This window comes from Planococcus citri, chromosome 4 (assembly GCF_950023065.1).
Source record: "Planococcus citri chromosome 4, ihPlaCitr1.1, whole genome shotgun sequence".
In the NCBI taxonomy this organism is placed as follows: domain Eukaryota; kingdom Metazoa; phylum Arthropoda; class Insecta; order Hemiptera; family Pseudococcidae; genus Planococcus; species Planococcus citri.
In genome coordinates, this window is record NC_088680.1 from 24676439 (window position 1) to 24748527 (window position 72089).

Sequence of the window (72089 nt, forward strand, 5' to 3'; positions counted from 1 at the left end):
TTGTTTAAATTTTGCTGAAAAATTTTCATTTTACGAAGCAAAGGCTCCTTATAAACGCCTACGCCGCTCCAGATTCGGCAGGTTTTCCTTATTTACGTATAATATAGACGTATTTGGAATATCATTAACGTTATTTTGGTGGTCAGAAAGGGGTATAGATACAGGAAAAAGTGATGCTGATAAAAAACAGCTATTCTGTGTAGTAGTTGCAATGCAGAGAGTGTCATTTCCGAGGAACGAGTATCACACGTGCTGGTCCCTGGATGTAGCTGACGCCCACATACGTTTTTGGCACCCGTTTAAAAACTTCCCTGTGTAAGGATAAAAGCTATTCTATACTATACAGTTGTCCCTCGAGAGTATATCATCTTTCTGTTCTCTTATTCTTTTTGTCCCTGTGTTTATGCGTAGTTCGCTTTTTAATATATACTTAACATAGATTAACGTCGTGCCCTCTATACACACATATTTACTCAGGTAAATGATATTAAAAACTTTTCAGACGGATGAAAAAGATGGATTTTCAACCAATCAAAGGATTAAACTATCTTTTACAAAAGTTTAATCTCATCTTGTTCGAGAAAAATAAATCAAGGTGGATGTGCTTTGAAAGCAACTTTTACGTTTGAAACTTTTTAATATTAGTTGAAAAAAACAAAAAATATGATTTAAAGTACCTACTACCTACCTAACTACCTACCTACCTAACTACTCGCTTTTTTAAATATATTTTTTAATAATGAGCAGAATATCTGACCTATGATAAAATGGCAAAGAATTAAATACATTCGATAATTATTTACGAAAAATCTTAGCATGGGTCCCCAAAAATCATTCGTAGCAATTTTCTATTCTCCTTCCACCTTTTGATGCTTACCAAAATACTTGATTAATGGAGTTTTTTGAAATCCAAAAATTTAGTATCACTGAAATTGATCGTTTTGTATGTAGGTATATTGTTCTCTTTTATCGGTGATAATTTCCTCAACAATAATTTTTCGATTTTTGGTGAATTTTTGAACATCCTAATTTGGGTTAAAAATGAGAAAGAATCAAAATTTCATCAAACTGACCTAGAAAGCTGAAATGTGGGATATACTCTATTTTTGACTCGCCAAATTGATTGGAAACGGTTTCGAACCGTTTTGAGCAGTTCTGGAGCCTCCATCACTCATCAGATTTTGGAACCTTAAAATTTCCATGAAATTTCACCAAATGAAATTGAAAAGTTGAAATTCGCCCTGAACTTGAATTTCAACATACTGAGTCAACTGGAGGTGGTTTCAAATCGTTCTAGAACTTCCAGCGATTTTTTGAAAATTTCAGGTTTCCGAAAAACGCCATAAAATTGTAAATTAAATTTTGCACTGATGCTTGAGGTGGGTGCTTGTAATATAAGTAGGTGATCTACTTTCACCAATCACCATTTTTCCAGAATCGAAAAGTTTATGTTTGAAACCATATTTATTTTCTGCTTTTTACACACTAATTTTGACATGCTGGATAAAAATATGGTTCAGACTTCCATTTTTAGAAAAATGGTGTTCAATCGATCAGGTGGGTCGTGAGCACAGGTGCTAAAGTTAATATAGACCGATTTTATGGCATTTTTTGGAAAACTAGAATTTACAAAAAAAAATTGCTAGAGGCTCTTAAATGACTTGACATTTTTTCAGTCGACTTAGCATGTTGAAATTGAGGTGTAGGATGATTTTTGGATTTACATGTATCATTTTGATTAAAATTTGGGATATTTTAAACTTCAGAAATCTGCTAAAGGATCTAAAACTGTTCAAAACGGTATGAGACGATTTTCAATATTTGGTGGCTCGAAATTAGGGAATATTTCAAATTTCAGCTTCCTAGGTCAATTTGGTAAAATTTAGAATTTTTGTATCATTTTTGGGCACGTATTTTGATTTTCAAAAATCCACCAAAAATCGAATAATACGCTTCAGCAGCTGAAATATTGGCTGGTGGTGTGTTTTGTAAGCTCTTTCGATCTAGCTTTGCTCGGTTCCTAAAGTTTTCTGCGAGTTGAAACAGGCACGTAGGTACCTCTTTTGTTAGGTAAATTAATTCTAAATGTTGGAAAAAATATGTACCTAAATGTTTTAAAAAAACTTATGAAGATTTTCTGAAATTGATATGAAATGCTCCCCAAACTACGTACGCGCTTTAAAAATATTCCCTATCAGTAAACTCATTTTTAAATTTTGTCAAAATTTGTAAATTTTTTTGGAAGAGGGGAGGGGAGGTGTGATTAACTGCAAGGTACATATTACGTATGTACATTTTTTAAGCATTGGGGAGAGCGCAGTGGTTGTCCAAGAAGTCACCAGACATTCAAAAAAAAAAAAATATAGGGTCATGGGGACATTCTGCAGGTGATTTTTTCATCATAAATTCACCTTAAATAAAGTCAAAAACTCTCTTGGTGGCTTCTGGTGAAACTGTGGCCAAGAAGTCACCAGAATTCACAAAAAAAAAAAATTCTAGGGTGATGAGGATATTCTGGTGATTTTTCGTCATAGATTCACCTAAAAAAAGTCAAAAACTCTCTTGGTGACTTCTGGGGAATCTGTAGTCAAGAAGTCACCAGAATTCACCAAGGAGACACCAGACATTCAGAAAAAAAATAGGGTCATGAGGACATTCTGGTGATTTTTTCGTCATAAATTCACCTTTAAAAAAATCAAAAAGTCACCAGACATTCACAAAAAAAATTTCTAGGGTCATGAGGACATTCTGGTGGTTTTTCCACCAACAATTCGCCATAAAAAAGACAATAAACTCATTTGGTGATCTCTGGCGAATCTTTCACCAAGAAGTTACCAGAATTCATCGTGGAATCACCAGACATTCAAAAAAAATTTCTAGGGTAATGAGGACATTCTGGTGATTTTTCCGTCATAAATTCATCTTATAAAAAGTCAAAAACTCACTTGGTGACTCCTGGTGAGTCGCCAAGAAGTCACCAGAATTCACCGAGGAGTCACCAGTCATTAAAAAACATTTCTTGGGTAATGAGGACATTTTCATGATTTTTTCATCATAAATTCACCTAATAAAAAGTCAAAAACTCACTAGGCAGGTGACTTCTGGTGAATCTGTCACCAAGAAGCCACCAGAATTCACGAAGGATTCACGAGACATTCAAAAAAAATTACAGGGGTCGTGAGGGCATTCTGTGAAAAAATGATGTTATTCGAATCCAGGATCGTCACATGCAAAATATTTCTATTTTGTTTTTTTTTCAAAATCGGGAAGTTAAAAAAGTAATAACGGATCTAATAAAAAAAAAAAAAAAGAAATGAATATTCGATTTCAATGTCCTTAACATTTCAATAAATGGCATGCCTTACGTTATTTTAATTTTTTGGTGTTTTGATCATGTTCAAAAGCGCTGATGAGGAGCTCATCAGTGGGTCGATTCGTTATCAAATCTTCAACAATCAATTTATCATTTCATTTTGATTTTTTTTTTACATTTTGAACAAAATTGGGGGGGGGGTCTGTTTTACTTGCAAAGATGCTGATATTTCACACAGAAATATGCCATTTATGATGAGGCTGGACGTGAATATGTATTCATTTTTCTTATCCCACGAAATTAAATTACAAAACCTATGAAAAAAAAATCGTCAATTTTCACATCGTTTGCCGTCATATTTTTTCAAGTTCTAATTCGACATCTTCATGGTAAAGCACGTAAAGTGTTGCTGCGTATTCTGACCTTACAGAATGGCAGAGAGAAAACCCTGGGAAAACACACCTAAATACTTCCCCATAGCATTGATGAAACGTTTACTTTTTGTCAATACAGTCGAATAGTTGAACTTTTAAATGTCGATAAATTTCATTTTCGCATTTACGTCATCAGTACACACTTTCAATAGAACGGAAAAAGAAGACATTAAAATTACTCGAATCGAACTTGTAAAATGAAGAGAAAATTGAACTTGTCAGTGCTGAACTTTTATATCAACGCGATCACAAAGTTAATTTCAGGTATCTTTGTTAAGCAGCCTACAGACATTTTGATGACTTTGAATAGGTGTAGGTAAAGAAAAACATCGATAAAAAATTCAGCACTCTATTATTATACCTAATTCAAATTATCTATATAGGTACCTATAAAAAGGGTGTATTTGAAAATATTTATTAATACTTATAAAAAAAAAACCAAACAAGCAGTACTTGGATGAAAAGACGAACAACTTGTTGATTTTTACGTCACTAACTCACTATGTACACAGAGAAAATATAACATGGAAATCCCATGCAGCCATCGGGCAGGAGCAGGACGAAAATTCGGTATTAAATTTATTTACAAGTTTGCCTTCGGTTTTTTTTCTCTCCCTCGTTAGCCCAAACAAGGGCTTAATTTGTTTACAGGGAGATTTCGATGGATACAAACAAAGGCGTATTGAGAAGGGTAATGGAAAATGAAACTGACCGTTTGGGTTTGGGTTAAAGAGGCGAACCTTTTGTCGAATAATTAAGATTAAACCGCGTTTATTAAACCATTTAAAATAAATAGCCGACGAATTTGTAGTGCGAAATAGTATGAAAACAATATCGTGGGAGGATTTTTCGCCAGCCTAATTGACGTAATAGCACCGCGGAGGGACCGAGACGAGAAATTGGAGCACGAATTTTCCTTATTAGAACAACAAAATGGAATCGTGTACTGGTGTACAAGTTATGTGTTTTAGGGGGCATCGATGCGACAATGTGCCTTATTCGAAATGAGCATTATTTCGAAAACAAGTGGCTCGGAAATATTAGGTAAAGTTTTTTCTCCGAATACCGTCGGATTCGAAAGATATTGATTTTTCGCCGTATAAATGAGATTACGCGGAAGGGGTTGTCCCGGATAAAAGTCGCATGCGCGAGATTTTCATTCAGAAACTCGGTTTGCGTAGGATGAATGAAAATAATGTTGGAAAGTAAAGGCGGTCGAGAGACGAGGATTTTCCAACTATTATGTCACTACGTTAAATTACTAGAAGGGGTTCAAGTTGCATTTGCATTGCGATTGTTGATCGACGCTCGTGTAATATTATACGTTCAAAAGTTTGTGGTTTTTTTTTTGACATTTTTTAATTCGTTTGAGAATTTGCTGAGAATTTTTATACTGTTAAGTAAGTACATTTGAATGTTTATTTTGGTAGTTATAGTATTTTTTAAATGTAGAATAGTTCAATTTCTTTTTTCAATTTTCAAGTGTTTGTGAATGAAACGACTTGTTTGATAAATTTGCTCGGTTTGGTGAGAAATTGACTCATTTTTTTCCATCTTGAATGAGGTTTCCTTTCGAGAAAAAATAGGAAAGATTTTTTTGTAATTTTAAAAGTAGATTTTTGAAACATTTTGAATTAGAAAAATTCTGTTGTATTTTTTCCAAAATTGTGAGCTTATATTTTTTATCTAAATTGAGCACTTTATTACTTACATTTTTAAATCCGTATTTTTTCTGTTGTATTTTAACGCCAAAAAAAATTCAAAAATATCCGTCTCAAATTTTGAAAAAAATTCAATCAAAATTTTCTTTAAACTTTTATCTCATCTTCCATTTGGAATAAATCGTTGAAAATTAAATTTTACCCTTAAAAATATTTTCAATAATAAAAAAGTATAATTAAACAAACGAGCGAAAATCACGACGGAAAATTCCTCGAAATATTACGTCATTTTACGGATTTTTATTATAATGAGGTTCTACGAAAAACGAGCCCGATAATAGAATTTTTAATAGACTTTGTGAATCATCAAAGTATAGGTAAGTACCTGATAAAAATGGTTATAGTCGACTATTTCGTCGAAAATTCTGCCTGGGTTTTTTCGCGTGTCTGTTTTCGTATTTCTCACCCCCAAGTTACTCATTGGGTTCTGCGAATTCTCGTGTAGCAATATTACCTGCGTAAAAATTTGCCTTTGTGAAGCTTTAAAATGTTGTTGTACGGTTCATTTATTCACTTATAGGGTGTAATTACTGGGCCAATTCAAAGAAAAATATGGTATGTGATAATTACTGAGGTACGACGAGAGCTCGTTATGTAGGCTCGATTTTTATTACATTTTGTATTGGTTACTCGTGTGTGGTTTTTTTGAATGACAATTCACGGGGATGATTTTCAGTTTCGAAGGCAGATTCGGTGTTGTGGATATTTTTTGGGGTTTTTCTTTTTCAACGTGAATTATTTATTTTGAAATTTGAAAATTTTGACAATCTAAAATTACGTATGTTTGGTTTTGTGGTTCAGCTTTCTCGTACCCCAATTTTATTATTTTTTCCTTCTTTTATTTCTCTTTTTAGTGAGTAAGTATCTCGTAAAGTTCATTTTCATAAATGAAATATTTACGAAAAAAATGAACGAAAAAGGCAGAGGGAAAACTCATTGAAAATTATGATAATGTTGGAGAAAAAAAACCGTATTTCCTTCCCACTTCTCATTTGTCACTTTCATTCTGAAATAGAAATCAATTTCAATCTACATTTAAATATTTGAATATCGAAATATTATTTATTGACAAAGTATCCCTTTTATAAAGCATTTTGCATTTTAAATTACTTACTCGTATTATTTTGAAATCGCGAAATATTCCTTCTGTTATACTTCGAGCAGCTAATTCTCAAAATTGACATGTCCGCATTCAGTATACTTAGAGTTATACTTTCTAAACTCATTTTTATTTTTAAATTTTATTGTAGAAGTGAAATTTTACACCCTTAGTTGAAATTTGTCACTCAGCGTGTGCAACTGTGAAACGCGAAATTTACGAGCCGAGTTTATTAGGTTTTTTCTTTTTATTTTGCGATAAAAATAGCACTTTTTATAACATTTGAAAAATTTACATTTGTTTTAACGTTTTTGATGATGATTTAATGTACTTGGTCTGCAGCTTTTTTTTTCTTTTGTTCGAGGATTTTTCCCGGAGCGAGAGGAAAAGAGGTATATTTCGTGTAATGATGGTGATATTTTACTTCGTTCGAGTTTTAGTACAAAATTGTGGAAAAACGAGAAAAGAATGGGGATGTATATTTTTGAAATGTTTAAATGTGTTTCGTTTTTCTTTTTTCATTTTTTTTGTTCAGTTTTTTTTTCATCTTTACATATTTTTAAATATTTTTTTGCGGTTATTTCGCTCGAAACTTCAAGTTATCCATTTTTCTAAACGTAAAGTGATACTAATTTATATTTTTTAAATTTTTAATCTATATTTTATGGGTGTGGGGAGAAGATAAATTATGAAGCTTTGAAAAACAATTGGTGGCCTTGGGGTTCTGAGGCATTTTGTATTTTCATGGATGAAATTTTCTCCAACCGATCAAAAGTTTAATTTTGGTCTCGACAGATTTTTTTTAGGCAAATAATATGAAAAGAAGCGTTTTTGATTTTTGATGATTTTTTTACTCATTTCCCCTCACCTCTCTCCTTTGGTATGAGTTTTGTGGCCCCCTTCTCTTTCATTTCCAATTTTTTGTGACGAACTTCATGATTTGAAAATTTTTTTGATTTGATAATCAGCTTTCTCGGATCAAATTAATGCGCTTTCTCTTGTTTTCAAGATAGATAATAATTATGTTTCTGGTCTAAAAAGTCAAATTTGGGATGAACGAGAAACATTCGAAATGTTTTGAATTTCACGGTCTTTATTTTAATACTTTTTCATCTCAAGAAAAACATATGGTTAAATTTTTTTCCAGAATTTGAAGCAGAGGTGGCTCATAAATAACCCCATAGGTAATTTTTATGAGTTTTTGAATTTTTTCCCCAAAATATTTGAACTATTTTTTTTCTTAATGATCTTCTCGTTTCAGTTTCAGGCTTCTCAATTTCATTAGTCCCATGAGAAAATTTTTTTTTTGTAAAAAATACACTGTAAACTTAGATTCATGTAAGCATTTTTTGCCAAAAAATACTCGAATTTTAGTCGAGGAGCTACTTGAAGATTATAATATGTGCTTTAGATCAAAACTTTGAAGCACTGAGGAGAGGGGAGGAGGTTGAAATGAATCTTCTCATCAGTCATCAAAATATTGAAAGAGACTGAAGTTGTAATTTTTTCTTAAAAGGCAAAGTTGCCAACAAAATGGCGGCCATTTTTATAGACAGGTAAACCAGCCTAAACTCATTCAAAAATATTTTTCGATTTTTGGTGGATTTTTAAAAATAAAATTTGGGCCAAAAATGAGAAAAACCCAAAATGTTACCAGATTGACCTAGAAAGCTGAAATTTGGGATATGTGGTATTTTTGACTAGCCAAATCGATAGGAAACGGTTTCGTACCGTTTGAAGCAGTTCTGGAGCCTCCAGCAGGTTTTAGAAACTTGACGACATTTTCACTAAATTTGACCAAATCAGTAAGTTGGAAAGTCGAAATTCACTTCGCATTCTAATTTCAACATGTCAAGTTGATTGCAGTGATTTTAAGCCGTTTTTGAACATCCAGTGACTTTTTGAAAATTCTTTAGTTTTTCATAAAACACCATAAAATCGGTTAGGCAGAACAAAGTTTGCCAATAGGCGAGACGTATTAATAGCAAAATTGAAGGGAAGTAGAATTTGGAGAAAATAATAAAAATGGCGCCCTCTTTTATGCATTTTTTTTTTGGCTAAAAAATGTAAATAGAGCGTTCTAGATTTTTATTTCGCAATGAAGAAAGTTCGTAATTTTTACAGTTCATTTTTTTTCTATTCACTTGTTTGGAAAATCGAAAAACTGCCTACGAAGAGAAGCAAAATTTGATAACTGAACAATGTTCATGTTCGTGCTATATAACGAAGAAAAATCGAAAAATCATACAAGAATACATCGCCGAGTCGAATTTTTAGTCGTAAAATTTCATTTGTGAAATTTTGTTAAATTTTTGAAGATTCCAAGTCGCGTGCTTTCCCTAGAAAATATCAAAATTTGAAAAAATTGAGGTGAAAAGCTGAAATTTGATTAATACCTTATTTTTGATCTCTCGAATCGATTGGTGATAGTATTGTGCCCTTCTGAAGCCTGAAGAAAACTTATAGACTTCCCAGTTTTGGAAAAAATGTCATAAAAGGACTAAAATTCAACACAAAAAAATCAAAAATTTTCTGATGGCTCTAAAAAGACTCGAAATCATTGTCGATTGATTCGAAAAAGCAAAAGTAAAATGTGTGTACTAATAAATCAAATTTTAATTTTTATGTCATTTTTTAAATCAAAGTTTAATTTTTCCATAAAAGTTGATCAACAAAAATTCAGAAATACAATTCAGCACTTAAGAGTTTGCCTGTTGGTCTATTTTCGTGTCTTTTTTCTACTTTTTAAAAATTGAATCCAAATTTTTTTTCTGTTGGTTAAGATGCCTCTTTTGTAAGAAGAAGTAAGGTCGGGGGGGGGATTCGGTCAGAGCAGACAATACGTTTAAACAAAGCCTCCACCTTAGTAATTTTTTTATGCTCTTTTTTACAAACTTCTGAAACAGTTGTATTTTTTTTCAATTCATTTAAAATTCCATTGAAGATCAAATTGGAGATTAGGGTCAGTAAAATTTTCAAAAATTGTCTCGATAGAGAGTGAACGTGAAAAAATGATGTAAATTTCAAGTGCTCCCCCTTTCAATTTGCAAAGTTCAATAGGAAGACCTAAATTTTAGGTTGAGTCTCGATCGATCACCTCGACTTTCAATGCTCCAATAAAAATTATTAATCGATATTTTTTTCAATTTTTACCCCCTCCCCTTCCTTTTGCCAAATATGTATTTAAAAAAAAATAACGTTTAAAAGGACAAAATCTTATGGAAAAATTGTATCCATCTGTTTCTTTAGTCCTTGAAAACTCACAATTTTTTTTCTCTTATTGAAAAAAAAACTAACCCGCCCTACTAATTTTGATATCCTATTACAATAAAACCGATTACGGATCAATTTCAAAATTTCTTTATAAATTTTCCCTTTCGATTTCAACCTTGAAGACTGTAAAATTCGTGCTACAAAGCAGTCGACGTGTCGTTGAAACACGTTGTTCTCTAAAGTACGCCTATAATTTGTCCAACGTTCTATAGTTTCATTCTGTTTGGTGTGTGAAAACCCCAAGTATCGAAAAACGTGCTTTTAAAAGCTCGCTACAGCTTGCTTTCTATATTCGATTCCATTGAAATCCAAGTTTTTCTTTGGCTTTATATGTATAGTATTCAGTCATTTTATACGGATTCATGCCAATGTATAGTATAGTATAGTATGGTATATACTCGAACGAAACAAAAAGTTAAACAAAGCTTTTGGCTTAGATGTGATGATAAAGCGAGAGACGAACTCCTACGCTGATATTTACTCGACGACGACGACGACGGAATATGTAGAGAGAAAAAGAGGAAGTACACGCTATCGAAGTTGACAAAGTGTGAAGAGAGCAGAACCGACGAGCTCGACGAGTAAGCATAACATAAGGATAGAGGCATACCCATCGTGCGAAATTTAAATGGGATTGAATTTCGTTGTTAGAGGGCGAATTCGGCTTCTAAATGGGCTATATTTCATCGCCTTATAGTCAAACTTGTGTAGTATAAAATCTTACCATTCACACAATGTATAACCATACAAAGGCTTTCGTAGAGAGAGAGAAAAAAAATTGAAAAATGAACCCGCGACGGAAAATTAACAGTCTCGAGTTATGGTATGCTAAAGAGGGGTAGAGAGGTGAGGAAATTTTGTGGCGAGAAAAAACATTGTACTATAAGTTGGAGGATTGTCATTTAAAATACCACACAGACCAACTCTAGTATATGTTGCAGATATGTAAACAATGACGGAAAACAAATTGAAAAAAAGGATACTATTTTTATACTTATATATTTCTCGAGCAAATAACAAACAAAAACAACTTTGAAAAAGGAAATTGTGTATAGTTTGTCGAAAGTTTTTATATGTATACGACGTGTACATATATAAACTTTAGTGGATAAGTTTTCAGTTAAGAATCTCCCCGAGGGTTCAATTATCACGTCATTTTGTTTCATTTTTTCATTTTTTATTTTTTGCAGCTGGAATTTGGAGATGTCTACAATATCACCATACTTAATAACTTTATTCACATTATCAGAAATTTCCGGATATACGCTTCTTGGGCCTAAACTCTATAGCCAGTCACTGCCTTCGAACAACCGTGGTTGGTCTAACCTGGTACCATATCCATTTCGCACCTATCAGCCTTCAGTACCTTTCCAATATTATGGCAGATACGTAGGAGATCCTTATTTCTCACCCAACATGCAGAACCCAGATTACTACTTTTCTCAAGATAATTATCCATATTCTTCATCATTCGACGACCCTGATTACTACTCGAATATTTTATACTACATTCCATCCAATAGGCGAATCCCATATTACGATCAGCCAGTCATCGATCCCATAGACGAGATCCAAGATTACGACGAAGAAGCGCCACCCGAGGAGGATAACATCGTCTCTAAAACACAACGCGATTGGTGGCTGGAGAAAAACGTTTTACCCAATGAGGATACGGATTTCACCGATTTCAATACGATAATCGAAGAGATTCCGCAATCACTGGCGTCGATATCGAGTAAAGACGCCAAAGTGCCGAAAAAAGCTAAATCTAAAACAAAAGAGGCTAAAAAGAAGCCCAAAAATCGGTTCAATGGGATCGACGGTTTTGGGCGAAAAAAAGATAAAGAACAGGTATACGGGACTTATAAGACTAATCCGAGAAGAGACGAGGAACGTACGTGGGTGTACGGAGTTCCAGTCAGATCGGATTTCAACGAAGATGAAGACGTCAGAGAGCTTAGATCGTTGTTGAAAGAATCTCCTCCTCAACGTGGTGGTGGTGGTGGTGCCGAACCGATGACGATGCGAAATAACCTTAACGATTACGATAATTCTGATTTAGCCAATTGGATCGTAGGTAACAAGAAGAGAAACGGAATTCAAAGTACACCTCATCGTGGTGCGATGATGAAGGAAAACACGTCGAGTAAAATTACGTCCACGCTGAACCCTCTCATGTTTCAACTTTATAACGAAGCTGGTATCGAGAACATACCCGTTGATTATATTCCTAGTGAAAGGTGGCCACAGCCTGAGCTCACTCAACCAGAAGAACCATCAGTTTTCGATAAAATCAAAAGGCTGCTCGCTTTGGAAGATAAAGTTAATCAGGTAAGCCTATAATGTGGTTTTTAGTACCTACGCTTGTAATTGTAATTTTTACACACGATTCGGGTGTATACGACGAAGTTGGCCGCAGTGTAGACCTTTTTGAAGAGGAGGCAAGAAGGGGGGTTGATGTGATACAAATTGCCAAATTTAACAAAGAAATACCTACGTATATCGTTGAGAGCGAGAAAACGATTTCAAATCTAGGAGTTGCTGCGTACACGTGAATAACCTAGTATTTTTTCTTAGAGAGAGCCTAATGTTTTTGAGAGTTTTTCAAGTTACCTATATGGGGAATTTAAAGGCGAAAATTGAAAAATACGAATAATTTGCCTTTTTTTCAAAACAGCGAACTGTTTTCGTGAAATGTGAAAGGTGTAGTATCTATAGGTACATTTTGTCGATAAGTTTTGTTTATGTAAATTGAGTGTTTACAAACATTTTCGAGCTGAAAAAAATATTTACACGAATATAGGAAAATTCCATAATGGCAAATTACGTACAAATTGCAGTGAAAGATATGTATTTTATTACTGTTTGAATGTCTTCAAAATTTAACTGCAGGTACTTATAATGGAGCAAAAATATGATTACAATTAGGTTTTTCAAAAAGTTATCATTTTTTCCAACTGCTCATACCTGGCATAGTATTTTAGTTGTGTGTGTCAGGAGTTAAGATTTCGTAAACATTGAGTCATCTCGTGGCCGAACTGAAAATTTCCTCAATTCCTGCAGTTCTTTTTTTGGGATTTATTATAATTTTCAAAATTTTCGTTATAAAAATACGAGTAGTATTTTGGTGGTGGGTGAGTTCTGCGCCAGGAGCTAAGATTTTGTGAAAATTGAGACATTCGTGTCTTAACTGAGAACTGTCTGAATTTTTGGAAGTTTTTTGTGCTGATTTCTTATAATTTTTCAAAACTTTAGTCATAAAAACAGCATCTGGAGGTAGGTGAGTTCTGCGCCAGGAGCACAGATTTTGTGAAAATTGAGCTGCCAACTATTAATATACTGAATAGTATGTCTGTTTGGAAGAGATGGGAGGAGGAGGGTTGAGGCAAGAAAAGCCACGATTCTATTCAAAAAATTTATGATTAGTGAACAGTTTGATTTGATTTAAATTCTGGAAAACATATACCTACCTTTACCTACTTATTGTAATTCTGATTCGTGATTCTTGATTCTTGGTTCATAAAATGATTCAACTCTGGCATATCATCGAAGTACATACATACCTAAGGTATTGTAATCGTTTATTCAGACCTCATCTCTTAAATCCTCCAACTCAAATAGGTTTCAGATTTCAAAATTTTATAAAATTTTGAAAAAAATCAAAAATTTATTTTTGCTAAAATTGTTTTTATGTTGGAATATTTTTAGCAGAAAATTTCCGAAAGGAAAATTAATTTTTTAGATGTCTTCAAAAAAAGAAGAGAGATCCTAATAAGGGGGAAAATCTTTTAATTGAGATTCTGGAATCTTTCTTCGTAACTAATTAGGTATGTTTTAAAATGTTGAAATTTTGATATTCCCAAAAGATTGATTTTCTACTGAAGGGGTCTATTTATCTGATTTTTCTGACGTCACGCCACGATTTTTTTATACCTACCCATTTTCAATTTTACGAAAAAAAACAACAAAATGCGATCAAATTTATTAAATAATGAGAATTTTTGGGAGTGAAATTTGTTTGCTTGAACGTAGTGCTGATTTAAAAAATTTTATAGGGTTTGTTCTTTTCTAAAGGGTGTTTGAAAATTTCTAATGCCTTCGATATTAAAGTTTTTGACTGTTCTGATTTTTTAGCCAACATTGCCATTAAGTCCTACTGTTTTTTTTAAATCAAATTTTGTAATTTTTTTGTTCAGATTTTGGATTTTTTGCAATTGAAAGGAAAAATTCTAAAAAATTTCACTCTTGGAAAAAACTGGCATCATTTTTTTTTGGTGCTTTATTTTCTTAGTTCTCTTTGAAAATTGAAAAGTTTTGGCCTAAGAAAATTTTTACTCGAAAAAATTGTGATCCTCTCTCCCTCTCCCTCCCCTCTTAATACATTGATTGAGAAAAATTTGTTTAGGTTTTGAAAGTTTCTGCTTTGGATTGTTTGACACTTTGTCATGAAACTTTGGATGTTCACTGTTCAGTTTGGAAGGTGCTATGAGAACTACCACATTTCACCAGTTGCTATACATAATATTTTGTTGAAGTATGCCACTTCGAAGATCATAAAATTGTTCCTTCAATTCGGAATATCGGCAAATTTTCATACATTGGTTTAGTTTCGGCTGTTTTATTGCCACTCAAATTTTTTAGAACCTAAAGCAGAATACTCTGCATCAGTAATTTTTTTCGTGAAATTTTCGTAAAAATCATTGGATTAAAAATTGAACAAGCCATCAGCTATTCGCTGATTGCAAGAGAGTTTTTTCATTTACCTTTTGCTTATTGGGCGATCTAATGCTCTATGCTTTTGAATATTTCTTTAACAAATCTTGATGGTATGATCAATATAATCTCACCTCAGACATTTACCATTAACTTGAGAATTGATTTTTCTGAATTTACCGTTTCAATTCTTATACAAATATAAATGTAGATTTTTAGACAGATGCCCAATTTTCATAAAATTTCCAATATTATCAACAATAAAATTTTGAATTGAATTCGGACGTAAAATTTTCATTCTTATCTAAAGATAGAAGAACGTGTTTTTTTAAAACATCTCAACGGTGATAAAATTGCCTTCATATACTCACCAAGCAACTAGAAGAGGTCTAAATAAGGGTACCTGTAAAGAAACTGGAAATTTAAAAATACATACAAACAAACAAATTAGTGTCAACGTATCATCTGTCAATATTTTGGAAATTCAACGCTAGATAGAAATTTTTCTTCAACTTTTTCCAATACCTACATGCTACCTACATGCAACCTTTTTATTCCGCCTTTGTTTTTTTGAAATTCTAAAGGTAGAAATTGGTGAGTTCTCTTCAATTTTGGCTGATCACCTTCTCCTGGTTGAAATAAGAAAAAAAAATTGATTCAAAATAAAATGTTCTTCTCTCTAAACATGAATTTTTGCAAGCTTTTGCCCTCCCTTCGCTCGGGCCTGTTTGCTTTTCTTTCTCCGCTTTCCAAATAGAAATTTTTAATCACCTAATATTTAAATTTTAAATTATTTTGGAGTCAAAAAAAATGTGGACTCATCATGAGAAAACATTTTCATGTCCCAAAATATGAACTTTTGAACGCTTTGCCCTCGCTTTGTTTGGGCTTCTGTGTTTTTTTTTCAAATTGAAATTTAAAAAAAATACATTGTTCAAATTTTAAGAAATGTTAAAGCTAAAAATCCCTTTTTTCACCCGAAAAAACATCCTTTTTTTACTTCTCGAAACAAGCTTTTGCGTTCACTTTTCACTCGAATCTGTTTGCTTTTCATTTTCAAATTTGAAATTTTTAAAAACTCATCACTTAAATTCTAAATTTTCGATCAAAAGAAATAAAAAAATTTTTAAAAACATTGTTTTCTATGTACCTCTCAAAGCCCGAATTTTTGAAAAGTTTTGGCCTTGCTTCGCTTAGCGTGGACCAGTCCCTATCTAGTATCTGTAGACTAAAAAAAATTCCCTGCTTGAAACTTCAGGAAAAAAAAAGAATGTTAATTTTAGTTTATTTTCCATGTATTTCCTGAAATCAGTCCTGAAAAACGACAGTACAAAAATAATAGAGCCAATATTTTTGAGGTTAAAAATTTTTTCAATTTCGAGCAAGGAGGACAGGGTTTGATTGATTTGGATAGGTTTTAAAAATTATCTACCAATACGAAATGTTTCTCAAAATGATCTGAAATTCACCTTTTTACATGTGCAAAAACAAAAATATTTTTCAGTCAAAGAAAAGCACAAAATTTTAAATGCGCTTTTTCTGAAACCTTCGAAACTTAGGACCTGCTAACCTTCCTATGTTCATGCAGGTTGAGATGCTGCATTGCTTCGTGGAAGGCTGTAGGTATAAATCATGATCGAAACACCGTTTGTCTCAATTCCATGTACCCATTGATTTTTAAAATCAATGCATGTACCTACCTGGGATTAGATGTAAAATTCAGTCCACCTTGAAATGAAACTGAGTTAGGATCTTTTTTCATTAAAAAGACGCATAAGAAATTTAAATGAAAAAAGGAAGAAGAAGAAAAAAAAGCATCAGGTAAACTCGAAAAACTAAATGGATTCCATTTTAAAGTGACAAGGTTTATGAAAAGTACTACGCGTTGTTTTCTAAAAAGATCGTCTCTGTACAAAACAACTCTTGAAAAGTATACAATGGCTCTCAGATTGTTATATAAACGTAATTTTGTTTTGTTTACCCGCTACCCTTATTGTTTGCGCCTTTTACATCTCTGTGACAAAATATTCGAGGTATGTACTATCTAATGTTGGAAAATTTTCAACATTCATTAGCCGAAAAACCGACCCGACCGCCGAAGGCATCGAAAATGTCGTTTTTGAAACCGAATAGAAATCATTTCATCTATCTCGTTAAAAAGCGAACATTTGAAGAAAAAAAATTTGAATTTTTCAAATTCTTTCACGATCAACTGCAACGCAAAAAAAATTGTTTTCGGAACAGCGGAAACAACACTGGCATTGTACATTTGCGGATTTTTTCCCCTCGTGCATCTAGGTTTTTTTTTCTGTTTCTTTCATTAATTCGTTTATTTTCTTCTCTTTTTTTGCGCAATTTCGGTATAATTTATTTAACATTGAAACAAGGTTTTAAGCATGTCTCGTATTACAAAAGCGCAAAGAAAATGTTTTGCGGAGTATTCGCCCACACGTAACATAAAACGTGCTACTAAATTTTCCTTCGCTTATTATTCCCTTTTATATTAGAAAGTTAAATTATTTATCTTCTTTTTTTTTCTCTATGTACCTTTCCCGCAAACTTTTTTTTTACTTTTTTTTTTACAAAATCAGCTTACAACTTGTTAGAGCATCGCTTTTTATGAATGTAATTAATTACGCTCACCCTACGATATACCGCGCGAGCTCGTAAAATTGAAAATTCACTCGTTTGTTCGAATTAAAATTGAAAAAAAAATTCACCTTTATCAGATCCGAACATCGAACGTTGATGCTTTCGTAAATTATCGGTATTTTTACTGAAATACCTACCTACGTATAAAGATAATGTGTATCTAGTTGAACGTATTCCACGTTTTTTTTTCTTCAAGAGTTGATTCAATAAAATTTTTTCTTTCTTTCCTGGTACCGAGTTAAAATTGTATTTCCTTTTCAAACTCGTGAAAGCCATTCGAAGCGAAGAAAAAACTTCGTCGAGTCTCCGTTGAGCGCAAATTTACTTGTAAATGTTTCCTTTTCACGGGCAACAGATAAGGAGAAAATTTGAACGAAAAAAAAACTTTTCTCGATGTGCTGTCAAGTTTTTCATGTGACGTAATCGTACACCTTATCTGAGAGTGAGCTGCCCCTGCGTATGTTTTTTAGGTACATTGTGTGCGTACATTATGACAAAGATCATTGGAAACTTTTCCAAAATGGTAATTTTACTTGTTTTTGCTATAAAATTCGGCGACTTGGAAAATTACAGCGTCGTAAAATTTTTTCATTTTATTTTTCGATGCATTAAAACGGTTTATGGGATCAAGGTAGGGTACACGGTGCGATTTTTTTCGCAGGTTATTTTTGTCTTTATATATGTACGTACGTTGAACGAGTGTTTTGACTAGATTTTTATAGGGTAAGATGGAGAGAGGAGGAGGAGGGGGGCCAATAATTTGAAATCTGTTCGTGTAGGTATCGAGGGCTTTGTTTGCTTGGAATGAATTTTTAAGGAGGTGGAGAGTCGATAAACGTGGAGGGAAGTTGGAAGCTGTCTTAGTAATGTCTTGAAATGTTTTTTTTTTCAACAAATAGAGCAAATTTTTGAGAATTGAAATTTCCACAAAATTTTACCCAATGAAGTCGTTTTGCTGAAACTTGTTTTATACTTCAATTTCAATACTGAGTCGATTGTAAATGGTTTCAAGTCGTGTAGGATCTCAAACATATTTTGAAAATTTCATATTTTCACAAGGCCTGAAGAAATATTGAGAATTCCAAGGCACAAAGTAGGTAAATAGGTGGGGGGGGGGTCGGCGATTTAAAAAGAAAATCCTGTGGAAAGATCTCTTAAAGAGATGGCTAATGACGCAAATCACAGCCCTCTAGTTTTTTTTTTAAGGCTGTTAGGGGGTGTCAAAATTTTCAGTGAACCTAAAAAATTTATTTCAGTAATGGATAACTCGATAACCGTGATACTTACCGAAATGGAACTTTTTTTCCAATAGTTACGGATTTTGAAAGGCGTTTTTGTGATATCATAAAAATCAGTGTTGCCACTTTTTTTGTACGAAAAATTAGCTCGAAAAGTTCAAAACATAGTTTTCGTAATCGTTTTGACTCTCAAAAATTCTGAAAAAAATAATATATTATGAACAACTTTTCATGCTGAACAACATATTAAAAAATTGGGATGGTCTTATTTTGTATACTTAGTCAATTTAAAAAAATTGAAAATTTATGAAAAAAAAATCGATTTTTTGATTTGAAACATGAAAAAAAGTTTTGATTGATGAAGTTGACCCATTTGACCCCTATTATTACGTATTCGTTGAAAAAGTTGAGAAAACCCTTTCACGCGATGAAATGACCTCATTACAAAAAAATCAAAATTTGAAAAGATTCAAAAAATTAACGAGTTTTAATTTTTTTTATGAGTGTAATTTTTATCAACTTTTTCATGAAATACGTCAGAAAGAGGTCAAAATAAGACAACTGAATTTTAAACTTTTTTTGAAATTGGGATGGCATTATTTCGTAAAGCCAATTTTAAAAAATTGAATCATCATCATTTAACCTTGACCCAGTGGTCCCAGTGAGCTGTTCAGCCCGTCTAGAAAACTGTAGAAAAATTGCTTGCCGATGTATCAAGTTTTTTCTTCAGTCTTCCTCTGCTCCTCCTGCCAGTTGGAGTGTATTCTTTGACTTTTTGAGGGAACCATTCATCAGGCATTCTATCAATGTGTTTTCGCCATTTCTTTCTGTAATCTTTCACTCATCTAATGACTGGCTCTGCTCCTAGCTCCTTCAGGATGTCTTTGTTCCTTTTCCTATCTCATCTCGTACATCCTGCCGTGGCTCACATGAATCTCATTTCCACTGCGGTTACTCTGCTTTTTATGTCCGTTCTCATCGTCCATGTTTCACTTCCATACAGCAGCATTGGTCTTGCCAGCATATTGTAGATTCTTATTTGAGTTTCAGCTCTGACTTTTCTTGGAGGAATGGCTCGGTTTATTGCTCCCACTTACTCTCAGAAATTTATTGATCTTAAGTTTGTGCGTCAACTTCTCCTTCATATGATAGCTCACATCTGAGATATTTAAAGCTTTTAACTTGTTTCACTGGCAGTCCATTTACAACAGTTTTACTGCGTAAGGCTCTTTCCCCTCAAAGACCATCACTTTTGTTTTTGACAATGAGATTCTCATTCCGTATTTATCAGCTACTTTCTACATTGGGCATCCGTGTCTTACTCCTCTTCCTATCTTCTTTGCTTCCGACATGTTTCCAGATCTTACTCTTATTACATTACCCGTGTATATTTCTTCAATTATATTATGCGTACTATTTGTTCATTCACTTCGATTTTCCTCAGGATTTCAAACAACTTCTTCCTTCATACTTGATTGCACATCTTCTCCAGATCAACAAAGCAGCACATGTGGGTTTCTAGGTTATATTCTTGTCTCTTCTCCATCAGCAGCTTTGTTGCATGTACCCCATCTATGCATGATCTTCCCTTTCAAAATCCATTTTAACATTCCAATACTATTCGCTCCACATGGCTCTCGATTCTTTTCACTAGCATCTTTGCAAGTATTTTGTAAGCAGCATTTAGTAGGCTAATTCCACGGTAGTTTCCTGGGTCATTTTGGTCTCCTTTTTTGAAGATGGTATTACAATTGCAGTACAGAAGTCTTCGGAGATGGTAGCACCTGCTAGTATTTTATTGTAGAAAGCTAGCAGTCTCTTCTTAATGGTTATTGTGGTGTTCTTGAATAAGTCTGTTGGTAACTTATTGCTGCCTGGGGCTTTTCCATTTCTGGAGCTTTTCATTGCAAAAAAAAATACAATTTTTTGATTTAAAACATGCAAAAAAAATTTGACTGGTGAATTTGACCCATTTGACCCCTATTTTTACATATCCGTTGAAAGAGTTGAAAACCCCTTTTCACGCTATGAAATAAAAAATCAAAATTCGAAAAAATTCAGCGCTGTAAGCGGGAGCTACCATTTTGAAATTCTGAAAAAATTTCCATAGATGTACCTTTAGATGCTTTTTCAAAGTAATTTAATTTTCAAGATGGGATCTTTTAAAGGAGAGCGAGCACTCCTTTCCCCCCCAAATTTGGGCAAAACTTTCAAAAAAAATCTGGGGCATGTGATATATCGAATTATATGTTTTTGGTGACGCTAAACACGAATATGACGTCAGATTTTTGATTGGGCTCCATCCATGGCCCACAACACCTCCTCACCGGGGGGGGGGGTTAAAAGTTCAAAAAGGTATTTTGTTCATGCGACATAGAGGAGAGGAGAGGAAGGATTAATATGGTCTCCGAAATTTTGAAAATCAATACTTTTTAGTTATTATTGCACATTTTGTACCTGATTTGACTTCTTCGACTCTAAAAGCAGAAAATCATGAAAACTCGATGCTCAAAAAATAATTTTCATCTCATAGGGGTCCATTTGGGGACGTAAAAAAAAATTCTTCCGAAAGTTAATCTATTCGAGACTAAATTTGTGGTCATTCCAGTGGTGCTTTTCTTTCGCAAATTTATTTTCTCAAACGTTACATTGTTGAATTAAATATAAATCCAGCATGCCTATAAATTTTTCTAATCGTCAATTTATGTCCATCTTCACTTTTTAAAATAGCCATAAAATTATACTAAAAAAGGAAAAAAATCCCATCAGCAAAAAGTATCAAAGAAGCACGAGTCTTTTAGGCGTGTTTAATTCTTTATTCTATCATCTTTCACAGTCACAGAAGCTCGAGCTCAACTTACGAGCTATACAGCGTTTGATTCAACGTTCGAATAAAAAATAACAACGATAGGGATTTTTGGGGGTAAAAAAACGTCACAGACAGACTCGTATAAGTTAGAAAATTATATTCTCGATTTCAAAAGTCGAAGTTTTTTTTCCAGATAAATTCTCGTTTAATTTTTTTTATCCTCGAGTTTTTTTCGCCCACGCTTTATATAATTTCCATGTGTATGGGCATTTAGCAAATGTTCGATGAGGTGATTTATATCTCGCCAAATTTTTAAAGTGAATTTTTTCCAACAATCGAGAATTGATTCGGTGTTGTGTTTTTTGATGTCTTTTTAAGAAATCGTGTATATTAACAACGTTGTAGGAAGTAAATACATAATTCTTTACGACGATCTCGTTAAGGACTTAGGGAGTTTTGTGTGTAGGAGCTGAGTAGGTAAATAGGATATCTTCTGCTGTATTGTAGGAGATTGTCTATGCCCACGTTCTGGCTTACCTGCTTGTGAATTTTAGCATTTTACGACTCCCGAGAATAAGGCAGGTACACGATGGCTGAGAAAATAAGCGACTCTTGCTCGCGATTCAATAAAGGGATTTTGTTCATCGTTGAAACCTGGACCTTGGAAAAAGATACGTTGGCAACAAGTTTAAGGCCGTGTGCTTTACCTATACTCTTCTTCGCCACGAGCGAAACAGAAAGTGCCTCCGGGGTGGGAAAAAAACACGTATAAAATTATTATAAAAATCGATCGAAAGGGTGAAGAAAATGACGCTGGTGGCATTCCATCCTCGTCGGATTTTTTTTCTCTTCTCAAACGCGGGGTGTAAACAATCACGAAGTGTTAGTAAACTTTAACGCGACTTGGCGGAAAAATTACGTTAAAGCAGCGAATAGCTTTTATTGTGGAATCTATTTATAAAACGTGAATGACGTCACGAGGCGAAAAGTTTTTTTCGCAGCTTTGGCGTAGAATTAGGGAGAAAAGAGAAAACGTTTAATAGCCAAGGTTTTCGGTTCCATTCATGAATTCGCACACGACGATCGATTTCGAACGCTGCTGTTGTTGTCGTACGACTACACATCCGGCGTATCCGCCATCCGGCCCCGCCGCGTTGTGTCTAGTAGGCCGATCAGGCTAGGCGGCCGGCTACCCTCTATTCTCCAGAGTGCAATATACATGTCCTTGATTATACTATCTGCGGCAAACTTCGTCATATAGCCCCGAATTTAACGCTCGAATTGTCGAAATTTCGCTACACCAGCCTCTCACCCCTGCCCCATCTCTCTAGCCTAGCCCGTAATCGGCTTAATTTCGCTAGAATAAAATTAGCCCTTTTAAAGGCGCGCTTAAAAGCCGCTGCAAATTTTACCCTTTGGCGGTTAAACTCGCCGTGTGTTTTCTAAATTGAGCCAAGTTTTGAAAACGCGTAGGCGTTTCAGGCTTTTGACATTCCGTTAATTAGCTAAATTTTTTTCTTTTTACAGCAAATAAAATCTAAACGAAGCCAAGACTGTGATAGTGGAATTTGTCAATACAGAACTGAAAAGGAATCCAGAGTGGAACTACCTTCTAGTACTACAACAACTACAACACAAACCACGACTATGAAACAATTTCCAGATGTTACTCGAGGTAAATCTAAATCACCATCGTCATCCAGTAGTACCAAAAAGCCGGAATTAATTAGAAATCATAATAAAAGATCGACAGCTGATAAGAAAAACGTGGTTAGTGACGAAGAATCGCTAGTTCGACAGCTTAATTCGCTCAGGCATATAAGAAATTGATCGAGTTTATACATGTACGATTAATAAATTGTTAGGTTTTGTTATCCCGTTCGACGGAGTTCGCGCTGCATTTCGATATTGTTATTTTTTTCTATTTAATTTTTTTTCGCGTTAATTCTTTGTGTAAGAATAATTTTACGTATTCTCGCCGTAGAATTGTAACATGGATTGTATGGATTCTTTCGCGGATGCGTTGTTTAAAATTTTAAAAAAAATATTCTTCACTGTATTGTCTTATTACTTTTAAGTTGTATGTTTAAGGACTTTTTTTATTTATTAATCTTATCTTTTTAGACTTTTACCATAATAAGTTTAAATAAGTTTTTTTTTTTTTTTTTTTTTTTTTTTAAATCGACTTTTACTTACTCTTATGTATGTATCTATTTACCACGCTAAAGCGGCCATGTATGTTTAAAACGTGTTTAATTTACAATCATTTTTCTCTCTTGTATTTTTTTTTTTTTTTTTGGTTTTTCGTTTCTTGGTTCTTTCTGTTTCATTTTTACATTTATCAGATTTTGTGTTTTTTCCCCTTCAGTTTTTTATTTTGTCAATTATTTATTTCCTCGAAATATATTTTATTTATGTGGAGGTAATAAAACATACAAAAATAAAATTGAATGTTGAGTTTTTTCTGAAATATCGATCAGAGGTCGTATAGGCATAGCCGGAGATTAATGCGAGGCTGGTGAAATTATGAAGTCACTATCAAAGCTACTCATGGAAGTGAGTACAAACGATAAAAAAATGAAAATTGATAACAAAATATGTAGGTATGTACCTACAAGAAATAAAAAACAAGAGAATGGGTAGGTACAAAATCAATAAACGGAGTAAAAAATAAAATGAAATGAATTGATTTGTTTTTAAGCGAAGTGAATGAAATTGAATCGAATCATTCACTACCGATTGGCACTTGAACAAATTGATTGATTTCCAGGTGACTCATTTGCGAACGAATTGAATTTTTCAGTGAATTACTCACGAACGAATTGAATAATTTTCACTGAATCATTCGCGAACAAATTGATTTATACAAGCGACTCGTTCGCGAACGAATTGATTCATATAAGTGACTCGTTCGCGAACCAACCGATTCATTTACCCAATTTTTGGCGAATCATTCACGAACGAAGTGAGTAATTTTTGGTTAATCATTCACGAACGAATTGAATCACTTTTGGTGAATCATTCGCGAACGAATCGATTCATAATAGGTAACTCGTTCGCGATCGAACCGATTCATTTACTTGATTTTTAGCGAATCATTCACGAACAAAGTGAATAATTTTTGGTGAATCATTCGCGAACGAACCGATTCATTTACTTAATTTTTGGCGAATCATTCTCGAACGAAGTGAGTAATTTTTGGTGAATCATTCCCGAACGAATTGAATAATTTTTGGTGAACCTTTAGCGAACGAATTGATTCATATAAGTGACTCGTTCGCGAACGAACCGATTCATTTACCTAATTTTCGGTAAATCATCCGTGAACAAATTGAATCATTTTTGGTGAATCATTCACGAACGAATTGAATCATTTTTGATGAATCATTCGCGAACGAATTGATTCATATAAGTGACTCGTTTGTGAACGAACCGATTCATTTACTTAATTTTTGGCGAATCATTCGTGAACGAATTGAATAATTTTTGGTGAATCAGTCGCGAACGAATTGAATAAGTTTTGGTGAATCATTCGTGAACGAATTGAATCATTTTTGGTGAATCATTCGCGAACGAATCGATTTGTATAAGTGACTTGTTCACGAACGAACCGATTCATTTACTCAATTTTTGGTGAATCATTCGCGAACGAATTGATTCATACAAGTGACTCGTTCGCGAACGAACCGATTCATTTATTTAATTTTTGGTGAATCGTTCAAGAACGAATTGAATGATTTTTGATAAATCATTCGCGAACGAATCGTTTCGTATAAGTGACTCGTTCGCGAACGAATCGTTTCGTATAAGTGACTCGTTCGCGAACGAATGGATTCATTTACTTAATTTTTGGTGAATCATTGATCACGAACGAATTGAATAAATTTTCCAAGTATATATTTTTTATGGGATCGTTTGTCTTCTCCACGTTCGTTAATCCTTTGTGGGCCTGGATACTCCTCAAGTTCAGGGAACGTATCCTTATTGGCTATAAAATTTTGAACCAGACAAATTGTTTCAAAATTCAAAAAAAGAGTCCCAAAATCACAAAATTGTTTTGGCTCTCGATTTCAATGAACTGTGCGTACTTACCTTGTTAGAGATTGCGTGAAATTTGTTTGACAATTCTCTGTTCTTTTGAATAAAAAGAATGATGAAATTGGAAGAGTGGGGTGGTGAGAAGAGGGCGAATCTTGAAATTTTATGTACCTTTCATGGAAAAAAATATCAAAAAAATCGCCAATTAGAATATTTTAAAAATCTGTGTATGTCTTGGGCTTTAAAGGTTTGATTTGTTTGGGAGGTGGAGGGGGTCAACTATGGGTAGATTTGCCGATATTGACGCGGTACGAAATTTCATTTTGGGAGTACGAAAAAGGCACGAAAGAAGCACGAATTCAGCTTTCTGAATTTCACGTTATTAGACACCCTGGTTCGTTCTGGAACCTCTAGCCATTTTATTTCCTATACATATATTTTCAAAATCCGTTTGTATCGGTTCAAATTCTTCAGCAAATAATTTTGAAAACATGTGAAAAATTCATCGTTGGCATTTATTCGAAAACTGGGGTATCGAAAAATCCGCTGGATGCTTTAAAACAGCTCAAAATCATCACCAGTCGATTTGGGAGGTCGAATATGGGGTAGGGGGTACTATAAGGCAAATTATATCCATTTACATTAAATTTGGTGAAATTTTGATTTCTTCTGTGCTAATTAAGCCTTTGAATGGAACAAAATTTGCAAAATGAATATCAGTTTTGTCACTTCTGATGATGTAAAAAAAAATCACTTCAAAAATTTGCAATTTACAGCGTTAGTCATTCTGAATTCTCATCTTCAAGAATTATAACGGACTGTCAATCATTAGAGTCATATTGACTGGAAAATTTTCTCCATTATTGTTCGACGGAGTCGATATTTGTATTCTTTTATTCATAATTTTGCCGCTTTATTCCAAAAATAGACCAAGTAATTCAGTTGAGTATTTTGAAAATTTTATCACCGAACGAATAAAACGGGCGCGATTTGTTCGTTATTAAAATATTAGCAGGCCACCTACGCGTAGGATTTCTCTGGCATTTGGCTAATATCTCTCCATTAATTATTTACACATTCGCGGTACGATATTCCCATGTGATCCTTTCAACCGTGTTTATAAACTTTTCAATGAAGGTATGTTAATTTTACAGTTAAAATGTGATTTAAAATACCTTGTTTATTTTATTTCAATAAGTATTTGACTGGAAACGTTCGCAATCCAACTGACCATCTTTTATTTACCTATTTTCAGGTGGAAAAAAATTGTAAAATCATTCGATGAGTAGCACTATGTGCATAGTGAAATTTGAAAATAGCCCGAGGGATGGTATAAAATTGATATTCGAAATCCACAAAACTCTTTTAACGTTACGTTAGAGAGATGAAATTTTACTTGAAGTTCGTGGGTGTTGAAAATATTGTCAACGTGTGAACGTCGAAGAACAAAAATTTACGATTTTAGTTTTTAAAAAGTTACAAACGTTTCCTTTTTTGTCTCGAATAAGAGTACAAAAAAAACAAACTCAATTTTGTTTTATTAAATTGCAAAATTTTCGCGAAACAGAGCGAATCGCGAAAAATCTCTTCTTTTTTTCTGCATCTCTCTTTTCATGAAAATTTGATTTCGTTTCCTTGGGAAATGTAGGTACCTTTTTGCTGTTGTTGCTGTACAAAAAAGTGAAAAATTCTTCGCGTATTTGAATTCGGGTATTTTAATTTTTTATTTCAGATATTGCCGCCTACGTGTTTGTCGTAAAGCACGAGCGAGTACTTTCGTAGGTTAATAAATTTAATCAACTCTGTTTGATGAAAAAATAACAAAATATTATTTTTTTTTTACTTCTCGCGCGTCTTTTTCTCCAATAATGATAACTGAAATTTCACTCCCGAGTGCTTGACTTAGGTGACTGTAATAATACCGAGTTCGAGAAGATGATCCCGGTTCAAGGATACCCGAGATTAACTGTCTGATGTTTGTTTTATTCGTTCCGAGTGTTTGGATTCGTATTTTTTTCCTCTCGTTCGTGGAATACCGCCTGCCTACATCGGTGTCTCAAGAGTCGAGCGAGGGTGCGAGTAAATTTCGCTGTTTTATCTTCCTACAGCACTCGTGTAATGCAAGTCTTTTATCGAGGATTTTGGCTTTCGTAAGTTTACAAGTGATACGTGTGGATAGGTCTATGTAAATTTTACCTTGATCTGAATAGCTCGTACTGGAAGAATTACCTGCGAGACGATTTGAATATTCTAAACAGCTGGAAAAAAATTCAACAAACTTGGGGATTGGATTGGAATTTTTTGCACAAAAAAATAAGTACCTTTCATTGGTGAATAAATACGATAATATAAATTTTCTATGTTTCTGGGTGTTGAAAAAATAAACATTATGATATCCTTGCTTTTTTTTCAGCTTGAAAGAAAATTGTCAGAAATAGAGAGCTCATTTTTGGGATCTTGAATTATATTTTTTTCGCGAAGATATTTAAAAAAAAAAAATCAAAATAAAAGTTAATTTTTTAGATGTGAATAAGAACAATTTTCTATTGCACCCCACCCCCCCGATCCTCCGGGACAACTTTTTTCTTAAAAGGAAGTCCTAAGGGACATTTCTAGCCCTTGTCCTGAAAAAAATATGGCCCTACTAATAAAATGGCGGCCATTTTGATTGACAGGTGAGCCGAAATCGCAGATTTTACGTTACAACATAGGACTTGCACGAAATTTTTAAACCGTACAAAGGTAGATCGAAAGAGCAGGCAAAAATTTATCACCTGTCAAAATTTCAAGTGCTAAAATACCTTTTTCGATTTTTGGTGAATTTTTGGAAATCAAATTTAGGCCAAAAATGGGAGAAAAAATCAAAATTTTACCAAATAGACTTAGAAAGTTGAAATTTGCGATATACCCTATTTTTGACCTGGCAAATCGATTAGCAACTGTTTCAAACCGTTTTCAGCAATTCTGGAGCCTCCAGCAGATTTTTGAAACTCAAAATTCCCACAAAATTTCATCAAATGGAGTTGGAATGCCGAAATTCATTCTGCAAACTAATTTCAATACGCTACGAAGTCGACTGCTGGTGAATTTCTGAAAAGCCGAAATTTACTGCACACTCCAAGTTTAGCACTCTTTTAAGACGACTTCAGGTGGGTTCAAGTCATTTTGAAGCCTCCAGCAACTTTTTGAAAATTCCTGGAGTCTCCAGCAGATTTTTGAAACTTGAAATTTCAACAAAATTTCATCAAATGGAGTTGGAAAGCTGATGTGGTGCAATTTGCTGAGAACTTTAGAAAACATACCAAAAATGACATAAAAACAAAAACAAAAAACATATAAATCATCAAAAACTATAAGTAGGTACCTAATCAAAGGCCTGTACCAAAAATTGCAAAAATGACAAAAAAACGTAAAAAGCACTGAATTCATTAAACTTGGTAATATTTCATAAAATTCAAGTGAAATTAAATAAAAACTGCATAAAACACAATAAAATAACCTGCCTATTATAATGACAGGAAAGCACTTCAAAAAAAAAATTATCAAAATCAACCAAAATTTATTTCAAAATGTGGGAAAATTTACTTATTTGCTCATAAACATTGAGAAAACATTTTTAGAAATTATGTGCTTGAAAACGCTAAAAAAAACGTCAAAGACATTAAAAATTATCAAGAAGTAATACCTACAATTTTTTTCAAAAAAAAAAAATCTGAAAAATTTTATAATATTGTCATACGTAAATTGTGTCAACATCATTGAAAATCACCAAAAGTTGACGAAATTTCAGTAAATTCGAACAAAATTTGAAAGAATTGCATTGAACATCGAAAAAAATTGTCTTAAAATGGCACAAAAAAAAACAAAAATTACTAAAAATAATTATTAAAACATCTCCGAATTTCAGTAAAATTTTGTAAAAATTGCTTGTACTACTTAAAAATACTAATAAAATCGATCAAATGTTTTGAAAATGGAATAAAATGCCAAAAAAAAGATGAAATTTCAGTTAAATTGAGGTAAACGTAGCAATAATCAAAGTTTGAGAAAAATGTTGCAAAAATCAAAAGCAATATTTAATGAACGAGAACTAGGAACTGAAAAAGTATCCGTGAACCGTAAATGTGATTCAAGACTCATTTTCTTCTGGAAAAAAAAAACAAAAAATAATGATTCGAATAGCGAATTAAATTACAGAATTTTTTGAATCAGAACGTGACTCGAATCAAATCATATTCAACTCTGATTCCTTTTCTGGCGTGTATTAATATCTCAATTTGGAAATTGAGGGTTAAAAATATCTAAATTTTCCAAAAACCGATTTCTGACCTGTGATCACAGATTTCAACACAATTTTTACCATTAAGAAAAAAGGTTTTCTGACAAACTCGTATGGTACCTAATTACCTTGGTAGGTATATCTTTAAAATTGAAGGCTCTATGAGCAGATGAGTTTTCAAAAATGTCTCATTATTTCAATAATCATAGAAAAAAAATCAAAATCGTTCAATTTTTTATTATTTGACGAGAGAACCAGTGTAGATAAAGATATGCACCTTTGAATTAAATCACAAACAAATTTTCAACACAATTAAAACTTTAACGAAATGTACTCGTAAGTGGGAAATTCGAAAGGTAGGTATTGAACTTTTCCAAGAGATATTATAACTTATGTAATTAGCTGTCGTCAATATTGAAAACCAATACGCATTTTCCGACATTTTAGTAATCCAGTCATCATTTTTACCAGCCTTGATTGTAGTTCTTTCAATTTTTAAATTTCTGTTAAATTGAATACTTTTTTCAATTTTTTTGAAAAGCTGCACTGTTTCATTTTATTTTCAGATTCTTACGTCATTTCAACAAGATTTTCAAAAAGTAGATGGCTTCGAGTTGTCAATTTTCTGTCTTTTTTTTGTTTTTTTTTTGGCAATTTAAGTTGAAAAGATGCTAGATATTGAATCCAATTTTTGATGATTTTCTCGTCATTTCGCAATTTTTTTTTATAAATCTCAAAGGTGATAAGTTAGTTAATTTTTTAGACTTCCGATTTTTTGAGTACTTTGTTTTCAATGGGAAAAAAAAAGATTAACTTTAATTTCCATATTTTTCTCATGAGTTATTAAAATAGATTTCTTCTACTAACATTACAGAATAGAACACAAAATTCATCAAAATCGTACGATTTATTAAAACTCAGAATGAAAAAACGGTTTGATACCGTTTCCAATAAATCTTTATAAAACACAAAAAATACCACAAATACAATAAAAAAGGACATTGAGCAAATCACACGACACACTGTTAAAAAAGATAAAATACATGGATAAAATTACTAAAAAAATAATTAACAAGGATTGGTACAGAATAGGGTTTTTTTTCTAGCGTAAAAAATTTCATTTTTTCTATAAAAGATGTTTTTCACTCGTTTCAACAACAAGATTAATAATTCTTCTAAATACCTTTAATTTTTTCCACTCTATAGTTGATTTTCTTCTTTGTGCAGCTTTTGCCAGCATCGAATATTCGCGTATTTAAATATACTTGACTACGCAGCGTGGGTGCGATTCTCATCTATCAAATTCTCAAAAAGATGGTAACAGATACTCGTTTAATTATTCTCTTTAATCTGCTCGACTTCGTCATCTTGAATGTTGGCGTATTTCGAACTTCGGATATTAAGTATAGGTGTTCGAAGGGAGACGAGACGCGATACTCGCGGTAAGGGGAGCGATAGCACGAAGGGCCGCTTGGCCTCTTCGCCGTTTTCCCCTGCAGATACCGACGATAAATTAAATTTGCCGCTCGATTTTCGTCTTTGAAGCCTTCTTGTAGTCCACGACGTTTGAATTTCTTCGGAAATACTGTTCTTGAATTTCGTTCAAACTCTTTCCGTGTGTTTCGGGTAAGATGAATTTACCAAATAACGCCGTCAGGATACCGAACGAGGCGAAAAAGGTTAAAAACATGTTCTGATGGTAGTCTCCTCTAATGGTAGGGTACAATTTGACCGATAAAGCGCTCAATATGGTACCGATGGCTTCGGTGATACCGCACATCATTCCACGTACCTCGGTTGGGAACAGTTCACCGATCATGGCTTGGGATAGGGTCAAAACGCCGATCGTGCAACAAAACATGAATAAACTTAAAGCGATAGGAACTAGGAACCAGAAGTACTCGAAGGTAACACTGTCGGCGAACGTTTTATGCACCATGAGCAGAAACAAAGCGAAAGCCATGCCTACTCCTGAGACCATGGTGGATTCTCTGCGACGAAGATAGTTTGCAGTCAGCGGAGTCACGAAGCTGGACAAGAACGATGAAAACGAGTACAAAATGGCGATCAATTTGCCATGACTGGCCGGTATGAAATCGTTGACGTAGGCTAAGGTTATATTATACCCGCAGCCTTGCAAAAGAACGTGGAAAGTGACCATTATAGCGAAAGCTTTGAAATTATTGCGTAAAACTCGTAGTCCGGTTTCTTGTTTAACGCCGTCCAATGATAGTAAAATATCGTTGAATTCCGATTCGAATTCGGTTGCGATTTGTTTATTGTTTAGTTTATTGTACGATTCCAACGCTTCGGTAACTCTGTTCATTTTCATCAACCAGTAAGGACTTTCTGGTATGTAATACAATAGGAATAACGATAACGCTGAGATCATGGTGAATATTAAAGCTGCCACGTTCCATTTCATGTAGCAAGTCAGCAAGAAAGCCATCACTATTCCGGACGAATAGTATATCTCCAAAAATGATAACATCATCGCTCGGTTTCGTATCTCGCATATCTCTGCGACGTATATCGTGCTACAAGCTCCCATACCTAAAAAAAACAAACGTACGTAGTTTTTTTTATTAAATAGGTACATATTTTAGATTGTTTATCGATAATCAAATGCTTACGTCGTAAATAATTTAGGTATGTAGTATGTACGTAAATTAGGTATAAGATTGATTATGGGGTCATTCCACTTCAATTCAACCAAGAAGTAGTAAGGGAGGGTCGGAGATTTTTTTGAAATTTTTCCTGTGGAAAGACGTTTTGAAAGGATGACCAATGGTGCAGATCCCAGCCCTCTTGCTCTTTTTTAAAGGCTGCTAGGGGGTGTCAAAGTTTTCAGTGAACTTGAAATATCACCCATTTTAGCAGTTGATAACTCGAAAATCGCAATACCTACCAAAATGGAACTTTTTCCAGTAGTTAGTCGTTTTGAAATGCTTTTTGGTGATGTCATAAAAATCAGTGTCGCCAGGTTTCTTTGTACGAAAAATTATCTCGAAAAGTTTCAAAACGTAATTTTCATATCGTTCTGACTCTCAAAAATGTTGAAAAAAATATATTATGGACAACGTTTCATGCTGAACAACATATTAAACAATTGGCATGGCATTATTTCGTGAAATCGATTTTAAAAAATTGAAAGTTTGCCAAAAAATTCGGTTTTCTGATTTAAAACATGAAAAAAAGTTTTGATTATTGAAGTTGACCCATTTGACTCCCATTTTTTAGGTATCTGTTGAAAGAGTTGAAAAACCCTTTTCACTCAATGAAATGAACTCATCGATCAAAATTCGAAAAAATTCAATTTTCAATTCAAAGCATCAAAAAAAGTTTAAATTTATTCAGCTGTCTTATTTTGATCTCTTTCTGACGAATTTCTTGAAAACGTTGATGAAAATAACATTTATATGTACTTATTGTTAGCAAAAAAATTAGGTAAAATTCGTTTATTTTTTGAATCTTTCTGAATTTGATTTTTTGTGATCAGTTCATTTCATCAAGTGAAAGGGGGTTTTTAACTCTTTCAACAGGTACCTAAAAATAGGGCTCAAATGGGTCAACTTCACCAATCAAAACTTTTTTTCAGGTTTTAAATCAAAAAATCGTATTTTCTTCGCAAACTTTCAATTTTTTAAAATCGACTTTACGAAATAACGCCATCTCCATTTTTTAATATGTTGTTCAGCATGAAAAGTTGTCCATAATATATAGTTTTCAGAATTTTTGAGAGTAGGAACGATATGAAAACTACGTTTTAAAACTTTTCGAGCTAATTTTTCGTACGAAAAAAAGTGGCAACATTGATTTTTATGATATCATCAAAAAGCCTTTGAGAACCCCTAACTATTGGGAAAAGTTTCATTTTAGTCGATATCGCAGTTATCGAGTAATCCACTGCTGAAATGGATGATATTTCAAGTTCATCGAAAACTTTGACACCCCCTAGCAGCCTTTGAAAAAGGGCTAGCGGGCTGCGATTTGCGCCATTGGTCATCTCATCAGATGTAAAGTTATTTCCACATGAAAAATTTCAAAAAAATCGCGTACTCCCCTTACTACTTCTTGGTTGAATTGAATTGGAATTACCCCCCATTCTTGAAAAATTCTATGCAATGCCTCGATCAATACCACACAGTTTGAAATTTATTTTGCATAATTTATCAGTGTACATAATAATTCCCTCCCTCACCTCTCAATGATCACTTGACTTTGAAAAAAAAATTCAGAATAGAGAATGCTTTTTTTGATGATCTAAAAAAGTCGTTTGAACTGTTTTTCGAATTTTTCGCTTAGGAGAAGTTACTTGGAGAAAGAGGTTGATTAAACAGATTTCATGAATAATTTCTCTAAGTGTTGGTGGAAAGTTTTCTGAAATGACGAATTTTCCAAACGTCATCTGATCTCACTTTTGAAAGTCTCCACAACAAAATAATTCGTAACTGCAAAAAATCTGATTGAAGAAAAATCAAGATTTGAAGTTTTTCAAAAAATGGAATTTTTTACCACAAATTTTTGAAAATTTCAATTTTGGATAGTTCAAAATCTTCTCTTCGATGATTTACTCAATTTTTAAACAAATTATGGATTTCGTCAACAATTTCTTAAAGAACCAAAGACTTCTGTTGGCAGGAAAATTTTCAAAATTCGTTTTAAAATACTTTCACGAGTACGTTTACAACATTCTACATAATTCAGAAATCGTAATCAAGTTCCAAATTTCTCTGGTGGATAGGTTCGCAGTAAGTGACGGGGTGGGGGGGGCTGTTCTCCAAGAAAAAATTTAACAGAAAAAAAGAATGAGTTAAGGCCCAGTCCAAGAAAGTAAAATATAAAAATGTTGAAATTGAAACAATGCAAAATAGGTACTGGTACTTGATAAGAATTGAAGTTATACAACAGTTTTTTTTTTTTTAAAATACTCGAAAAGTAATTAAAAATCATTTTAAACCAATATTATCTTGCAAACTGTTGAACAGAAGGACCGAACAACTTCAAAAATTGGCTATATAAAAATTCAAATAAAAAGTGCTGAAATGAATTTGAAAAAAAAGTAATGATTAAAATGAATTAGAATTTTCCTTTGGAGAAAACTTGAGTATTTCAAATTTAGTGGACATTTTTGGCGGGAAGGGGTTGGAGGAAGTCAATTTGAAAATGATTGAAAAAAAAACACACGAAGAAAGGTAATGAAAAATGGATCAAATGAACGAAAAATTCTGAAAATAAGAATTAAAAATGGGAAAATTATCATTATTTGAGTTGAGAAAATATAATACAAGTATCGTCAAATGAAATTGAATAAGAATGATAGAATTGAAAAAAAAGAAAGAAAAAGTGATCATTAAACCTCATTTTTACTTCTTTTTAAAAACAATTTTTCATCTGTTGGGTAATAGATTGAAATTTCGTTTAAGAGTGAGTGAGGGAAAAGGGGAAACGTTTATCACAAAAATATAATATTAAAAAAAAGACCGAAAACATTAAACGCAAAATATGTATTTTCCTCTGAATAATTTTTTTTATAATCGATAATGTTGGAATTTCAACAAGATCTTGTTTTTTTTTCAAGTTTGGTCTATTTTTCAATCAGTTAAGCTGTGTGTTTTTTTCTAGAAACATAATTTCTTGTTCAAATGCTTGTATCGTTTACAAAAAACTTAATTTCTTCGATATTTCCGTGCTAAAATCTCAAAAAATGCTTCTACTCTTCATTGTTTTTGATCATGATCGAGTTACGTATGCTTAAGTTCTTTGAAATTTCAACGAAATTTTATTTGGTAATTTTTTCTGGAATGTTCCTTGTCCCAAGTACCATAAATCACACACCCTTCAGAATGTCATTTTTTCAATTTGAAAATTAATTGAATCAAAAGACAGTTTTTCTTCCTCTCATTCCTGAGTAATTTTTGTCTTCTCCGATTCTCTACAGATTTATTTTTTCCAAAATATTCTAGAAATTTCGTTTCTGTGATGGAAAAATTGCATATGTAATTTTTGAAGAAATCTGCTTCAAAATTAAAAGGGCTACTGATCCTGAAAAATTACTTTTACAGCTTCTAATCGCCTTCAATATTGAAGTTCGACTGAATATGCATAATACATAATCAATATAGTTTGTATAGGACATTGAGAGATTGCTCGAGCTTAAAATTAGAGGTGCAAAAAACATTGAAAAGAGTGTTGCAGCTTCCTTCGGTTTTGAATGTAGGCTACCGAATCAAATTTTTGGGAATGATTTTCCTTCAATTAAGGTATGCTGAACAGATTTTACCTACTCGTATCATATTTTACGATTTCCTACAAGTTTATTTTGTGCGTAGGTTTGACCCACTCTAGTACCTCCAGCTAACTTACTAAGTAAAAAAATCTGGAGGAACTTATAAATATGTACCTAGTGAGTTGAATGGAATGATAACTTTTAATGGGAGTTCTATTTTAGAAATTTTATTTATATTTTTAATTTTCTTTTCAATGATGCAGTAATTTGATTTTAAAATATCACCTTTTTTGTTTGTTTTAGTTGGTAGTAGATATTTAAAAAAACACCTAATCTTAAGTTTTTTTCACTTTTTGAGTTTTAAATTGAGTAAAAAAATATACTCCTACGATGCAATTCCAAAATGCCAACAACAATATAGATAATTTCTCCCTTTCAAAGTTTTTCAAAATTGCATTCAGTTATAATGATTTTTTTTTTCGTTTTGAACCAGTTGCTAAAAATCTACTATCCTCCCTATTATAATTCATACATCAGTATTCGTTTATTTACCGAACTACTAATACACGTGTACTTTGATATTTGAAATTTTGATAATGTACGAGATTTGAAAAAAAAAAAGATGAGAAACCTCTACTCTCCTCCCTTCTCTAGTACCTATTTTACAATGAGAATGAGATATGTTTCTCGTTGTACTCGTACATAATAATATATCTACTACAATTGTACCGGGTACGGCATTATGCGTTGTTAGTCTTATCATCGTGTATTAAATTAACATCGAATTTAAACTCGGTTTCGTACTCATACATACCAATTGCTAATCCGACAATTACGTTGCCAGCATACAACATCCATATGGTTTGCGAAAACGTGATAAACGTCCAGCCGACAGTAAATGTAAATAATGATAATTGTAATGTGATCTTTCTACCGAATTTATCCATTATGATTCCCGCCAGAATACTACCAATCGGGTTCGAAAATATGCTCAAGCTAGCTGCAAAAATTTAACCGGTAAAAATTGCTGATTATTGACACGTGCGTGCGGTTATGGTTTGCGTTTAATTCTACGCAGCGGTGATAAAAATTTCTCAATATTTACCTATCCACGATAATGAGTCTTCTGATTGAACAACTACGATGCTTTCGTTGGATTTCATTTGTTCTAAAGCGAATGCGGGGAAACCCCGCATAACGCCGAATAGAAAATACGTCGTGTAGGCTATGCTCGTGTACCATGCCTGCAAAAAATAAACATTATCAGAGTTATAGAAAGTTGAAATTAGAATTAAAGCACAGTCTAAAGATAAACATGATTAGGATAAATTCGATTAACTGATTGTGAATCTTTCGCAGACTTGCGATATTTGAACTTTTAGCTCAAAATGCATTTTTTTGTGGAATTTGTTTCTCGAGTTCCCTTCGGATTTTAATGACATGAAAAATGTTTAAAATTGAAATGAAATTCGATCTTCACTTCGCAGTCTATAATTTTAAATACCTACCGCTAACTTACGAATATTTTTGAAAGGGTTTGCAATTGTTCTTCTACATATTAAATTTATTTCTATACGAGGGGGAGAGACGATACGTGAAAAGAAAAGTTTGTGACCTACTTTCAAACTTATGCGAAAAGTAATTTTGTATGTTGTATGTGATTAAGTTGATGTTGACAAATTTCCTCTACAAACGAGAAATATTCATCAAGTAGTGCCATTTCATTTAGACATTTCAAGTTCGAATCTAAGGGAAATCCCAAACCAACGCTTTTTTGTACCGATGTTCTTTGTTTATTTGAACAGGATCTCATAACAGACAAAATTTTCTGAATAAGAGCCTGTGGAACATACTGAATGAGAGAAAATCTTTGAAGAAAAACTTCTCAAACAGAATCGCTTCAAAACTAGCCAATTTCCACTCTATTTTTCCCGCTCCCATCGCAAAAAATGGCATTGAAATCAAAAATTAAAAATAGAGGAACTAAAATTCAAGGATAAAAAATACTTTTTTTTGTGAGTAGGTTCATAATAATTTGAATGCTACAATAAGTACTAAACCGAAGATTATGGAGAGGAAATTAGTCTTTGTGTTCTTCATCAGGAGAAAGAAGAATGGTTTTGAAAAATGGTTCCGAAATTCGGAAAGAATGAAGTCATTTCAACGTTACGCTAAAAAAAAAAACTGGTAAAAGGGTGAACTGTACAAGAGAACACCAAAGAAAATTTCTATCAATGAATCCATAATGACGTGAAATCTCTCATGAAGCTTTTTTTATTGGCTTGCTCGTATTTTTTTCATGATTTAGTTATTTGCTGGTCTTTTTTCAGTTGAAAGGCACCTTTGAAAAACTTTGTGATCTCATTCGAGAATTTTTTGAAGGAAAAAAACAGGTTAAAAACTCGTTTCAGGAAACAGAAAGCTGAATGCACGTGTATTATGAGCTAAAATATATTTTCAATCGATTTAATAGATAATTTTTTCTCTCTCTTTTTTTTGAAGAATTTAACAATACAGGTTCTCAGAATCAAAACTCTTCTGAAAAGTTGGAAATCGATTTTTTTCCCACATCTGTTCTAAATTACTTTTGTGCGATATGCCACCCCCCCACCCCCCAACTGTCTGTAAAACTTTGACCCAAGTTTTTGTATCTTTTGGATCCATCGAATTTGAAATTTGATACCATTTTTGCCCTCTATGGAGAATGGGGTTGGGTTGGAAAATTGAAATGAAATAATCAATTTTTTAATGGAGGATTTTTGACTATATTTTAATCGTTTGTTTCAACCAAAAAATTTAGTCGAAAAAAATGATTTTGGTGAAATAGGTATTCTGAAAATTTTCGTGGCAGGGTTGCCAATTGCTTCACGAATTGTGGTAACATCGTTTGAGAAAAGATCCTTTCAGAATGAATAAGTTTTGAAATGAAATTTCGTGTAAATCTATCTGAAAGTATGGGAAAGGATGAATTTTGCTGAGAAGAAACATAATTTCTGATATTTACTAAAAAATAATCATTGAAAAGGGGAGGGGGAGTGAAATTAATTCCTCAAGTACAAATTCATGAAATTGTAATATCGCTGAAAAATAAATATTTGCAGGAAATTCTTGTAATTTGCAACAAAATTGGAAAGTTTTCCAAATGTGCTCGTTTTTTTTGTTTTTTTTTTTTGACACAACATTTCTTGAAAACATTTCATAATTCACTCTTAACGACCAACAGTAAAATATTGATTCAGTTTTGACGCAACCGAACAAACGATTCGAATTTATTGAAAATCAAGAAAGTCTCAATATTACGATCTGCAATTTTTTTCGACCCCTTGATTGAAAGCATAATAACAATGATAACCACCTTGGTCAAAGTTTGAGTCATAGTTTTTTCGATAATCTGTCCTCTTCCTCTCTCCTCTCGACTTCGATTCATATTTTATTTTGGACCAACAAATCGATCATTAATAGGAGTGAAAAAATGGTTTACTTATCGTTTCTGATGATTTTCATCATATTTTTTAAAAATCAAAACAAACTTTTTTCTCTTACGAAGTGATTTTTCTTTATTTTCGTCGAGTTTTTGCATGTAATTGTAGGTAGGTAAATATTTACTCTTAAGTATTCCCCTTTGAATTATAATTCTATTTTGAATGAAAAAGAGCATATTCTTTCGCATAAGCTCGTTTCCAAGATTTTTTTTGTATTTTCTTCCTGGGGGGGGGGAGGGGACGCTAAATTGAAGTTACAAATCCCTAATTTTCATACCTCTATTTTAATCACTTTTTTTAGTATTTTTTGTTCTTTCAAGTAATTGTTTCATAATTCATAAATTTCAATGTGGCAACCTTGATAGATTTTATAAGCGTATTTGGATAATTTTGACATAAAAGAAAAAATCAAAATTCTTTGAAAAAGTTACCAAAATTTATTCATTTTTTTCAAATTCTTTCATTTTTTTTTAGTTTTTAATGTTTTAATGACAAATTGTCCCCTCACAAAAATATCCTTGCTCGTTTCTATTAATTTTAATGACTGGATAAAAATATAACATGAATTCATGAAATTGAAACGAATGATTTTTTCGAATATTTACTTTCAAATTAGGTTTCCATCCCATTGAACATTTTTGTAGTCCCTCCTCCAGCTCATAAAAAAAAATCTTTTTTGTAGAAAATTTTCCTTACATAATCGAACGTTTCAATTTCCCAATATTTTCAAAAAAAGGAGATGAACATTTTGAGAAATTTTTTTTTGATTTTTGTTCAATTTTCAAACATATTTCCTGAAATGGAGGGGGAGAGGAGGAGGAGGAGGAGGAGGAAGGGGATATGAGAAAAAACCGAATCAAGTTTAACGAAGAAGACGGTGGCCAAGATTTTTCGAAGGAAAGGAAAAACAAGATTTTTTAGGTTTTTATTTCATGATTATTCCTTGAAATTTTGAGAAAAAAGGTCTGTTGAAGGGAATTTTAATTCTTCGAAAAAATTGCCTCAAAATAGAAAAAAATAATTTATTTGCCTTCAATCAATTTTAGTTCCCAGAGAAAGAAGATTTGCTCTTTGCCCTGCCCCCTCCCTTGGTTAGTCAAGTCACTGGAGTTTATATCGAATTTTCTCATTACACATGTTTTCACCCCTCTTCCACCTCCCTAAAAAAATTGTTTTTGAAGAGAATTTTCATTTTTTCGATGTTTGTTGAATTTTTGGACATAGTATTTCCTCAAATTTTTAAGTTTTCTACTCTCAGATTCATTTTAGCATTTTTTGAAGGGAGGGGGGGTGATCGAGGAGATTTTCCAAAGGAACGATAGATTTTTTGAAGGGAGGGGGGGTGATCGAGGAGATTTTCCAAAGGAACGATAGAATGAGATTTTAATATGTATTACCTAATAAGGAATTTATAGGAAGAATTTTTTGACATTTTTTTGTTGTAAATTGAAAAATGGAACTGGTCAAACGCAGATTTGAATTTAAAATTTCAAAATAGTAGTCTACAACTAAAAAATGTCTCAGATCCCCCCCCCCCTCTTCACCAAAAAAATTACGTTTACAGAAAATCTCTATCTCTCTAAAATAAAACAATTTTCCATTTCCACTTCAATTACACTTCGATTTTTATAATTTATTGAGCGTTTATAAATTCGTAAATTCGTCCACCAAAATTTAACAGTTTTTCCGGACTTGAAAAAAAACCGTTCTAATACCTACCTACGTATCAAATTCGTTACCGAAATTAAACGACTGACGATATGGTACGATCAAAGAAATCAAGCTTTACAGTTTATCAAGCTGGTCGTTTTATCGTCAGTACAAATCGGTGATTCTTTTCTTGGTTCATTTGTAATTCGAACGAGATACGAATTACGAAGTACGAAGAATTTCAAATTAGAAAAATTATTCGCACAAAAATTACAAACCTTTTTAAATATCACTTAAACCTGTAGGTACATTCTATTATACGCTCACATATACGTATATTCGCGTCAATAAAGCACACATCTCTTGTTCATAAATAATAACGATCTTCCCCTCTGCAGGTTCCACTCCTCGCCTTCTTTAATCTTTCCTATTATTTAAAAAAAATTTATTTTGGTAACAATTGGATCATATGAATGACGTCGAATATAAAATATAACTGATATCAAATCTATCTCGAGTCAAAAATCATGTATTAAAAAAGCTTTGTCTGTAGGTGTTTTAAGTATAGAGCCAGTAGTCACGTGAATTTTAGGAAGTGTCCTCTTCACTCTGCTCCCCTATACCTATAGATAATTCAATTACGATTTGATGAACGGATGTGTACTTACGATGTACATTTATACATGTACTTTTTTTTTTTTTTAATTCAACTCTTTCGTTTCACCGTCAAAAATACCTACCTATATACTGATCAAATAGTGGTATACATGAAAAAAACAAATCAATAAAGAAAATTACCAATATTAAGATATTTCTCTCAAATTAATTCATCAAATCGTTTTCGATATTTTAACTCAAACAATATCTTCTTTCATAATACAAAATCTTATAATGTTAATTATTTATATACAACTGGTTGCTCGTTGTATCTTATCACGACATCATAAATACCTATAAGCGTTCACCTGTATTTTTAGTTCGATTACCTACCTTTCACGCCTTCTTAATTCTAATCGTAAACAGCCTATTTAGAGCTCTAAATTACTCAATTTTTGAGGTGAAAAAGATCTTTTCGTAATATCTATAGGTAGATATTCTCGTAGGTTTTATACATTTCATAAAAGTTTAACTCGAAGTTATAACCTGGTTAATCAATGCACAGTTCATTTAGGTCAAAAACTCTTATCAGATATGACAGTAAATTCCCTATACTTGTGTTAGTTTCATACGTTCTTACGTTCGTATCATTTTAGTTGTATTGTAAATGCATCGAAGCAACAGTCTACTACCTCAATAAGAGTATAATTTTCCAAACACAGAAATAATATAAAAATTAATTACATACGATAAAACATCTCATCTTTTAATTTCTCGTTCAACTCGATCATCTTGCGGTCTATTTCGAGGTGCGAATCACGTAATAAATTTCATTTCGACGATCATTACGTATTTTCTGGAAATACAGTAAATCCCTGGGAGAAAAATGAACCCTCGGTAGTCGAAATAAAATTACTGCTCGGAGAGAGCCTCGAGACGATTAAATTATTACACTATAAGGTCTCTTATTTATGGAGTAGGTGGTACCAACTTACTAGCAATAAATTGAACGGTGATAATGATAACGATAATTCTAGCATAACACACTTTTAGCACTTTATACGACCGAGGGTGGTTTTTTTCACTACGATCGAATACTTCAAGACGAGGATTTAGATCTTTTAGACGCGAATTTCATGATGACGATGACGAAATTTGAAAGGAAAATATCGCGAATAATTTATATGTCCGGCGAGTGACGTTTACGAGTAGAGGCGAATTCACAGCTATGGTCTATTCGGGTGATGGCGATTAATCAACGACAACGAGCAGTCAAATAATACAGTACTATAACGATACCCCATATTATTAGATAATATAAATACATGTATAAAACACATCGACACTAACCTGTCGTTTGAAAGCTGAGTTGATCTCTCTCGGTATAAAAGTTTGTTCTTTTTCGATCATGTTTTTGCACGTAAGTTCATATACTACGATGGTAACGTACACTGCCGAATTTAAAAACGTGATAGGTATACTAGACGACTTGAGAGATAGATGATAACTCTGTATACTTTACGGCTACACAGACACACACGACGGCTGTGTGAACCCTATCACTTGACTAGCCAACTGCTAAAATCAAATACCTACAAAAAAATAAATAAATATATTAAAAATACTACGGCTATCGTACGTCGGTTGGTGGCTTCTACGTAAGCGATAGATAAAAAAGAAAAAAAAGAGTAGGTGTTTTACGGATGAAAAAGAAAACCTAACCAGAGTTATCGATGGTAAATTAACTTTATCAATTAAAAATGGTTTTTGAAATTGGAATTAAATCAGACATATAAGGCGTCTTATCGATTATACGTAGCTGCTGTGGTACTTCGAGGGGCAATTTAGCCTTTTGCTTTTGCTGCAGCCTCCTCCTACAAAAGCTTGCCTCCGTATCCCCCTTCGAGTTGTTATCTTGTAATTACGACCGCCTTTCTGGATGCCTATGTTATAGTGTGAGAGGTAATAGCTGAAGTATTTACGAAATTATTAGCTCTCGAGATACTAAGTAGGTGTCTTGTACGATAGAGAAGAGCGAGACGAGCGACGTCTTTTTGCAAACAAGCGCACCGGTAACAACAGACTTTTCGTAGAAGTTAATTAATTCGACGCTCGAGAGAAAACAAAGCGTTAAATTAATTATTGTAGTATCATTTTAAAGCAATCAGCGTCTAGGTATGCGGATTAAGTGGGCGTATCTGTCTTATAGGTACATGTATAGTATGTAGTTTAACGTATTGTGTGCCAAAAAGGACCTCTATCTGAGCGAGCAGAGTATCAAATAGATGAAATTTTCCGATACATGAACGCGTCAGAGGTAGAGGTAGAGGTACGATGAGGTACCTTGTGGAAATTGGAGAGTTTTAGACTTTGGCATTTTGCTTCGAATGTAAGGCAGTAGTCGGGATAAACGGAGACATAATGATAGGCAGATTCTCAGCAGTGTAGGTACTCGTACTTGTACTTGGTGTTCCAGTCTCCTTTATAATGGAGCTGGAGCAAGTTGTCGTTGTATGAAATTTTACCAGGGGTTGTGTGTAGGAAAGACTCGTCTTCGACAAAATTTTTTCTAGTGGGGAAGAGCTAAACTGGGAGATCGTCTCGGAATCGGAATTGTTCGGATGTCATCGGAAATATATATTCGTTCAACTCGTGAAAATGATTAAAAAATACTTATGTCGAACCTGGAAAAATGAGTGGGGATTGAAATGTGTAATTTTCTACAATTTGGTCTGATACATATTAAACGACCCTGTTAATTTTTGACCAATTTTATGGGAACAAATCGCCTTAATCCTGAATCGAAGAACTTTCGTGAAGTAAAATGCCCAATGTGAACACGTGACAGGACCGTCAAACGCCAATAAGGACCCGGGGTCCCCGCTTAATGTAGTCGCTGTTAATAGAATAATTTGGATAATGGAATCAAAATGGGTTGGGACGGAACGCTTGCATCTTCTTACATGTAAATTTTATCGCTTATTGTAGTGAAAAGAGCATTGAGTTCGGTTAATAGAATTGATAAATCTTCAAAAGTTGGAGAAAATCACGGAAATTTGACGAAATTTAGCAAAAAGTGGATGAAAAAGGCATGTTTTAAACATGTTAAAATGGCATAAAAACACAAAATGAAAATTATTTTGTACTGAGTGAAAATTGGCAAAAAAGATGATGAAATTATTATAAAATTTAATAAAAATTCACCAAAAAAGTGTACAAAACATATTGAAAGACTAAAATAATGTACCTAACTAAGCAACCAAAAAAAGTACTGAAGTCAACTCCTAAAAAATCAAAAAGTGATGAAATTTCAACAGAATTTGGAATTTTCTGTGTTTTTAGAAATTTGTTTGTGAAAATGATGGAAATTATGCTGAAGGAAGTCCAAGTGTCCAAGCTTAATTTATGACTGAGGGAAAGATCAAATACGAGTAAGATTTTCGTAGTACGAGGTTATAATGCTATAAGCAAAGATAATACTGGATACATATTTCGAAATTTTCTCTGTACAGCTTTTTTCTAGCTCATTTCATTTTTGTGTTCAAAAATTGAAAATTTTCTATTGGAGGAAGCGTTGTCGTGATAATCTGACACCGGAAATGAATTCACCGTCCCAAAAAACCCTCTATTAGCCGAATTTTCAGCTCAATGGGCGACCAAAAGTTTTTTGGCCCCAAAAAATGCATGATCTCCTTTACTTTTTTTTGGATTTTTTGGAATTCCAAAAAAGTCGAGTAAAAGGTCGCCGATTGATTTCAAATTCATATAGCTTGAAAAAATTTAATTTTCTGTTTTGCATTTTTGGGGGCCCAAATGTAATTTTTAAAATTTTAAAACAAGAAACAAATTGACCCGAGCGAAGCCTAGGCAGTTTTTGAAAATTTCATTTTGAAAGGCCTAAAAACGATGTTTTTTTTTAGGCGAAGTTGATTATGAAAAAAAAGAAAACAGACCTGAGTGAAGTGAGGGCAAAAACTTTTGAAAATTTCTATTTTGAGAGAACTATTAAGATATTAAGAATGATATTTTTTTATGCGAGGAGTTTACTGTTTGACTTTTAAAATTTTAGAATTTCAAACATTTTTTTTTTTAAAGATGTTAATTTTGAGAAAGAAAAGAGAACAAGCCCAAGTGAGAACGATAGCTCTAGAAAACTTGTTTTTTGAGAAGCATAAAAACGATACTTTCTATGGGAGAAGTTCATTTTTTCACATTAAAACTTTAAAAGTTGAATGATATTTTAAAAAATAAATTGCAATTTTGAAAAAGAAAAGATAACAAGCCCGAGCAAAGCGAGGGTAAAAGCTTTTAAAAATGTGTGCTACCTATGCAAGAAGTAAAAAAACCGTTTTTTTCATCACAGGCCCTTCTTTTGCTGAGCTCTCCAGAAAACGATGGTCTGGGGCTAACTGCCCCCTTTTCTCCCCTTTCTTGACTGTCCTGCACCTTGAGATTTTTTTCAGATGAATGTAGTCCAGTAAGCCATAGATCATCATTTACCTATACTGGCTTCAAAATGATATCAATCAGAAGTAGAAAGATGAATAAAATTTGAGAACGAAATTTCTTTTTGAAAATTGAAATTTTTTCCTCAAAAGTGGGCTTTTAAAGTTTGGAAAATCTAAAATTGGCCACCCAAAAGTATCCAAAATTGGCAAAGTGAAAAATAGAGAACAAAATTTCACCAAATTGAAATCGACCTAGAAAGCTGAAATTTTGTATGTTCTCTATTTTTCGCTAGAACGTATCATCTTGAAGCGCTTAACTGATCACACCAACAGACACAAAATATTGCCACAGTTTCAGTTTGGCTTTCAAAAACTCACAGCAACAACACACCAACTGCATCGTCTCACCTAAATTATCCACCAAGGTTTTGAAAATAAACAGTACACCGCCACAGTGTTTCTCAACATTATAAACAAGCTTACGACTATATGGCATTCCGGTCTCCTACAAAAATTGCAAAATACTCAAGTACCTTGTTACTTATTTGATATTATCAAATTGTTCTAATCAGACCATTACTTCCAGATTTGCATAAACGATTCACTTTCGGACCTTAAACCTATCTTCAGAACCATACCTCAAGGAGCTGTTCTAAGTCCTATGCTTTTCCACATCTACTGCTACGACATCACAACTTCATCAAATACTAAAATTCTTCAATTTGCAGATGATACCTGCTTATGCACCCAAAGTAATAATCTCTCCAGTGCAATCGACAAACTCGAACAAAGTATCAACACCACTAACTCGTGGCTAAAATCCTGGAAACTTGAACTCAATCCAAACAAAACAGTTACAAAAATATTCACACTGAAATATCGCTGCAACCCTGCCAGAAACATTAATATGTATTGAAAACACTACAATAGAATGGAGTGATGATGCCGTTGAATATCTTGGAGTATTCCCCTTTGCTTGCTTCTTCAATATTGGGCAAAATCGCCCTTCAAGACTCAAACCGAAACTCCCTCATAATTTCTTTTAGGTTTCTTAGCCCCAACTCTTTTCTTTCTTAAGTTAAAAAATAAAAATAATAATATTCTTACAAATTATCAAACTTACTAAAATCTTCTGGCTTTTAATTTTTCCAGTTGAATACCAAAGTAGCCACTTTTAGGGTAGCTGCCTACACAAGGGAAGTATCCGAACTGACACAAAAATGTTGAAACCGAACCCGATTTCAAAAAAGCTGTTCTCATTGAATGGCTTGAACAATGCTAATCATGGGTACTCATAAAACTGTTTCTATGTACTTGCACAGCAGAAATGTAGAGTAGCCTAATTTTGAAAATGTCGTGACAAATATTTCAGTTGATCATAATGAATATCAAAAATTTTCACATGTGATTAGTTGTTGGATTGGGGTGATAACATAGGCTAACATTCCACCAATCATGCATCTTTTCCATGCTTCCAATTTAGATTCTTATCATAAAACTTTGTTTGGAGTGCTCAATATCTCTAAGCACGCTGTACGCTATACCTATTATACTAAAAGTGTTTTGTTTTTTTTTCAACTGCGTAGAAGGCAGAAACGTAGGCACTAGATGTAGATAGTACTCGTATATAGATACTCATTAGAAGTTTATACTTAGATACCTATCAGTCTTGAAAACAGACAACTTCTCCCTCGTGTTGGAAAAAGCCTTATTAGCTACCTACTTATTAAAATTATCATTTTTCTTTTATAAATCTTCATTTTTTCTTCTATTTTATCGATTTTATCGGTGATTGAGTAATTATTTCCGATACAGCTTCGTGAGTACTGAATGTTTTGTGTCAGTTCCTGTCTAAATTTATCTTTTTTAAAACTTTTTTCCTAATTATTATTATTTTTTTTACAAATTTTATTTGGTATTTTTATACATTATATTGCATCACTTTGTTATCGTAGGCTGATAATGAAAAGATTGATCACTTCTGAAACCGCTTAATTATTTATTTTTTTATAACTAATTGTACATCGAGTTGTAATTTGGGTTAATTCTGGAAAAACTTATATGTACCATGGATACTAGACCTTTAACCGATTACATCATCAGATCTTTGAACTCTAATTAGTTGAACGTTGAATGTAGATTAGCCTTTATTTTTGTTCAAATGATCCATAAAGTGACCCAAGGCACAACTCACCGTTCTACAAACTTATGCTGTTTCCAAAATAAGTATAATATACTGTTTTTCAATCAAAAGTCATGAAAAAAATGAAAAATTTCAAATTAGACACCTACTTTAAATTTGCAAAATCGTTCCTTTTTTGTCTCAAAAAAATTAATATTGGAAAAAAACTAGAAACCTTACAGAAAAATGAAGAGAAACAAAATTGTAGGACACAAAACTTCCTCTCCTGGCAGAATTCAATTAGTTCTTTCTGGGAGGTTTTCCTTTTCAAAATATTTTAAGTATGAGTTAGACATTTTAATTTTATTGGACTTGTTTTTTTGGAACTTCATACATGGATTTGAACCGTATTTTTTCATAAACAATTTCATTTTTGTAATTTTTGTGCCAATTTAATATTTTATTTTCAGTTTGTATTTTTGGTAGGGAAAGAGGGAGGAAGGGAGGAACAGATGAACAGATGAATAAAATTCTGCTAAATAATATTTCTTCTTTGTTTTTTAATTCAAATTTGAAATTGTCTATGGATTTTTTTCCTTTGCCTCAGTCAGAATTTTCTGAACTGTTTTTTATTTACATATTCATTTCAATTCTAAACTTTTAAAAATTGAAAAACTTCAACCCAAATAAGTTTTGATACCTTTCCCCGTTTTCCTCCCCTTCGAAAAATATTTAAATATTTGAAAAAATGTCTGCTAAATGCCCTGCTTTTTGACGTTATTCTGTTTGTTCGACCTACTGATTCTCACCAATGTCTGAACAGCCCCCTCTCTTCCAAGAAAATATTTGCTACTTTCGAGACACAAGTTTTTAAAAATAAGCGGATTATGTTTCGCAGGATTGTATACGTATTCAAGTGGTAGAAAATTCTTCAAATTAATAAAACATCCAAGTTTCTCACCTACCAAGTTTTTTCGTTAATACCTACCAGATAGGTATAAGTAAGCGTATGAGAATACCCACGATCGAAGAGTAATGATTAGGGCTAGGATTCTTATGCGCTGAAAAAACAGTTTTAAGCGCTTATAAAAAGCAGTTAAAATGGCCAAAAAAAGCAAAATTATGCGCCAAAAAATCTAAAAAAGCGAAAATAAGCGGTTTGTAAGTGCATCATGTGACATATCAAAATGCAGGCATTTTTAAGCAGAATGCGAAAATCTTATTGAATTTCCAATCAATTTTAAACTGAATTATTTAAGTCAGAAAAATACCGAAAGTCATTTATTTTAGATTTAATTTTTGAACAAAAACATTAAATGTACCTACAAGTGACAGATTACAAGATTTGGGTAAATAAAAACTAACTGAATCAAAATTCAAAAGTTCGTTTGCGAAATCAGAGATTGAAATGTTTTTATTTTTTTTTCAATTAAACTAGTTTGAAAGGGGCATACATCGCAAGCGCACATTGAAAGAAAAAAAACACATCGCAAGCGCAAATGGGTTTGTACACCATTAGAGCAAATGCATAAAAATTATGCATCGCTAGCGCAACAAAGAACGCCGCTATGAATATATTTTCCCGTTCCACTTTACGTAGGGGGTTTCAAAAGCAATCTAAATTGCAAGGCCGTCGAGAAAGGGGGCAAACGGGGCAGTTTTCCCCGGACTCGCACTTTTTTCAGGGCCTGGCAAAATAAGGGCCTATGATGAAAAAAAAACAGTATTTTTTACTTATTGAAACACAAATTTTCAAAAACTATTGCCCTCACTTCACTCGGACTTGTTTTCTTTTCTTCTTCAAGATCAAGATGGAAATTTCTAGGAAAAAAAAACAAGTTTTAAAATTAAAAAATGAATTCCTCACAAAAAAAATCGTTTTTATGCCTCTCGAAATATAAATTTTAAAGAGCTTTCGTCTTCGCTTGGGCTATTCTGTCAGCTGTCTTCTTTTTCAAAATCACCCTCCTTCAAAAAAAAATACCTAGTTTAAATTCTACAGTTTTAAAAGCCAGACGAAAACTCGTTTTGAGGCATCTTGAAACTGAAATTTTCAAAAGCTTTTGCCCAGACTTGCCCTCGCTTTGCTAGGACGAATTTGTTTCTCATTTTAGAATAAACAAATTTGACATTTGAGACCTTCAAAAATAAAAAATTGAATGAAATTAAAATGTTTATAAGACATAAATAAACATTGAAAAATATATATTTTTCTGCCACAACAGTGGGCAAATTTTCAGTCGACACCCCCCCTTCAATAGCTTCTGATTTAGGATTGAGGCCCAACACGATATTTGCCCCGACCCACATTGGCTCTCAACGGTCCTGTCGAAGTGTTTGTGAAAATGAGGGTAGCGAATGGCCCCTCACAAAATGATCCTTTAGATGAGACAAATTCGTTATTGGAATCAATATATTTCAAAGGTAATTTCTAGGTTGGAATTCGTTTTAAAAAATGGGACACCTAAATTATGTGTAGTGCGTAGCCTATTCTTGACTTGAGTTATATTTTTATTGGTGATATTCATTTTTATAGTCAACCTATTTCGGGTACCACTGTTTATAAAAAAACGTTTCACCCTCGGCGGCATCCTTTGTTGCGCTTGCGATGCATAATTTTTATGCATTTGCGCTAATGATATACAAATCCATTTGCGCTTGCGATGTGTTTTTTGTTAGGTGATTAGCGCTTGCGATCTACGCCCTTTGAAAGTGATTTTTTTGACAAAACAACAAAAATTTGAGTTTTTAGAACGATTTTTTGTTGTTTTTCTTCGAAATATGCGCTATAGTACTTGAAAAAGCGCTAAAAAAGCGGTTATAGGCCATTTTTTGCTGAAAATAAGCAGTTTTAAGCATTTATGGTCTAGAAAAGCAAAATTATGCGCTAAAAAATTTTGCAATTCGGCTTAAAAATGCATGAATCGCAAAAGAAACATTGTTATGCGGTATCTGCTACAGCGCATTCAGACAAGCATTTGCATAAAAATCCTAGCCCTAGTAATGATGAAAAAAGTTTCCAGTTTCTATCAACTATAGGTACCAAGTTGGCGATTAATTGATAAGTGAACTTGATACACGCTGTTTAGTTCTTATTAATTATTCCTTTGATTTCGATTCCTTTTGTATAATTTATGTAGGTGTTTATTTTTATTCTATCAAAAGATCCTTGGCGTAGTGTAATTCAAAAGTCTCAATGTCGTGGGTATTGTTTTCGAGTGGTATTCGTTCTAACCTCGTGCTGTTTCATGAAATTGCTAAGTCGTGTTTAAACATTCTTCGTAAACTTGTAATAATTATTCGAGTTTTTCAACTTTTCTGAGCTAAATTTGAACATAGCGAGTTTAATTTGATCCCACTTTGATATAAAAATAAACGTTGTGTCGATATTTTACTTACCTTAATAATAATTTAAAATTTTAATAGGATTGGGGTGGGGGTGGAGGTGAATGTTAGTTTTAGAAAGTTGTTAAATGACGTCAAATAGTGTGGGCCTGAAACTTGGTTCTGTCCTTCTCTCCTCCTCGATTTTTTTTTTGGATTTTATATCATTTTGATTTAAAATGCACGTAAAAGGAGCTAGTGCTTTATTTTTCATGTTTCCTTTTCTTTTCAAATACCTTATTAAAAAGTACTTTTTGTGTGTGTTTTTTCAGAGTAAATTACTCGTACATTTAATATACATTTCCACTGAATAATATGGAGAGAAAAATTAATTTAGAAACAATTTCAACTAAAATATAATGACTGTGTAACTGTTTTCATAAGTACATATAATATCAACCTCATCGTAGACTATTTTGCTCTTTTTTCAGGGGTTCCAAACATAGCTGACTTTGAATGAAGTGCAGAAGAATCCCAGCAAAGGAACGTTTTCAAGAAATGGAAACATTATTCCAGGTAAGATTGCAATTTTTTGCTTAAAAAAGGAGATTGGAAACCAAAAATTGCCTCAGATCGTCCTATCGACGTTTTAGTTGAACTTTTCTTGGACGATTTTTCAAACTCACTACTTTAAAAATTGGAGTACCTATTTTTTAAATGTCATTTCGTGGTCTAAACGGTTCTTCGAATAGGCCCTCATGACCTTCAAAAAAATGTCGCCTATTCAATTAGAATGAAATCGTCTTAAGAATCATGATAGATGTTAATTTATATCTAAATATTTACAAACAACAAGCGGTACGCACGCTTCTCAGATATACAAAATATTATTTATTTATTTTCTCTTTGCTAAATAATTAGCCATATGGTGTGGTTAATGTTTAGCACGTGATTCGTACACGATGAAATGTAATTCGAATTTTTTACAAATTGTAAACTGAAACTATTTTGTCTTTTTTGGGAGGAGCATAAACGTGATGAGTAAATGTTTCGAAACACAAAGGTCACATTTTAAATTAGATACATTGATACAACTTTCGAGAGACTGAAAAATTAAAATTCTCGGTTTTCATGATCGAAATTGATGACCAATTTTTTGTGATTAATTATTTTTTGCACGAGGTTTTTTTCCAACGTGTTTGAGTATACGGTACGGTATAGACACAGACATTTTTTTGTTTTAATGGGATATATTTATCGAACTTTGCGCTGCGGTAATAAAATTAATTACTGATGAATAAAATCAGTGTTGAGTATTTGGAGATTTTTTAGTCGCTTAAATTTTTCACATTTAATTTACAAATGAATGAAATAGTTTTCAAGGTGAATGAAAAAAATTCTAGACATTGTTTTCGAAACGATATTTTTTACGTATTATTTTGGTTTTATTTTTACGCTTTTTCGGACTGTTATGATTATAAATTTTCGTATGCATATTTTCAAAACAAGTAGAAATTTTTTAAAAAATACGAAAAGCTTGACAATTCACATGACACACTCATAAATTGCAATAATATGTACTTATTATCAAAAATATACGTAGGTACCATACGAAATGGTTGGCGATTACTTGTGTCATAAACACCGTCATAAATCATGAACGATGAGCAAATTACCAGGATGCAATAAATTATTATTTTTATGAGTTGAAATGAAACGAAACAGTGAAATGAGTGCTTTTCAATAGGTGGATAGGATACTATTTCGGTCGCATCAATTAATCAATAATTCGTTTTATAAATTTTCAAAAATAATCATCATCGATTTAAATAACCCTACTGATGACCACGTACCCCAATTTTTATCGTTAGATTATTATATGTACAATCTTGTACACTTGATGCAATTTAACAAAAAAAAAAAAAAAATTACTCATTTGGTACGATTTCGACGATTTTTGTAGAAATTGTGCGAAACATGTATCAGCAGCACTGATTGATTATAAAGAGCTTATCGATTATATTCGATATTTTTCAGAACATAAATGCATACAAGAGATATGTGTAGGTATTATCTACACACATGATTTGATTTTCTCTTTTTTTTTCCCTTTGCAATATTATCACAGAAGTTACGGTTTACGGTTCACTGGTAGAATAAAAGCTATTTATTTGCTAATTTTTTTTACCTTGCGATTAGCACGAAATCGATTAAAATCGGTTTCAAGTGAGGTTTTTTTAATAGTGGATGCATAGAACAAATAATTTCGTGTGCTGTGGTATGCTATGGTAGTCCATTGATGGGTTCTATTTTCGGATATTGAGCAATCTACGTGATAATGACCTTATTTATCTACTTATTCGTTTATGATAACGACAATGGTAATTGAATATTTTAGGGTTTTAATCTGCTCTTGGACATGAAAGCTTTAAATACTATCTATCTACCTATTTGAGCATTTTTATTTGAAGTGGATTGAAATTTAGTTAGGTAGTTGAGCACATTTGGCTTTGGTGTAGAGTAGTTCCTTTTTTTTTTTTATGGAAGAATAGAATGTGTTGCCAGTTTTTAATGGTTGAAGGGGCTAAGTTGGAGTGAAAGTGTAGTTTTTTTCCTTGAAATTTTAATAGACTTGATGGCAAGTAATTTTAGCATTTTATTTTGGGAGATGGCAAAGTGGAGGTTTGAAAATACATAACTGAAAGCGAGTGATTTGAAACTGATGAAGCAGGATTTCATAAAATTATTTAGAATATTATATGTAATCAACTAAGCATGATGTAGTTTTGATTGCCTAAATTGATAAAAATCATAGGAATCATTGAGAATAAAGACAGAAATAGGCTATTAAAATATTTTACGAGAAGCGAAAAATCAACCTAAATAATTTTTGTAACTTTTGACGATTTTTGTATATTTTGTTTGTTCTCAGTGAGATCATTTTACTGCGTTCAAACTACTTAAGTGAATGACTAAAACATTAAGTCAATCATTATCAAATAATGCTTGTTTTACAAAAAAAAAAACAACTTGAAAATGTGTGAAATAAGTAGGTAAGCTTACCTATTTCAAATGTTTTTAAATTTAATTTTTTTTTATATGTCATTTTAACAATTTGTTGATCTTTTACGCTGCTTCGGTTCCATTTTGCTCTTTTTATTGTGATATTTCATCAATTTTGGATAATTTACTGTGATTTTTACCCCTATTTTATAAGATAATAATATAGATTTTTTTGTTATTTTTGCAATTTTCAACTTTTTTTCATATTTGGGGAATTTTTTTTGGAACATTTGGTTCAAATGGAAATGTTCAGTGAATATTTTCATGAGATTTAAATCAATTTTTGAACAGTTTTGACACAATATTGTTCAAATTTATTGAAATTTCAATTATTTTTGATGGTTTTTGGTGATTTTCATAGCGATTTTTTAATTTTTTTTAGGATACTTTATGCAATAAAAAATTTCATTGCGTTCTAAAGACATTTACATAATTTTTGGTAATTCTCAACCATCGCAAGGCTACTTTTGCCAGATTTTCTCAAATTTCGAGATGTTTTTTGTACTTTTACTTGTGTTTTTTTTATTATTTTTTGTCAATTTTCTAAAATGTTTTCATGGAAAATTACACGAATATTTAATGTTAGGTAGCTTTGAATGTACGCCTGAGGGACAAAAGAAAAATAAAGGGGACAGGATTCGCATCGAGTTTGAAAAAAAGTTATTCTTATCATGCAGAAAAATTTGAATGGACATCAAAAAATAAACAAATAGGTCAAATTTTAGGGCTTGAATTTTGTGTCTCAATTTTTAGCGATTTTTTTCATGTAAAACTCACGATTTAATCAAATTGAAAAGTAGAAGGCTGAAATTTAGTGTATAGTACCATATTTTTGGCATTCAAAATCGATTAGAGGTCCTTTCGAGCAATTCTGAAGCCTTCAATATATTTTTTAATTTTTCAGTTCTAGAAAGGTACTTACCCAGTCAAAGTTGATCATTTTTTTTCGGGTTTTTAAGAACCTATAATAATATGTACCTAATATCAAAATGCCAGAAATCGAGCATTTTTTTCGATTTTTTTTTATATGTAAGTCTGACATAAGATTAAGAATTCATCGAAATTTTACCAAGTTCTCAAAAGTTAGACATAGTATTAAGGTAGAGTGGGGTAATTGCAAAAACGGGGTAATTGCAAAATTGTGACCTCATGCAAACAAATATCAATTTTCTGGTTGTGCCAACTAGGGGGTGTCGAAGCAACGACCTTTACCAACACATTCTCCTGGTCACACCTCGCGGGGTTCAGATTGTCGCTCAGTAGCAAACACTTTTATCAAAGCATGTTGAAACCACTCATAAGTAAAGTGAGAGGTGTTTTTTTAAAAAATGCATGTGAAATAGAAAAAACTGTCGATTTATCTGGAATTTTCGCGATTTAGGGTCATGAAGGAATGAAGTTTAAGGTAAGATATCGCAATTTGAAATTTTTTTTTTATTTTGGCCGTAAATTGCGTTTTTGCAATTACCCCAGAAAAAATCGACTCGGGGTAATTGCAAAAACGATTTTTTTTTTCATTTTTGCACCTACCACAAATATTTTTTTGCTCCAAATAACTTGAAAATGGTTCGAAATAACAAAAAAAATAAACTTCCACGGTCACATGATGAGTTACACGTTAGAGAAGTGATTAACAGTTTTACTGAATTTTTAAATTATTGCTCCTTTTTGATGTTCTACTGATATATTTGACGAAAAATGTATTTCTATGACGAGTTTTTTACATAAAAAACATCAGAAATGACCAATAGTTGATTTTTTGTTCATTTTAGCGAGTTTTAAAAAAAATAATTTTTCAACATTTTTTCACTCCCCTAACATTTTTTTTTGGGAAGTGGAAAACTTATCGAATTTTTCACCGAATCAAGACCACGAATACATCAAAAGTTAGCAAATGACACGTAGAATACAGTGAGTGTGTTGAAAATGCAAAAAAATACAAAAATAAAAAAATATTGTCCACTTTTGCATTTACCCTAACACGGGGTAAATGCAAAAGTCGATTTTCAAATTTTCAAATTGCAATTTTCTCCACGATTTGTGAACCAAATTGTACCAAAATTTTACCATTGATAGAGAACCCCCTGAAGTATATGTGGTACAAATTTCAGCTTCATCCGTGCAATAGTCTTCTCACAGCGCCCTCTCAAAGTGTCACTAATCAAAAAGTGCTTTGCAATTACCCCACTCCATCTTATACAATTGAATTGATCATTTTTTCCCAGTTCTTTAAAAGGCTGAAATAATGTATGAATAATTCAACATTTTTTTGCCCCAAACCCCTGTGCAAAAAAATAATATCCATGTCAAGAATTTCCGTAAATCATTAAACCAACAAAAAAAGATTGGAAATGTTTGAAAAAGTCACAAAGGCAGTATATCTGAGACTCGAGTTTATACAGGGGATGGGCCGGGTGGGCAAAAGTCAGTTTGCAAATTTGCAAACATTGAAAAATGAAATTTTCACATTTAAAAAAAATTTTAGTTTTTTGAAAAAAAATCAAAAACTAAGCATCATAGAAAAAAATTAATGACATTATGACGACTGGAAATTTAATTCTCTACAATTTTGGTCATGTGTAATTTTTTTGTAGGACGTTTCGTTTCGTCTCCACGTCCATTTTTATGAAACTCACTTTGCAATATTTTTTCAAAAGTTCATTTTAAAAAGTAGGTATAATTTTTTTTGAAAAAAAAACAAAAACTAAGCATCCTACAGGAATACTAATTGCATTATAACGATTAAAAATGTAATTCTCTACAATTTTGGTCAATTGTAATTTTTTTGTAGGGCGCTTCGTTTCGTCCCCAGATCAATTTTTATGATTTTGATGAAACTCTACAATTTTGGTCATGTGTAATTTTTTTGTAGGACGCTTCGTTTCGCCTCTAGAAGTGGTAAACTGACACATTCGCGATTTTCGAGGATGCAAGCTGACTTTTGCCCACCCCTGTATAATGTTGAATTTCATTTTGGCTATTTTTGGACATTTTTTTTTGAAATTGTAAAAATTTGTTGGAAACGTCTGAATTTTTCAAAACTACTACAAAAAGGTAGGTAAGGATTGTAATTTTTAAAAATATCATTTGGAAGATTTCTTACTCTTCATTCCCAGAAATAAATTTTAAATTTTTTTTAGCAAGATTTTTGATTTTTCCCCCATTTTGAAACTAAAAACTCCATTTGGTTGATAATGCCTCAAGAGAGTCATCTGAAATTTACATTTCATTCTTACGTAACTTTTTAGTTTTTTCCAACTTTTATCTCCAACTTCTCCCCTCCCCCTCCACCTTAAAAATAGCAAAATTGTATCCATCCATTATTTCCCACGCTTTGAAGTTATAGATGGGTTCTTTAAAATTTGTATTTATTCGCTGAACTCATCAACTTTCACGAATGGCTGCAACTTTATACGTCGTTCAGCCAAAATTTTTAAAATAGGCATTCGCAGCATCGCTGAACATCTGGCTATTGCTTTCGTTTCAAAGTTTCATCCTTGACCCTCATACCCTAGTCGACTGGTCATTCATCCAATGTCAAGGTCCAATGAAAACGTTCGAATAGCAGAGAACTTATTCCGTAATTGTTAGTCGAGTTATACAAATGCATTTATTAGTAAAGTAAATCCAAAAAAAAGGTCTATTTTTAGAATTAAAATCGATAAGTAGGTATAAATACTACACAATACAAAGTATGTACTCGTAGATACCTAAATTTTGTGTACGACACAGAAACATTCGTTTTTTATGCAAATTACTCGCGTTACTTACTGGGTTAAAATCTAAAAATATTTACCTACCTTTTTTTTTTTTTGCTATCGTATTCTCAGAATTTCAAACACGAGTATACATATAGGACCTAACTTCCGTAGGGGATCCTTTTTTTCAGCGGATACGTTATCGTTGCCGAAATCTTGTATGGAAAAAGGGCATGCACTTTATAAACTCACACAAACACACCGATAAAATTTCGAACAATATATCAAACGATACAATGTCACGTTGGAAATTTCGCGAATTGTATGCATGGTTACAATATATCTTTCGCTTTTAATTTACCATATCGAGTTAATGATTATAATTTTTTTTTTGAAAAAAAACTTTTGGAATACCTATAAAAATACATTTTGCGAAAAATACAACCATTTGGTAATCAACTCGTGTATGTACACACTTCATTAATCGAGCACTTTCTAGAAAAATTTACCTCATCATCGTTATATTAATTGTTTTATCTATAGCGAAAAATGAAAAAAAAAATGTTCGAAAATTAATTAGGTACACTACAACTCGCGAGTAATTAAATTTCCACGAAAGAAAACTGATTGAAAATTTTTTGAATCAATAAAGAAACGATTCGAAATGTACCTACCGAGATAGGTAAGTTGTTTTAAAGAAAGTAACAGTCAAATGAAAATTTACCTAGCCAATGTTGTTTTAACATACTCGTGCCAAAATATATTTATTCAACTTGATTGTTTACCGGCGGGATACTCGACTCGAACCTCTGTAATAATTTATTATTATTATTTGGCAACGAGCACGTGTGATGGTAGCTGATTAACGAGTCTATTAGTCAAGATAGTTGAAATCGTGTCCAAAATCAGAAACAAGGTGAAGTTCATTAACGAAAGGGTATCGTATCTTTGACCGCGATGAATTGCAAAAACTAGGGAACTAGAAAACAGGTGGAATTTTAGACAGTTCGGTCGAGCGAATGAATACTCTTCCTTGATGTGATTTTTTTTTATTTGATCGGAGTAAACTCCAAGGTTTTGATGTTTTGCTTTATCGATTGATATAGAATTGAAACGAGATAGATTTTTATTTTTTTTAAATTGCGAAGGAATGAAAAAGGATTTTTGTGAGAACCATTTCAGTTTTTAAATATTATAAAATTATCGATTAGGTGTTATTTCAATGCACAGGGTGTCCAAAGAATAAGCTACCAAACTTAAAATTTGAATATTTTGAGATGAAGTTGAGTGATAGGTTCATCGAAAAGCAAAATATTGGAGTCGAATCAAAAAAATAAGTTGATATTCGTATTCAGACACTATATTTGACATTTTTTCACATTTTGGTCAAAATTTTGGGCCTTCTCACGAGCTGAATGTCGAACCTGTGAAATTTTTGGAGAGTATTTTTGAGAGTACTCTGCCTTAAAAAATGTTAGGGAGCCAATGATAGGAAACTTATAAAAAAATTTGAGCAAAATTGGAGTAGGTTCTTGAACACCAAATCGAACTGATTTGATGAAGCTCATTCATCCTATTTTTTTAACGTTGCCCTGTTGAATTCAAATTTTCAATTTGAGGACACCCTGTATAATGCAAAGAGATGTAGATACAATATTGCGAATTGCAAGTAATTAAATCGATACGATAATTTCGCCGAAATATTTCCTCCAAAAAATTCGCACATTTCGACTAAATTTTTTCTCATGTCCAACACGTGGCCTGCCACAAAACAATTTAGCTATTAAATAAAATGTTTGCTAAATTTAAGCCATGATAACTGCAACATCATTATACGAGCGGAATGCTATAAAATTGATTTTCTCGTCTAATTAACAATAAATCTATTCAATAAGTACATATGTATAAGCTTAGGTACAAGTAGTAGAGCAGAGATAGTGAATACTCGTTAAAATCACGGTTTTTTAAAAACTACACGATAAGTTTATCGGAATGGAATTTTTCTTTTTTAAAAGGGCACTTACCTAGGAGGAGAAAATATCGTGAAGGTTTCTTAGACCGTGAAAAACATCACGTGCTTTTGGAAATTTATTGGTTGTAAAAATTAATAGGGTTGAATATCGATTACGTTTTTCGTAGAATGTGAGGTTTAATGAGAGTTACAAATTTGAGTACCTTAATTTGATATCAATCGGAGAAGGCTGTGATGCCATCTGGTATTTTTCTACAGCATTTACTCATCAACTTATCGAAATGTTTGGTCAAAAATTACTCATCATTTATCAGTTGTTCTCATCCCCGCCCTTCACCAAAAAAAATAAGTTAATGGGCCAATTTTTTTTTTTTGAAAATATAAAAATGAATTTGAAATACTTACCTATAAATAGAAATTTTTTTCAAAATGAAATGGAAAACTGTTTTCTCAGTTTGCATTTTTGCGACAATACTAATGGGGACATTTTTTTAAGTGGTTAGAATTACTAGGAGTGGGAAACAGGCCATCAAGAAGAAGAGTGAGGGGAGGGGGTAATTTGCCACGAACTTCAATGGGGTATATTAAATTTTAATGTTCTTGTTTTTTTTTCACATAAAAAAGATTACATTTAATAATTTTTCCACGAGTTGATTATTTTCACAGTGGATAAGATTTTGGATACTTTCAGCTCTGGAGTCTGAAAATTTTAGAAAAGAAAGTGGAAAGGAAGGAAAATTGAAGCAATTCGAAAAACAAGCGGAAATGAGCATTTTTTTTAAATTTGCAGATTGTAAGCAGTCATTTTAATGCTCTTTTAAAAATGCCTACGCCTAAACCATACGACGATTTCAAATTTTCATTTTGAAACTTGGATGTGTTTTGAATTTTAACCTAATTTTTATGCAATTTTCGAAGCATTTTATCGCATTCCGAATAAATATTTTGATTTTCACAATTGTGAACCTTTTCACGGTCCTCTACGAACATCCACGTCCCATGTCACTTTTGAAAAATCTTCTGCTCAACTTTTGATTTTAAGATCATTGAGAAACCCGCCCCAATTCTGGCACAATTTTTCGATTTTTAGCCGATTTCTGTCCTATGATTTTGGGGGATTTTTCCATTTTTGAAAATAAATCGATACATTTTTCCAAAAAAATTTGGAAAACTTTTCGGTTTGTAACGAATCTTTTGGCGATTTTTAATGTAAATTTAGATCAAGTTTCTTTTTCAATTTTTTGAACACTTATCATTCTTTAGTGGATTTTAAAGCTGTTCTCAAAATTTTGTCATTAGCGTGGAAAAAATGGGAGTATAAAGTCTCCTCTGCGAGGAGAATTTGAGTTAGTGTTGGACAAAATCGGAAAAGTATCAAATAGAATTTTCTCGAGGTCATTGACCCCTTTGTCTGGCCTCTTAAAGTCGTCTGTCTTTCTATCTGGCTTCTTAAGGTCATTGACCAGTCTGTCTAAACTTTCAAGGTCATTGACCCGACAATTGACTTTCCAAGGTTGTCTGTCTGCATGCATGGCTTCTCAAGGTCATTGACCTATCTGCCTGGTCTCTCTAGGTTGCCTGAGTGCTTATCTGGATGTCTAAGATCGCTTGGCTGGCTGGTTTCTAAAGGTCATTGATCTGTCTATCTGACCTCTCAAGGTCGTCTGTCTGCCTGTCTGGATTCTTAAGGTCATTGGTCCATCTGTGTGGCCTCCGGGGTTGTCTGAGTGTCTGTATGGCTGTCTAAAGCCGTTTGTCTGTATGTTTGTCTGATTTTTTAAGGTCATTGACCTACCTGTCTAACCTTTTAACTTTTAAGGTTACATTGAACTGGCTGTCTGGACTTTTACGGTCATTGATCTATCTGACATGAATCAAAAATTCATGAGAATTTTTTCCAAGTTTTCAAAAAGTCTGACATAATGTGAAGAATTCATCGACATTTTTTCCAAGTTCCAAGTCAGACAAACTAATGTAAAATCATAATATACACCTACTCTAAATATTTAATGTTGATTAATTTTGACATACCTAGATAATAATAGGAAATTGATACATTTTTTCCCAAGTTTTCAAAAGTCAGCGTCTTACGGATCATCGTCTCGCGGGTTACGTACACAATTTTATTAAAGATCCTCAATTCAAAAAACATACTTATCCATGTCAAAAATATGTCAGTGATTCAAAATTTTTCTTGCTGAGGAAACTTCACTCCTATTTTATCACATCATTTCTTCATTCTTTTAAAAAAGTTTTTACTTTTCCCCCCTGATGTGTAGAAAAAAAATCATTGACTTGAGAACTGGTTGGGAAGCTGCAAAGATAGTTTTTTTTTTCTAAATTGTGCAATTTTGAATTTTTTTGAAAAATACGAGTAAATCAGATTTGATCGAAATTTTTACTCATTTTAGTTTAAAATGAAAACTGGCAGACAGTGGCGTAGCCAGGATTTTCTCAAGGAGGGGGCAAAACCAGATTTTTAGGCATGAAAAATCGAAATGAGGGGTAATTTTCTGGAAATGTATCGTAATGTGTGGTGATTTCATAAAAATGAAGGCAAAATTACTTGGCTACGCCACTGCTGGCAGATGGATTTGAAAAGCAGTAAAATCGTCAATTATTTTGACTAAAAAAAATTCATACGAGGAGGGGAGAAAGAGGATTCGTCTTCAAACGATTTCATACAATATTAATTTATATACTTAATGCAATTTTATTTTATTGGAAATAAATGTTTAAAAATGTAATGGAGGTGGGAGGGGGGGGTGTAAAACATTTGAGAAATCTTTATTTGGGAAATTTAAATGATGCAAAATGTGGATTATTTTCCATCTGAAAGTGTATTATTCTCATCTGATCACCATTGAAGAAATTCAGCATTTTTTAATCATTTGATCCATCCATTTATAAAGAAGGAAGTTCTGAAAATGACCCATGCACTCATAAAAGCCGGTATACTTATATTTAAAATCGAAGACCGACTCAATAACACATAATAATACAGATACTTACTTATATAGGTCATTTATAAGTTTAATTATTGATGTAACCTGTAAACATAAAGTATTAAAATCAGTGGACCATGTGTACTCGATCAATTATTTTATTTTTATGCCTCTGAAGCTTCCGTCTGATTTATTATACCTACCTATACAGAGTTGATGATTGAACTTCCACGTCGAACACCTTTATGAATGCGAAGATTCACACGTGTACAAAATACACGAATTTAATAATTCCATCGATCCAACCAAATTGTCCTCCATATTAAATTATTTGAAATCGAAATGAATTTTAAGGATTGGTAAATATCTCTTGGACCTTCTCATTTTCACAGAAAATGTGCTGGTATTTTCAAAGGTATTTCGTAATGTAATTTTTTCTGCCTAAAATTTGAAGTGACAGCACAAAACAATTGAGAAATAGGTATCATCTCTAAAAACGTAGGTAATGGAAAAGGCCAAGGTGTGAGCTTTAATCTTAAAAAAGCCACCTATCCTTTTTTCTAATAAGAACTCAAAGATTAAAATTTGAGAAAATTTGAGAAATTTTTTTGGAAAATCATTTATTGAAATAAACGTAGGTACTTACCTACATATTTGATTTTAAAATACCTATTTTTGGTATCCACATTTGAATTTTTTTTTGTATGTATTTATTCATTTTCGTAGTTTTATTTTTTGTTCTGATTTTCAAGGGGTTTTAAAAATTACATTTTTTCGAAATTTCACCATTTTTTATCAATTTTTTTTCCAAGGCCTGAAAGTGAAGTGGTTTTCTTAGATAAAAAAATACTTACCGTACATTCCAGTGAAGGGTGGCAGAGTAAGTAAACGAGGGAGAAAAGCGTATGGTTCTATTTAAGTCTTCGTTTTTCACAATTTTCTTTTGATATTGAGTAGCAAGTTTTTTAACCTTTTTCAAAATCCCTCGTCACTTCATCCTCTCTATTCGAAAAATTAAAAAAAAATACAATCCGGCCCAGTACACTTTTTCATCTGAAACATAGGCTTCGAGTGGGTAGCGATGATATTCCAAGACAGATTATTTTTTTTATTGTTCATGAGGTAACTTTAATTATAGAAATTTGTTGGAATTTATCTCGAAATTTTTCGCATGAGTTCATAAAAATATATTTTTTGAATTTTACACTTGTTGGGAGCTTCGAAACACTCTTTCATTTTCCAAAAGTTGTCTTCTTCTTTTTCCCTGTGCACTCGTCCAAAAAATACGCCCTTTTCAAAATCAAAATCACCTCGAATGCTTTCTCAATTATTTATTTTTACGAAATTAGAAAAAAATATAACTGGAAAAAACGAAACAAAATTATGTATATTTAGGTATCATAGACTACACGTAGGTATCGCGAGTTTTATATACTTACTAAAAATACTCGTCCATCGACGATGAAAAAAATTGAAAAAATTTGAAAAAAAATATCTTAAAAATTATTGCATTACGGTATGAAATAGGCAACCTCGTTTGTTAAGTATTCTATTCAGTCGGTTAATTGATAATATTATTCAACTCGTCTTACGTTGTAAAACTTGAAAACGAGAAAAAAATTCGTCATTACAGGTAATAAATTTTTTCCCCCTTTTAAATAAACACATTCCCGAAATTTTTATATTAAAAAAAAAAGTGAGATAAATAATCTAAGTACACTTTGAGATCAATCACGTCTCCTAGTTTTTCTCAGTTCTCAAACTTCATCACGAATGACGAGTCTATTCGCCGCGGAAAATTCAGTTTTAAAATACAAATCAGGCGCTTATTTAAAGACAGACAGACGTTCACATCGAACATGGAAAAAAAATACATATTTACAATAAATTACACCTCTCGTTAGGTTAAAAAGTAATATACAAATAATATCACATGAGGAAAATGAATCCTATAGTATAAAATGACGATGAAATGATCGAAAGATAAAAAAAAAATTATAAGCTTATTTCGGTTCAGGTTTGATGCCATTTTCAAGGCAATTATCTTTCTTTCGCCTTGAAAAATATTCTTCTTGAATTTGATCCAAACTTTTACCTTTGGTTTCTGGTAAAATAAATATACCGAAGAGTAAGGTCATGAAAGAGAAAAAGATGAAGAACAATAGCACATAAGTAACCGGAATTCGATCGGCAATTCCAGGGAATATTTTAATCAACGTTCCAGTCAAAATAGTAGAGAAAGCTTGAGTCACACCACACATCAGTCCACGAACCTCAGTTCTATACAGTTCGCTAGGCATACATTCGCTCAAAGTTATGCTACCGATTGTACAAGTGATCACGTAGAAATACGAGCATATCGGTATGATCCAGGCGAGTTTCCCATCGATTTGCATATTGATACAGGACAGCATTACAGACAGAGATAGAGTCATTCCAACACCAGATACCTTCATTAGAGCTTTCCTACTCCAGCAGATTACAGCGAAAGGTGACAAGAAGCTCGAGAAAAAGATACTCAACGAGTATCCGATCGAAATATAGTTCAGATCCAATGGTAAATCAATCTTTCCGAAAAGCTTATTACTGTAACTGATCAAAATCGAGTACCCGGAGCATTGGACGCAGATCTGGAACAGGATGAAGATACCCAAGGGCTTCCAGTTCTTGGCAATGGCAGCCACAGAGACGACACTGTTATCTTTGGATGCTCTAGCGCTGACAAATCGATTGTACTCGGATTCCTTGTCGAATGTCTTGTGATCTCTCATTTTTTCAATGATGGCGATCGCCTTGTCTTTGTGGCCTTTTTCCGCGTACCATTGAGGTGATTCGGGTATCAGAGTGAGGGCTAGAAGCACCAAACACGACGTGCTGAGGAAAATACCAGCCGAAGTTCTCCAATGAAGGAAACAAGTCACCACGTACGATAACGATATACCGGATGTGAAGAAAATTATGAAAACTGATAATAAAATACATCTGCTGCTTTCCTCGGTGATCTCAGCCACGTATACTGAGCTGCACAAGAACATTCCTGTCGAATTAAAAAAAAAAAAAAAGATAAAAAAATGAAACACGAGGTTAAACTGTATAAGTATCGCATGCAAAAGCCAAATTATCCTTAATATGGCGTACGAAAACGTTTAATTAATTTTTTTACACTAAAGTTATTCAAAATTTTGACTTATTTCCCTCCTTCCCCCCGCCCCTGTCGTGCTCCTCGTCTCGACGACACAGCTCACGTTCTTTTTGATACATAGAGGAGAATGATAGAGAGTATACTTTTTAGTAGACTCGAGAAAGGCTTTCAAGTTTTAATTTGAAAATATTCCCGCCTTCTTTGTACGAGGTATTGCGGAGAATGTTCTCTCCATAGCGAGATTAAATATTTTTCATTTTCATTAAAGTGCTATTCAACAGCTAAGACCCGGTAGGTGTTTTTTTTTCTGCTGGTGTTTGCTGCGTGGGACAATGCGTAATTTATTTAGTGTCACGTAGTCTTTTAACAATCTACAGTGTGACAATACGTTGCTGTAGTTGATTTTTATGCTGTTCGAGTTCGCGAAAATTTTCGCCTGACTCGCTTAATATTGTCGCTTTTAATATGTATATTAATTTTTCTCGATAGAGAAATGAGAGATGTTGGCGGCGTGAGACTGCAGAGACGATGAGACGAATTCTCGAAACAAAAAAATTATATTGCGGGGGCTGCGCGATGCGAGACGTGAATTTCGTCATTATTTAAAACCGAGCCAATTTCAAAAATTGAAACAGAACATCTTTGAAAATTAAAAATTATCGATGTTGGAATTTTCTCTGTGCTGCTGGAGCAATTTAGGAGATTGTTAGCACGGTTTATTGGTTGATGTTCGCGTGACATGGGAATTTTCGCGGAGACTGTCGAACTAGGCTAGAGATGCTATTGACGTCGTCGATAGAACTAGTTTGATTTACTCGAGTTTATGGTCAAAGGTCGAGATAAAGTAGAACCTATGAACCGGATTCGGTTTCCTGTTATTTAATTTTAATTGAATAAGAACTCGCAGCAAGTGAATCGGGATTTTATGTAGGGTATTTTAAAACTAGCTTTTACACGTTTAGGTACAGGGTGTTTAAGAGGTCATGAAAAAATTAGTTGGAAATTGGCTAATTACCGAAAGTAAATTGCTTATTGGAATATGGAATTTTGTGAAATGTAGAAATATTTTTGAAGAAGTTGATTTAATTGGTTAACTTGTAAATGAAGCAATCCGCAAAATTCTAATTTCAATGAACCTATGATGGACGAAAATACCTGTCCGATTTGACGACAAAACTTTCTACAGGGACTCAAAAAAAAAGGACCAAGTTTTTCTGAAGAGGCTTCGAAATGGCTGATTTTTTTTCCTGAAAACTCCCAGGATTTTTTTTTTTGAATTTTGACCTGAATTTCTTCAAAGTTTGATGTCTCGTTACGACTCCCCCCCTAACAATTGAGGTTATTTTTATTGAACACCTCCCCCCTCTCGTCCTTCAAACTATTTTCTATAGGTATTCTACAGATATCAGTTATTTTTTTGGCCTACTTACCTACAGATATACCGATGATGAAAACACCTGCAAATAGCATCATTACATTCAAGGCGAAAGCAATTAAGATCCAGCCGACAGAGAATATTGCAATGGATAATTTTAGCGATGATATTCGTCCTATTTTATCCATCAAGTATCCGGCTAGTAAGCTACCGATCGGATTTGGAAATATGCATAAACTCGCTGAAATCAAAACGAAAAAAATTGTTAGTAGGTGTATTTTATTAGTTGAGGGAGGAATATGGAATTGGTTCGATGTACGTATTTAAAGACAGGCTGTTTTACGTACCTATCCATGAAGCTGAATCGTGATCCAAGTTTAAAGTTTTATCTTCTAAGAGCTGCTTATGAGAGAAATTGATGAATCCACGGGTGATGCCCACCATCATATAAGAAAGATATACTGTGCAGGTGCAGAAGACCTGAAAATTTTCAAAAGCATGATTAGAAAATTGCTGAAAAATTATTATTGAAATTTTTGAGTTATCTTTAAGGTTCCATCAAAAAGTTTAAAGTGTGCTTGTTTTTTTGTTTTTTTTTTTTGAACAATTTTCACAAGGGATCCCTACAGACCATACATTTTTTGAACTGGACAATAAAAATCAAAATAGTATTTTTAAACTCATTATCCACAAAAATTTCAGATGCTGAACGAATTTTTCAAAACTCAAAGGCCCCTTTCACTTTGAAAAAGTTCAAAATTCAATCAAATTAAAACTGAAATCAGGTTTATACCTCATTTTAATTTTTTTTTAACGGTTTCAAGCAATTCTGGAGTCTTAGTTCTTTTAGATTTCAATATTTTTCAGTTTAAAAAAAATTGCAAAAAAATTGCAAAAAAATTCCGAAAAAAAATGTTGAGGAATTTTTATCAGGTCTGATTAAGACCTTAATGAGTTGAAAACCTCTCAGAAAAATTTTCAGCTCCGCAAGTCCCCCTGGAAGGAAGATGTAGGATGTAGGGGCTCTCAAGGAGGATGGGGTCAGTTCCAACAGATATAGTATTTGAAATTCTGCGTCGACCTAAACTATTGCCATGGTAATCCAAGACCTTTTTAGGATTCTACGAAGCGGTTGAAAATTGAAAATAACTTATTTTTGGGTAAATTCGTATTGAAAAAAAATTTCAAATAATACCTATTCTCATTAATTATGCCAAAACATCGAAAGTTGACATTTTTCAAGCTGGGGCAATATTTTGAAACACAATGATGCAAACTTTTTGATCATTATTGTCAATTTCAAAAAACTGAAAACATTTGGTAAGTTTTTGGCTATGTTTATCAATTAAGTGACCAAACAATTGGCATCACTGCATTCCAAATATTTCCTCAGTTTAAGAAAGGATATCTCTCAATTTTTTGGCTCAATTCATGCGAAATATTGGAGGAGAAAAAATTTTCAAAACACGAATTTAGCCAAAAATCAGTGATTTGCAATTTTCAGCCACTCGGTCAATTCTATATAAAAGTGGTCTTGGATTTTGATTGCAATAGGCGAGATCGATGCCGAATTTCAAATTCTATCTTTTAGAATTGGGCCATCCCCCCCCCAAAAAAAAATAGGCAGAAATCAGAGCGAAAAAACCATGGATTTTTCGAAAATGTCCAATGTCTCTCCTCCAGAGGCACAAACGGAACTAAAAAAGTTTTTGATTAACTTTCAACTCAAAATGAAGGTCTTCCCTAAATTTGCTCAAAATCCAGCGACATTTTCTTACCACCATTCTCATCAACTGTCCTCGTGGCCCTTTTGATCAACTTTGGCTGAACTTTTCCAAGTCTTTTACTGCCTATTTAGACCCTCTTTTTCTTCAGAAGCGTTTTGAAAAAAAAAGTTGGAAAATTGATTTTGCAGGTAGGTATTGAATTTCATTTCCAAGTCCTCTCCGCAGGATTTTTCGGAAATTAAAAAATTCCCAAATCTGTCAAAAGCTCTGGAGCGCTTTGAAACCAGAAATAATAGATTTTAAGGTCAGAAAATCAAGTGTAAATTAAATTTCTGCTTTTTATCTCACAATCACTATAATCAAATTTCAATTTTTCTTCATAAAAAATGAGACAAATTCAAATTTTTGAAAAATTTTAAAAATGGAGGTAAATCTCCCTTTGGAGGAAAGTTTTAAACCATGGATATATATTTTGCTTAAATATAAACTCGATTTTTTTAGAATTTCAAATAAGAAGAAAAGATTGGCAAAATATCAGAAAGTCGTTTTTGAGAGTTTGACATAATTTTAGCAATACAAAAGTTTTTTCAAAATTCTTAAAAGTCAAATTTAAAATCTGCTCGCCAAACGTTTGAAGGACAATTCATGTTCAAGTAGGTAGTTCTAAATGCAAAATAAAAGTACATAGTAAAATTCCCAAAAATTATATCTCTTTTTTTTACTATGTACCTACTGATCACTCCCACGACCAGAAAAACATTACGAGATAAACAATACTGCGCAGTTTTTATTCAATGTTTCATTCTGTATCATCACTTTCTTTAAAATGACGAAAAACTTGTTGAAACTCTCAAACCAGTTTCTGAAAATTTAAGTACCTATAAAATAAATTTTGTTTGAGGGGAAGGGCGATGCTAAAATTCAAAATTTTCTAGAATGGATCAATTTTGATTTTTGCCGACTTTTCGCACGAAAAGTGAGGTATTGTATTTTTTTTGCGTTTGGCAGAACTTATTAGAAATTTGTGAGATATATTAATTAACATTTTTGTTCTGTTTAAGATTTTTTTCACTAGTTACTGAAAACAAAGTGAATTTTGACATTAGTTTCTGTTTTGGTTTTTCAAACGTTTTCTTTCCGTTGATCAGCAATTTTAATGGTTTTGTTTATCATTTGCCTAGTCAAACTTTGAGAAAAATAGGTGTGTAAAAAATCATAGCAATGAAATCAAAATTTGGTAGTTTTGTGGTTTTGATTTCGGTTATCGTCTTGTTCCCTGTCTTTGCTTAAAATCATCAACGACATGAAAAATATGAATTCATCGTCTCATCGATTTTATTCTAAAATATCTATAAAATTGAATCTGGGCCACAGATCTGAGATATTGCTTAAGGATTATGATGAACTTTTAATAAGTCACAAAGAATTCGATTATATTTCGATTTTCGTGCGCGTATTAGGCCTACCTACTCTGTAATGTGTCCTATCTCAGATTAAATATCAAGATAATTATATCGCCTGACGCGGATTGTATTTCGAGAATTGAGATACAACATGTTTTGATCGATGTTATGAATTCGTATTATCTTATTATCCGTCATTTAGTCTGAAAATTTAATCGAAATATTCTTCATCAACGTAATTTCATTTGGTATACTTAATTACTTATAATCAAATTTTTCACTCTTGAAAACATGTTGCGTCAATTTGCGAATTTGAGCCACATTTTAAAAATGTGAGGTAGCCTATATTTTTACTATTTCCATGTAATATTTTGCAGACTTAATCCTATTTTTTTCAGGTACAAAATCTTTGTTCCAACCCATTGATGAACCCCAGCAGTAAATTTATCATTTATTTGAACTTTTTAAAACAAGTTGGTTGTAAAACAAATCCTCGTCCCATTCACGAATCGATGACATAAAAAAAAGACAAGATTACTTTTATCGAATATGAAACTTCATGAAGTGATAATTTTGAATTTCACCTTCACTACCACACCCACTTCCTTGAGATTTATTTTACATTTTTCTGAATTTTTGTTCTAAAAACGTGTTCAGTTGATTTTTAATTTTTCGTTCGTTTTTCATAATCGACTTGTGAAGGAAGGATTCCCCCCTCCCACCACCTCTCATCCTTTTTATTTTAATTTCAAGACGTTTTGGTGATTAAATTTTCTGCAATCAAAAATGTCGCAGCAATACTTGGTGTTCCGCAAATTGAGCATTCGTTCCTGCCCCCCACCTCTTGATGACTTTTTTTCGATATTTGTTGAATTTATTTATGATTTATCTTCCTACAGCTCTTCAACTTTTAAAATTTTTAGTAGGAATAAGTAGAATTTCGTTAATTGGAAAGCTCGAAAAACTCATAGTTATTTTGCTCTTATTCTTGCCTGTGTGATGATTTTCTGCCCCCCCCCACCCACTTCTAAGAAAAATGTATTTGACCAATTTTTAATTTGGTGATGTAGTTTTCTGAAATCGAAAGCTTCAAGGAATCAAATTTTGTAAACTCGAAAGTTCCAATTTAGTCACCAGTTGCACTTATTTTTGATAAGAAGGTGTCTTCTGTCACTTTTGAATGAGAATAGAATTAAAATTATAACTACCGATAACGATAACTCTCAAAAATTATTCTATTTTTATGATACAAGGCGCAAGTAACTTTTTTCTCTTCCTGATCTTTTTTTTCTGATCCAGAAAATTTTTGGAGCTTGAATTTTTCTATAGCAAATTTTAATGTT

The 72089-nt window shown here is 32.7% G+C and overlaps 3 protein-coding genes across 6 annotated transcripts in view; 1 reads left to right on the forward strand and 2 right to left on the reverse strand.

The window, feature by feature from the left end:
- The first annotated feature begins 4958 nt into the window (after nt 1–4958).
- Nucleotides 4959–23688, forward strand: LOC135843877 (uncharacterized). The gene is made up of 3 exons (XM_065361915.1): nt 4959–5147; nt 11031–12171; nt 22780–23688. The coding sequence occupies exons 2-3, from the start codon at nt 11044–11046 to the stop codon at nt 23080–23082; spliced, it is 1431 nt and encodes a 476-aa protein (XP_065217987.1). The 5' UTR covers nt 4959–5147; nt 11031–11043; the 3' UTR covers nt 23083–23688.
- Nucleotides 23689–30457: 6769 nt separating this feature from the next.
- Nucleotides 30458–58794, reverse strand: LOC135844642 (facilitated trehalose transporter Tret1-like). 4 transcript variants are annotated; one of them, XM_065362893.1, is made up of 5 exons: nt 58285–58790; nt 42878–43119; nt 36904–37042; nt 36613–36798; nt 30458–32122 (listed from the first exon to the last, which is right to left on the reverse strand). In XM_065362893.1, exons 2-5 carry the CDS (start codon nt 42935–42937, stop codon nt 31083–31085), a joined length of 1425 nt encoding a protein of 474 aa, XP_065218965.1. In that variant the 5' UTR covers nt 42938–43119; nt 58285–58790; the 3' UTR covers nt 30458–31082. The 4 variants fall into 4 exon arrangements, with proteins under 4 accessions (XP_065218965.1, XP_065218967.1, XP_065218966.1 ...); XM_065362895.1 differs by lacking the exon at nt 42878–43119 and having other exon boundaries at nt 58285–58794; XM_065362894.1 differs by lacking the exons at nt 42878–43119; nt 58285–58790 and adding an exon at nt 42523–42782.
- A 5674-nt stretch (nt 58795–64468) lies between these two features.
- Nucleotides 64469–72089, reverse strand: part of LOC135844643 (facilitated trehalose transporter Tret1-like) — an 8409-nt gene continuing 788 nt past the window's right edge. The window contains exons 2-4 of the mRNA XM_065362897.1: nt 67964–68096; nt 67672–67857; nt 64469–66136 (exon numbers count right to left, since the gene is read on the reverse strand). Coding sequence (XP_065218969.1) covers nt 65103–66136; nt 67672–67857; nt 67964–68096 — 1353 coding nt within the window. The 3' untranslated portion in view covers nt 64469–65102. The remainder of the gene's footprint in view (nt 66137–67671; nt 67858–67963; nt 68097–72089) is intronic.

Excerpts from the sequence above, each read along its gene's own strand:
- LOC135843877 (XM_065361915.1), top strand. The coding sequence starts at position 11,044 with ATGTCTACAATATCACCATACTTAATAACTTTATTCACATTATCAGAA. Across the intron at positions 12,172-22,779 it reads TGGAAGATAAAGTTAATCAG|CAAATAAAATCTAAACGAAG; the intron begins GTAAGCCTATAA and ends TTCTTTTTACAG.
- LOC135844642 (XM_065362893.1), bottom strand. The coding sequence starts at position 42,937 with ATGATCGAAAAAGAACAAACTTTTATACCGAGAGAGATCAACTCAGCT. Across the intron at positions 36,799-36,903 it reads AGACTCATTATCGTGGATAG|CTAGCTTGAGCATATTTTCG; the intron begins GTAAATATTGAG and ends AAATTTTTGCAG. Across the intron at positions 32,123-36,612 it reads AATTGTCGGATTAGCAATTG|GTATGGGAGCTTGTAGCACG; the intron begins GTATGTATGAGT and ends TGTTTTTTTTAG.